Below are 72,089 nucleotides of genomic sequence, written 5' to 3'. Positions count from 1 at the left end.
GGGCCATTCAAACCTCTCAAAACTGTTGCATAGGAATAGGAAGAGACAATTCAGCCCCTCAAGCCCGTTACATAGGAAGAGGTGGAGGCCATTCAGCCCCTGGGGTCTGTTATGTAGGATCAGGAGGAGGTCACTGAGCCCCTCAATGCTTTTACACAGGAACAGGAGGAGGCCATTCAGCCCCTCGAGTCTGTTACACAGGGACAGGAGGAGGCCATTCAGCCCCTCGAGCCTGTTACACTGGAAGAGGAGGAGGCCACTCAACCCCACAAAACTTTTACATAGGAATAGGAGGAGGCCATTCAACCCCTCAAGGCTGTTAAACAGGAACAGGTGAAGAGCATTCAGCCCATAGGGTCTGTTACACATGAACAGGAGGAGGCATTTCAGCCCATCAAGGCTGTTTCACAGGAACAGGAGAAGGCCATCCAGCCCCTCAAGACTTCTTCATAGGAACAGGAGGAGGCCATTCAGCCCCTCGAGCCTGTTATACAGGAAATTAAGGCCATTCTGCCCCTCGAGCATATTGCACTTCAAAAGGACAAGACCATTCAGCCGCACGAGCCTGTCATGTAGGATCAGGAGGAGGACATTGAGCCCCTCAAGGCTTTAGCACAGGTACTGGAGGAGGCCATTCTCCCTCTCAAGGCTGTTACACAGGAACAGGAGGTCAATCAGTCCCTCAAGCCTGTTACATAGGAAAAGGGGGAGGTCATTCGACCCCTTAAGGCTGTTACAAATGAACAGGAGGAGGCCATTCATCCCCTCACGGCTGTTTCACAGGAACAGGAGGAGGCCATTCATCCCTTTCAGGCTGTTAAACAGGAACTGGAGGAGGCCATTCAGCCCATCAAGGCTTTTTCATAGGAGAAGCGGGAGACCCTTCAGCCCCTCGAGCCTGTTACACAGGAACTGGAGGAGGCCATTTAACCCATCGACCCTGTCGCATAGGAGCAGGAGGAGGCCATTCAGCCCCTCGAACCTGTCGCATAGGAACAGGAGGAGGCCATTTAGCCCCTCAAGCCTGTTACATCGGAACAGGAGAAGGCCATTCAGCCCCTCGAGCCTATTACACTGGAGAACTGCGAGGCCCATTCAACCTCTCGATCCTGTTATGTAGGATCAGGAGGAGGCGAATTAGCCCCTCGAGCCTGTCGCATAAGAACGGGGAGAGGCCATTCAGCACCTTGGGCCTGTTACACTGTAGCAGGCTGAGCCCAATCAGCCACTCAGCTTGTTCGCTCGCAACAGGAGGCCATTCAGCCCCTCGAGCCTGTTATACCGGAACCGAAGGCCATTCAGCCCCTCGAGCCAAATGCACTGGAAAGTCGAGTCCATTCAGCCCCTCGAGCCGGTTAAGCAGGAACATGAGAAGACCTTTCAGCACCTCAACACTTTTACACAGGAACAGGAGGAGGCCACAATGACTCAGTGATCTCAGTGAACTCTCAATGCTCCACAGAGAACTCGCAGCGACCCAATGATCCCACAATGTCCCAGTGATCGCACAATAACCCAGTGATCGCACAGTTTCCCAGTGATCCCACAGTATCCCACAGTGACCCAGTGATACCATTGAGCCCCAGTGATTCCATGGTGTCCCAGTGATCCCGCTGTGTCCCACAGTGATTCCTCAAAAACACAGTCATCCCACGCTGACCCAATGATCTGACTGTGAACCTACAGTGATCCCAGTGATCCCACAGTGTCCCACAATGATCCCACAATGACCCAGTGACACCACAGTGACCCAATGATCCCACAGTGACCCAGTGACACCACAGTGACCCAATGATCCCACAGTGACCCAGTGATCACAGTGACCAAGTGATCCCTCAATACCCCACAGAGATCGCACAGTGACCACATTGTGCTCCCAGTGATCCCACAGTAACCCAGACACAACTCACGTGAGCCCCATTGGGTGCAGCCTGTGGTGAAGGCCTCGGTCAGTCCCCTCTGGAGACAAAGCTTCTTCTCCAAGGATTCCTCCTCCTCCCAAAATTTATCTTTCGACATCTTCATGTTACGGCATTTGCACAAAAATAATGCACTAGAGAGAGAGAAATAAGGAATGGATTAAAAACAAAGCAAGAGATGAAAAAAGCACAGCGAGAGCCCAGAGTTCCCTCACACTCACACTCACTCACATTCATTCCGTTCCACAGGCAATCTCTCAGCAAACACCATTGATAAAATCCCCAGTTACAAATCTGAGACTCTAAAGAGAAGAGAGGAATGTTGGGAGAGAGAGAGACACACACACTCGGGACAGACTGAAGAGCGCATGTTGTTTCACTCTTTCTCCAATGCAAGTTTCCAGGTTTTCTCTCCTGCTTTCCCACTCACTCATTCCCCCTAAAAGGTGCCGGTCTGACTGTCTGTCCTGGTCAATGTTTGCTGCAGGGTCCAAACTACCCCGAGTTCGTTTTCTCTTCTGTTCCTGGAACAGGGAACAACAAGGTGAACGAACTTTCCCTTTGCTCTTTTCTCTTGTTTTAATTAGCAGTGGATAAAAAGCCTGTAGTTTGTGGTCAACTCACAGTTTGTGACTTTTTCCAATTAGCCAAAGTGTTCAAATGAATTCATATCATTTAAAACAGCTGAAGCAAAGAACTTAAAAAAAACCAAATAGACAGCAAGATCCCTCACTCAGTTACAGGGACAATCTCTCAGCAACATTCATTTACAGAGAAACAAAGCCCAGTTTATAAAGTAGATAAATGTAAAGATTGAGAGACAATCTTTATAGACATAACAACTTGTATTTATATATTACAGCAACTACAACAACAACTTGGATATATAAATATATATATTTACACATTACCACTACTACATGGCCCAGATAAGGGTTGTGGGGAGAGAGCTGAGAGGGAAATGAGATCACCCATTCAAAGAGTTAGCGCAGGCACAGTGGGCCGAATGGCCTTCTCCTGCGTTGAACCCACTATGATACCATGAACAACAACTTCAAAGTCTGGGACAGGAAACAAGATAGCCGCCTCTACGGCAGACATCATACTGAGGGGCAAGCTGGATATCATACTTGGAGCCAAGGTGGCCATCTTATTGGGGTCAAGGTAACCATGTTAAACAAAATGGCTGCCCTAAAGCTTAAACAAAATGGCTGCCCTGAACCTAAAAGTAAATGGCCTCCAGTAAGGCAGCCATCTTCATGACGGGAGGGGCGGCCATCTTAGTGAGGGACAAGGAGGGCATCGTCAGCAAAATGGCGGCCATGAAGTTCATTCAAAATGGCTGCATTGTACCGGAAGTAAAATGGGCAGCAGTCAGGGTGAGGGGCAAGGTCGAGCTTGTTGTGTTGAGAGAGACGGAGGGGGTTCATTTGCTGTTGCTGTTATATCACTGTTGCACTATAGTTAAAGATACAAACTGTGTGAAACTCGCATTGGCTGGTGTTTAACACAAAGACAGCGGTGCAGTGAGGGAATTAAACACCAAAAAGTGAATTTCAGCAAAAATTGGATTAGCATTTGGTTATTTGGACGTAATGCTTTGGAGAAGGAGAGACCAGACATTTGGAGGGAAGGTCCAATTAGCCATTTTGTGTCGAAAATGTAATTCGAGCTTCTATTGAATAAATCAGAGTAAAATTGGACTCAATCTGAATGTAGTTCTGATCTGGGATTTGGTTAATTTCTCCATTATTAATACTTTTCTTTAATCTGAAACAATAACAGTATTTGTAACAGTAACAGATCAGGAGAGTGCTGCGGGACCCTGTCCAGTTTAGTAACACAGCAGAAGGGGTAAGAGTACATTGTGATTTATTACAGAATCCAGCAGCTCACTGGGAAAGTTACACATGGTACAGATGGAGGAGCAAAAAGCTGCAAAGTGATTTTACACTTTAATTTGCGGCAATGACATTTTATCTCCACGAAATTTAATTTTACATTTAACTTAATGAGCTCTTTTTCTTAAAGAAACTTCAGGCACAAACCATGGCTTCATAAAGAAAACAATCATTTATTATTATTAACACACTGGAAAAATTGGCATTAAAATTTAAACAGCACCTTGGGTTTATATCTGATTTAGAATTGCTTTAGCACCAATAAAACAACACATTCTGAATTCCTAAAATGCATAACCGTTTGGAAATCAAATGTCTATCTTAGAATAAACCCATAATGAAAGTTATATCCTCATGGTTGGCTCAAGCCTGCCAGGAAGATTCCAGGTATTTTGATGGATACAGGTGTAATGTAGCGAGGCTTTCTCTTGTATCCAGGTCATCCGCTTCACAGGCAATCTGTAAACCTGCATCATGGCATCAAGCTGGGAGGCAGCGAGTCGTCAGGAAAATTCCAGGTGAGGTGGTGCTGCCAGGAAGCGAAAGGTGAGTTTGGAACAGTTATGGTGGATCTGTGTCTCTCTCCACTCAACTTCTGCCCAGCTTTTAAACAGATTTTTAACACAGATTCACATCTCTGGGACGGTGACTTATCAACAATAGGTTCATAAAAATACAACCCACGATTGATTGACACTTCACTTGTTTTCTCCCAGTGTCCACAACGTAACCGAGTTAGGTCGGCAGATGTTCAAACCAGCTCTCGCCCTCCTGGAATCGTTCTTATTGCTATGGTGATCTATCCTCTGCTGTGTGATCTTTTACAATACGTCATTAACAATCCTTTTTACACACCTTCCACCTTTTAAGAGTCCTTTTCCGAATGACATGCTGAAGCCGATTTATTCTCAGGCTTTCGTTTATCAGATGATTTTATACTACACAGAGCAGCTGGGAAACTCCTCCAGTAAGTAATGGTCAGGGCCAGGTACACAAGGCTGAGTGACTTTATTGTGCAGCCTCCAGGCATCACCTTTACAAATGTCAAAATTAAATCCACAAGAGTGTTACCCCAGAACAAACATGAACTGTCTGGCCTGCTTCATCTGCTGCTGTTCTGCTGGTCAGCACTCTCACACACTCCAGGCTGATTACACAGTTTGTTTGGTTATTTAATGCTTTCTGTGTTCGATTCTCACTCCTGTCTCTACCCTCCTATCTCTTTATGTGTTTGTCCGTCTTTCAATGTATCTGTTCTCTGTTTATGTCGTTTGTCTCTGTTAATTTTCTGCCTGTTTTTCTATCTTATTATTTCCACTTCCACTTCCATCACTTTGTAACTTTTTGTCAGTCTCTCTCTCTGTCGTTCCATCCATGTCTGCTTGCTCTCTCTCATTATATAGATGATTTCTTTCACTCTTTATTTTTCTCTCCTTTCTTACAAACTGTCTTTATATCTCTCCTTTTCCGAGTAGCTCTGTCTTTCTCCCTCTTTGTGTGTGTCTCTCTCCGTGTGTCTCACTCTCTCTCTTTCACACACACACACCCTCGCTTTTATGTGAATCTGTCTGAAATTTTTCTGCGCTTTTTTAATCATTATATTTCTTTTGTCCCTGTGTTCTCTCCCCATCTGTCCAAATCTCTCTCTTTTCCCCCCTTCTCTCTGTTTCTCTCTCCCGCTGTTTGTGTGTGTCTCTCTCCCTCCCCTGCCTCGCTCTCCCTCTCCCTCTCTTCCTCTCCCCCATCTCTGTCTCTTTCTCCCTCTTTCTCTAACGCCCTGTCATTTTTTTCTCTCTCTCTCCCTCTCTCTCCCTCGTTCTCTCCTTTTCCATTTATGTGGACTGCAAGCATTCTGATCAGGCCCACAGCAGCTACTTTTATTACCAACTTTTCAAAATTTGCCCGGTGGCCAATTGGTTGAAGTCCAGCTGAGCCCTTTCGAGCCGCCATTTCGAGCAACAATTCAAGTGTCGTCTGCAGAGTAAATCCTGCCTCAATAGGAAAGATTGTCAATAAAATATATCAGAATCAGATGTAAGATTATTTCGTGATTCTGTGCTGCTAATATAAAATGTACTTTCCATTCCCCGGAGTATGAAATGGGATTTAGTTCGAGTGCTTGAAACCCTTCAGCTCTTTCTATGATTTCAGTAATTTAACAATTAGATTGAGTGGGTATTTCGCAACGTTCTTCAGCTCCTCTCTGAATTTAGTCTGGGTCAGGACATAAATACACGTGTTTGTGCAGGAACTGAGAAGCTGCAGCAACTTTGCTGTGTGTTCTGTGAGCAAAACAGGGTCAGTGTAGGAGTAATAATACCGAATGTCTGCAATTCGCAAATAAATGTAAAAGACAACCCATGTCAGCCACAACAGTATAAAACTGCCCGATATACTGAAGAGTAAAATGATGGATTTCTTTCGGTTCTTCATCTCTGGATCACTCTGATTCTCTCCATTGCTGCAGCCCCGGAGTCCCCTGCGGACTCGACTGGACACTAAAATAAGCCTGACAGTCAGAACATTCAGCAGCAAAATCAGACAGAACGGGACACAAGGGGTTAAAATGAGGTGAAACATGTCAAATGCTGCCCATGCGGGGGAAGTACGGAAGATCAATTTAGTCCCACAAAAGAAGGAAACATTATCAATTATTAATTGGTTTTCAAGTGTAAAGTACCAGGGGACATTCACCAAACAGCCCAGCACACTCACTGTTCCCAGAACCACAGCCGCCGTTCTCTCGGTGCAATATTTAGTTTTCAGCTTCTCACAACAAATGGCCACAAATCGATCAAAGGTGAAAGCGACTGTGAACCAGACAGAAACATTCGCAGCTGCAAATCCCAAGAATATAATAAAACTGCACACGGGAGTAATGTTCAGGAATGAAATTGGGAGATACATCAAAGGAATCTCTCTCAGTATCGGATCCGCTATAACGACCATGAGATCGGCCACTGCCATTCCCACCAGGTAGCGACTGATACATTTGGAGAGACCGCACTTTCCTCGGGACAGGATCACAATCGCCACCAAGTTAACTGGAAGAGAGAGAAAATGAAGCAGAGAAATTATTGATCAGACCTGGAGTCAAAGCAGCAGTTTGAGAGGATCTGGGGTGAAATTTACAGCTTTGTTGCTGCATCGAAGGGTGGAAAGTGATTGATTGAACTGGGCAGCACTTTCGGTCAGAGAGATGTTTTTAAACGCAATGCCCAATAATGAATTGGGAGATGGATACAGAAAGTGAATAAAATGCGCACCGGATTCACTGGAAGGGCTGAGTGAGGGCACACTGCCGGTGGGGAAGGGAGAAGGCGTTTTACACAATGGGAATACAGCGGATTAAATCAGGAGTTAGGTTCCAGGCACACAGGGAAAGAGAGGGAAGGGTCGGAACGTGAGGGGACAGGAGGAGGTGCAGCTGGTTTGTTGCTCTGGGTTAAGAGAGCCGACAGTGACTGGCACTAAACGGGAAAGGCAGCTGGAGACCGAGCCAGTGAGTGAGATTGGGAGGGAGACAAATAAAAGGACATCTAGGAGCTGGAGGGGCGTCAGGAGCAGATGGTTTGGGAAAGTGGACAAACTGAAGGAACGGATGAGGAGACAGAGGATTCAATGCAATGGGAGGAGAGGCTGGGATTCACAGGGAGAGACTGCAGCAGAGTGTTAGAGGAAATCTAATCTATTGGTCCCACTAACACAATCCAACTAATACATTCAACTGTTCATTTCTTTGGTTATTGGTGTCAGAGAACGTGTGTTGGGTATCAAACATGTTCAATATATTTACTTTGTACATTCAATTAAAATTAAATTGATGTTTATTAACTAAATCAATCTCGTTGTTCATTGAATTCACCCTAACTTTAAAGTACAGTATCCGAATAATTAATTACGATCAAGAAATTACTGATTCTATTCTTGAAGTAATTTTTAATCATGTTTAGTTATACGTTGGAAAACAAGGAACATTCACAAAAACAGACTGAGGGCCTGACAGGCATATAAACACGAGGAGCGAGTCCCACAATAAAAACTCACCCAATCTGAACATATCATAAGTCACATTTTCTATATTTAATTGTACTGGAAGTTTCAGTAGTTCATTCTGATGAATTATTCACACCACAGCATCTCGCTTTCCCTCTCAGTCGCCCTCTCTATCGCTCACTCGACTCTCTTTCTCAAGTCCATTTTTATATCCGATTAAATCCTATCATCCTGTGCCTGCATTCTGTTCACCAGCCCCGTGTTCCACCGATCCTATTCTCAGTGTTAGTTTGTAAAATAGTGAAGCCTCTGTGGAATAGTTCAATGTTTCTACAGATTATCCGATTCTCCAGCTGTTCACCTACACTGTTCACTTCATTTACAAACCATTAAATAAACAGAATAAATTTCCTCTTCCAGATAGATCTCACAATAATTAAGATTCCTTCTGCTGTAATTATAAAATAAAGTGATAGATGGCGGGATTGTTCAATTAACAAAACGCCAAAATCACACTTATATTCTGCAGATACTGAGAAGGGCTCCTGTTTCCAACAGATATATTGTTAACTAATACAAGATAACATCGAAACATTTCATTTCACAATGAAGTCCAGTGACAGTCAGTGAATTCATCCACAGTGAAGCAGAGAAGGAGATGTGGAAGAGTCAGCAGAAAACTCCGTTCAGTAACCAGACATCTGAAGCGGCATCAGATACACACATAATGAAATAATATTTCATAACAGTGATCTCCAATAAATACATTGAAATCCCAGTTAAACTGAAGCATGTTATTGGGGAGGGAGGATACTGCTCTGCCTCCTTGTAACACTGAGACCGTGAGCTGTCTCATTATCAATCACTGAAAACACATTGATGAAAACATATTCCAGAACAGGTTAGTTCCACACGATGGAAATATTAACAGCTCCTGGTGGTCTGATACCAGCTCTTAGTCCTGACAGCGTCTGATTCCAACACATTCAGTACGGGAATAATCCAGTAATGATGCCAGGTTTGTAAGTACAAAGGTCACGACAGATATAATATAACTCCGACAAGTTCGAGCGTTTAGAAGTTAAGGAGATAGCATTAGTCAACAATATACTAATACAGGGAATAATCCAGTAACAATGCCAGTGTTGGATATACAAAGTTCATTACGGATATAATGCAGCTCCAACAAGACCGAAAGAGCAGAGACTTAACACATTCCATCATTCAACCAATAGAACAGAACAGGTCACTGTGTAATATATGTAGGGAGAAAAAGTAATTTGCCAAGTACAGCATTAGACTTAACACTGATTGAAACCAATAATAGCTGGGATAATGGCTTACCTGGAACTCCAACGGCTGCAAGAACAGGATAATACATGCGTCGTACATGAATTATTACTGGATATCCCATTTCTGTGAGAAGCACTGAATTCCGTTGGCCTGGAAACCACAGCTCCAGCAGGCACTCTGAGCTGATCCATTCCAACAAGCCCTGATTTATACAGGGGATAATTCTCCACTGACACGGTTATACTCCTGACCATTGCTATTAATTACAGTCAGTTTAACAAACACATTACATCAGCAGCTTTGACTCCGATGTAAATAATGTGGAGAATAAAACACGAAGAACTCAAAGTCCAGGATATTATCTTGATCAGACCTCTCTTCGGAATAAAGTTTAAATCTGTTCTCATACAGGACTGATCCAATAATAATAAGCGTGTCCATTTACAGTTTTTATATAATTGTATTGACCATGTTCACTCCTGGAGATTCATTTATAAATGTTACCGATTCTCCGCATTGTAGACTGAATGAGGGACACAAGCAGGGTAGGTTGAGGGTTGCAGCCTAGAAATGACTGTGGGTGATATTAGGGGACGGACACTGAACGTGTCCCATTGACATTCCTCTCTCCGCTATTTTACTGCAGATGTTTACCCGTTTATTCTACGTTGGTTAATGGCTCCAGTAAAATTGGCCCCGTGTAACACCGAGCTGAGCTCATGACCCGATTTGGCATCCATCGCAAAGGCCCCGTGATTCCCTCACCCGCCTCCATTCCTTCCTCAGCCCATTGCCATTGAAACCCTCATCAATGCCTCTGTCCCCTCCAAACTCCATTCCTCCAATGCACTCCTGGCCGGCCACCCAACCTCCACCTTACATAAACGTGAGCTCGTCCAAAACTCTGTTATTCATGTCCAACCAGCACCAGGTCCTGCTCGGCCTCGCTGACCCTCACTGCCTCCCAGTTCCTTAAATTTAAAGTTCTCATCCTTGAGTTTAAATCCTTCCATGGCCCACCCCTCCCCGTCTTCATACCTACAGCAAACCCACCAATGACCTCCTCATACATCGGACACTGGTCCCTTTTGGTGGGACTGCCCTCACTTGGTTCCACTCACCTATCTGATCAGAGCCAGGAGAAGCTTCTCTTCCCACCCTATCACCTTTATCTCTGATGTTTCGAAAGGTTCAATCCTTGGCTCCCTCCTCTTCCTCATCTACATGCTGCCATTTGGTGACACAGTCCGCAGACATGGAGCAGCTTTCAGATGGATGCTGACAAAACCACCGCCTCTCTTGACCCTTCGTGCAGGACAGAGAGATCTGAGCTTATGTATACACAAATCGTTGAAGGTGGCAGTCCAGGTTGAGAAAGCAGTTAAAAATGCATACAGAATCCTGGGCTTTATAAATAGAGGCATAAAACACAAAGGCAAGGATATCATGATGAACCTTTATAAAACACTGGTTCGGCCACAATTGGAGTATTATGTCCAGTTCTGGGCCCCGCACTTTAGGAAAAATGTGAATGCCTTAGAGGAAGTGCAGAAGAGATTTACTGGAATGATTCCAGGGATGAGGGACTTTAATTGCATGGATAGATTGGAGAAGCTGGGGTTATTCTCCTTGGAACAAAGAAGGTTGAGAGGAGATTTGAGAGAGTTGTTCAAAACTATGAGGGGTTAGACAGAGCAGATAGAGAAAAATTGCTCCCATTGGCGGTAGGGTCAAGAATCAGAGGACATCAATTTAAGGAGATTGGCAAAAGAACCAAAGATATCATGAGTAAAAACCTTTTTACACAGCGAGTGGTTATGATCTGGAATGCACTGCCAGAGGGGATGGTGGAGGCAGATACAATCATGGCCTTCAGAAGGGAACTGGATAAGTATTTGAAAGAAATAAAAATGCAGGACAACGGGGAAAGGGCGGAGGAGTGGGACTCGGTGGATTGCTCTTGCATCGACCCGGCATGGACTCGATACAAAGAATGGCCTCCTTCTGTGCAATAACCTTTCTATGTTTCTAAGACTCCAGTGTTTTTGTGTTTGTCAGACCCACATTCTGTTTTAGATGAGACACAATTTCCTCCAGTTAAAATTTGGAAAGTCCGAGCTACCGATTCCATCCCACCCCTGGCATTTTGATTGGTGAGTCTCTCACCACTCCCGTCTTCCACTTCTGGCAACTTGTGTATCCATAGTTCATTTGTCCTTCTTTTGACAGCCGTGCCTTCAGCCATATCCACGCTCCAATGTGGTCTCCGTAAGCCCCTCTATCGTCCTCTCCACGTTTCAGGTGCCGGCCGTGGCTCAGTGGTAGCACTCTCACCTCTGTGTCAGAAGGTTGTGAGTTCAAGTCCCATTCCAGAGACCTGAACACATAATCCAGGCAGACAATGTAGTGCAGTGCTGAGGGAGCACTGTTCCATCGGATGGTCAGTACTGAGAGAGCACAGTGCTGACGGATGGTTAGTACTGAGGGAGCACAGTGCTGTCGGATGGTCAGTACTGAGGGAGCACAGTGCTGTCGGATGGTCAGTACTGAGGGAGCACAGTGCTGTCGGATGGTCAGTTCTGAAATAGCACTGTGCTGTCGGTTGGTCATTACTGAGGGGACACTGTGCTATCGGATGGTCAGTACTGAGGGAGCACTGTGCTGTCGGATGTCAGTACTGAGGGAGCACAGTGCTGTCGGATGGTCATTACTGGGGGAGCACTGTGCTGTCGGATCGTCAGTACTGAGGGGACACTGTGCTGTCGGATGGTCAGTACTGAGGGAGCACTGTGCTGTCGGATGGTCAGTACTGAGGGAGCACTGTGCTGTCGGATGACCAGTACTGAGGGAGCACAGTGCTGTCGGATGTCAGTACTGAAGGAGCACAGTGCTGTTGGATGGTCAGTACTGAGGGAGCTACTGTGCTGTCGGCTGGTCATTAGTGAGGGAGCACTATGCTCTCGGATGGTCAGTACTGAGGGAGCACTGTGCTGTCGGATGACCAGTCCTGAGAGAGCACAGTGCTGTCGGATTTCAGTACTGAAGGAGCACAGTGCTGTCGGATGGTCAGTCCTGAAGGAGCACAGTGCTGTCGGCTGGTCAGTAGTGAGGCAGCACTAAGCTCTCGGATGGTCAGTACTGAGGGAGCACTGTGCTGTCGGATGGTCAGTACTGAGGGAGCACTATGCTCTCGGATGGTTATAAGAACGTGACGAATAAGGAGCAGGAGTAGGCTGTACGGCACCTCGAGCCTGCTCCGCCATTCTATCAGATCATGCCTGATCTTCAACTTCACCTCCACTTTCCGGGCCTATCCACATATCCCTTCATTCCTTTATTGTGCAAATGTTCATCGATCTCAGCCTTGAATGTCCTCAACGACTCAGTATCCACATTCGTCTTGGTTTGAGAATTCCAACGAATCACAACCCGCAGTGAAGAAATTCCTCCTCATCTCAGTCCTAAATCGCCCACCCCTTATCCTGAGACTATGATCCCAAGTTCTCGACTCTCCAGCCAGGGGAAACAGCCTATCAGCATCTACCCTGTCAAGACTTCTAAGAATTTTATAATTTTCAATGGGATCACCTCTCATTCTTCTAAACTAGAGAATATGGGCCTATTGTTCTCAATCTACCCAACAATGAGGAAAATTGACCAGGTGTGTCCTGTCCACAAAAAGCAGGACAAATCCAATCCTGCCAATTACCGCCCCATCAGACGACTCTCAATCATCAAAAAAGTGATGGAAGGTGTCGTCGACAGTGCTATCAAGCGGTACTTACTCTCCAGTAACCTGCTCACCGATGCTCGGTTTCGGTTGCGCCAGGATCACTCGGCTCCAGACCTCATTACAGCCTTGGTCCAAACATGGATAAAAGAGCTGAATTCCAGAGGTGAGGCGAGAGTAACTGCCCTTGATATCAAGGCAACATTTGACTGAGTGTGGCACCAAGGAGTCCGAGTAAAATTGATGTCAATGGGAATCAGGGGGAAAACTCTCCAGTGGCTGGAGTCATACCTGCAACAAAGGAAGATGGTAGTGGTTGTTGGAGGTCAATCATCTGAGCACCAGGACATTGCTGCAGAAGTTCCTCAGGGCAGTGTCCTAGGCCCAATCATCTTCAGCTGCTTCATCAATGACATTCCCTCCATCATAAGGTCAGAAATGGGGAAGTTAGCTGATGATTGCGCAGTCTTCAGTTCCATTCGTAAATCCTCGGATAATGAAGCAGTCCGTGTCCGCATGCAGCAAGACCTGGGTAACATCAGGCTTGGGCTGATAAGTAGCAAGTAATATTCGCGCCAGACAAGTGCCAGGCAATGGCCATCTCCAAGAAGATAGAGTCTAACCACCTCCCCTTGATATTCAACGGCATTACCATCGCCGAATCCCCTCCATCAACATCCTGGGGGTCACCATTGACCGGAAACTTAACTGGACCAGCCACATAAATACTGTATCTACAATAGCAGGTCAGCAGCTGGTTATTCTGCGGCGAGTCACTCATCTCCTGACTCCCCAAAGCCTTTCCACCATCGACAAGGCACAAGTCAGGAGTGTGATGGAATACTCTCCACTTGCCTGGATGAGTGCAGCTCCAACAACACTTGAGAAGCTCGGCATCATCCAGGACAAAGCAGCGCGCTTCATTGGCACCCCATCCACCACCCTAAACATTCACAGGATGCACTGCAACAACTCGCCAAGGCTTCTTCGACAGCACCTCCCAAACCCGCGACCTCTACCACCAGAAGGAAAAGAGCAGCAGGTACATGGGAACAACACCACCTGCAAGTTTCCCTCAACACCATCCCGACTTGGAAATATATCGCCGTTCCTTCATTGTCGCTGGGTCAAAATCCTGGAGCTCCCTTCTTCACAGCACTGTGGGAGAACCTTCACCACACGGACTGCAGCGGGTCAAGAAGGCGGCTCACCATTACCTTCTCAAGGGCAATTACGGATGGGCAATAAATGCTGGCCTCGCCAGCGAGGCCCACATCCCATTAACGAAGAAAAAAATCTGTCCCCTTATGACAACCCTCTCATCCCAGGAATCAATCTGGATGACACTCGTTGCACCGCCACTAAGGCAAGTATATCCCTCCTTAGATATGGAGACCAAAACTGTACACAGTATTCCAGGTGTGGTCTCACCAAATCCCTGTACAATTGTAACAAAACTTCCTTACTCTGGTACTCCAACCCTCTTGCAATAAATTCCGACATACCATTGCTTGCTGTACCTGCATGTTAACTCTCTTTTTTGTGGACAAGTTCCCCCCAATTTCTCTGAATAACAACATTTAATAGTTTCTCACCATTTAAAATATATTCCGTTTCTCTATTATTTCTACCAAAGTGAATAACCTCACATTTCCCCACATTATACTCCATCTACCACCTTCTTGCCCACATTTAATCTGTCTATATCCCTTTGCAGAATATTTGTGTCCTCCTCCCAGCTTACTTACCCACCTAGCTTTGCATCGTCAAGAAACTTGGTACATTGGTCAGCACTGAGGGAGTGCAGTACTGTCGGAGGGTCAGTATTGAGGGATCGCAGTACTGTCGGAGTGGCAGTACTGAGGGAGTGCTGAACGTTCGGAGGGGCAGTAATGATGGAACGCGACAATTTCGAAGGTGCCAACTTTTGTAGGACACGTTAAACCGAGGGCGCATCTGCCCTCTCAGGCAGATGTAAAAGATCCACCGGCAATATTCAAAATAGTGCAGAGGAGCTCTTCCCGGTGTCTTGGCCAATATTTATCCACCAACCAACATCACTGAAACTGATTTTCTTCTCATTTATCTCAATGAAATGTTGGGATCTTGCTGTGTGCAAATTGGCTGCTGCGTTTCCTACTGTTTTGGGACGTCCTGAGGTCTTGAAAGGCGCGATACAAAGGCAAGTTCTTTCCTTCTTTCAGACCTCCCGTGAAACCCATCTCTTGCTTCAAGCTTTTGTCAACCCTCCTAATTTCTCCATCTTTTGGGCCTTCTTTCGGGCACTATCGGGTCCTTCTCTCCTCTGCCAAAACTGCTGACTATTCCAGGATCATCCTGGAATGTAAAGATAACCCCCGGCTTCTCTTCTCCACCAGAAACCATCTTCTTAACCCCCTCTCTCCTGTCCCCTTCCACCATCACCTCCAACGAAAAGTGCGAGAAGCTCATGGAATTCTTTGTCACGAAGATGGAGACCATCCGTTCAGCTGCCTCGCTTCCCCTAGCCCACCGAGGCAAACTTCCCCTACGGCTCCCCCCTGCCCAAGCCCTGAACTCACATCTTTCTCTTGTTTCTCTCCTGTTTCCACTCATACCCTCTCCGAGCTCATCTTGACCATGAGACCCACCTCCTGCTCCCTCAACCCTATTCCCAATAAACTGCTGACCACCCAACTTCCCTTCTCGGGCCCCATGTTAGCTGATATTGTTAACGGTTCCCTCTTCCCAGGTACTGTCCTCCTCCACTTCAAATCTGCAGTCATTACCCTATCCTCAAAAAAACACTCTTGACCCCTTTGTCCTTGCAAACTATCGCCTCCATCTCCAATGTCCCTTTCCTCTCCAAATTTATTTAACGTGTTGTCATCTCTCAAATCCGTGCCCATCTTTCCCACAACTCCATGTTTGAATCCCTCCAATCAGGTATCCGCTCCTGTCACAGTGCTGAAATGGCCCTTATAAAAGTCACAATTGACATCCTATGTGACTGAGACTGTGGTAAACTATCCCTCCTCATCCTTGTCGACCTGTCCGCAGCCTTTCACACGGTTGACCGCACCATCCTCCTCCAAGCCCTGACCTCCATTGTCCAGCTGGGAGGGACTGCGCTCGCCTGGTTCCATTCTTATCTATCCAGTGGTAACCAGTGAATAACCTGCAATGGCTTCTCATCCTTCTACCTCATCGTTACCTCTGGAGTCCCCCAAGGATCGATCCTTGTCCTCCTCCTATTTCTCATCCACATGCTGTCCCTCGGCGTCATCATCCGAAAACACAAAATCAGATTCCACATGTACAATGTCGACACTCAGCTCAACCTCACAACCACCTCTCTCGACCCCTCCACTGTCTCTCATTTGTCACATTGCTTGTCTGACATTCAGTACTGGATCAGCAACAATTTCCTGCGACTCAATATTGGGAAGAGCAAAGTCATTGTGTTTGGTCCCTGCCACAAACTCCTTTCCCAAACCAGCGACTCCATCCGTCTCCCTGGCCGTTCGCAACCTTGGCGTCCTATTTGACCATGAGATGAGCTTCTGAACATAAACCAGTTCCATCATTAAGACCGCCTACTTCACCTCCCTAACATCACCCCCGTCTCTGCCCCTGCCTCAGTTCATCTGCTGCTGAAACCCTCATCCATGCCTTCATTACCTCCAGACTGGACGATTACAGTGGTCTCCTGGCTGGCCTCTTATCTTCGACTCTCCATAAACTTGAGCGCATCCACAACTCTGCTGCTCGTATCCAAACTCGCACCAAGTCCCTTTCTCCCATCATCCCTGTGCTCGCTGATCTACATTGGCTCGAGATCCGGGAGCGCCTCGATTTTAAAATTATCATCCTTGTTTTCATTCCCTCCATGGCCTCGCCCCTCCGAACATCTGTCACCTCCTCCAACCCCACAACCCTCCGCGACCTCTGCGATCTTCCAATTCTGGCCTCTTGCGCATTCCCGATTTTAATCGCTGCACCATTGGCGGCCATGCCTTCTTCTGTCTCGGCCCGAAGCTCTGGAATTCCCTCCCTAAACCTCTCCACCTCTCCACCTCTCTCTCCTCCTTGAAGGCACTCTTAAAATCTACCTCTTTGACCCCTGTCCTAATGTCTCCTTATGTGGCTCAGTGTCAAATTGTGTTTGCTCATCGCTCCCGTAAAGTGCATTGAGACGTTTTACTGCGTTAAAGGTGCTGTATAAAGGCAAGTTGTTGATGTTCTTGTTTCAGTTTGCAGAGGCATCTGGGAGAGTGAATCAACATGAAAAAGGGGGACCAAGGACTGCAGATATAGAGACAGCCCCCAGATTGTGTCATCAAAAAGATGGATGTCTGTGAGTGAGCCAATATGTAAAATGGTTCCAAGGACTGTAGATATTCAGCAAGTCCCCAGATTCTGTCATTATTTACAGGGGTCTGTGGGAGTGTGTCAATATTTACAGGGGTACCAATGGTGGGGCTCATTCTGGGCTGCAGTGTGACACTGGGTCAATGTACAGACAGGAAGGGCCCAGGGTGGGGCTCAGTCTGGGCTGCAGTGGGACACTTTGTCAATGTACAGACAGGAAGTGCCCAGGGTGGGGCTCAGTCTGGGCTGCTGTGGGACAATGGGTCAATGTACAGACAGGAAGGGCCCAGTGTGGGGCTCAGTCTGGGCTGCAGTGAGACACTGGGTCAATGTACAGACAGGAAGGGCCCAGGGTGGGGCTCAGTCTGGGCTGCAGTGAGACACTGGGTCAATGTACAGACAGGAAGGGAACAGGGTGGGGCTCAGTCTGGGCTGCAGTGGGACACTGTGTCAATGTACAGACAGGAAGGGCCCAGGGTGGGGCTCAGTCTGGGCTGCAGTGAGACACTGGGTCAATGTACAGACAGGAAGGGAACAGGGTGGGGCTCAGTCTGGGCTGCAGTGGGACACTGTGTCAATGTACAGACAGGAAGGGCCCAGGGTGGGGCTCAGTCTGGGCTGCAGTGAGACACTGGGTCAATGTACAGACAGGAAGGGAACAGGGTGGGGCTCAGTCTGTGCTGCAGTGGGACACTGTGTCAATGTACAGACAGGAAGGGCCCAGGGTGGGGCTCAGTCTGGGCTGCAGTGAGACACTGGGTCAATGTACAGACAGGACGGGAACAGGGTGGGGCTCAGTCTGGGCTGCAGTGGCACACTGGGTCAATGTACAGACAGGAAGGGCACAGGGTGGGGCTCAGTCTGGGCTGCAGTGGGAAAATGGGTCAATGTACAGACAGGAAGGGCACAGGGTGGGGCTCAGTCTGGGCTGCAGTGGGACACTGGGTCAATGTACAGACAGGAAGGTCCCAGTGTGGGGCTCAGTCTGGGCTGCAGTGGGACACTGGGTCAATGTACAGACAGGAAGGGACCAGGGTGGGGCTCAGTCTGGGCTGCAGTGGGACACTTTGTCAATGTACAGACAGGAAGTGCCCAGGGTGGGGCTCAGTCTGGGCTGCTGTGGGACAATGGGTCAATGTACAGACAGGAAGGGACCAGGGTGGGGCTCAGTCTGGGCTGCAGTGGGACACTTTGTCAATGTACAGACAGGAAGTGCCCAGGGTGGGGCTCAGTCTGGGCTGCTGTGGGACAATGGGTCAATGTACAGACAGGAAGGGCCCAGTGTGGGGCTCAGTCTGGGCTGCAGTGAGACACTGGGTCAATGTACAGACAGGAAGGGCCCAGGGTGGGGCTCAGTCTGGGCTGCAGTGAGACACTGGGTCAATGTACAGACAGGAAGGGAACAGGGTGGGGCTCAGTCTGGGCTGCAGTGGGACACTGTGTCAATGTACAGACAGGAAGGGCCCAGGGTGGGGCTCAGTCTGGGCTGCAGTGAGACACTGGGTCAATGTACAGACAGGAAGGGAACAGGGTGGGTCTCAGTCTGGGCTGCAGTGGGACACTGTGTCAATGTACAGACAGGAAGGGCCCAGGGTGGGGCTCAGTCTGGGCTGCAGTGAGACACTGGGTCAATGTACAGACAGGAAGGGAACAGGGTGGGGCTCAGTCTGTGCTGCAGTGGGACACTGTGTCAATGTACAGACAGGAAGGGCCCAGGGTGGGGCTCAGTCTGGGCTGCAGTGAGACACTGGGTCAATGTACAGACAGGACGGGAACAGGGTGGGGCTCAGTCTGGGCTGCAGTGGCACACTGGGTCAATGTACAGACAGGAAGGGCACAGGGTGGGGCTCAGTCTGGGCTGCAGTGGGAAAATGGGTCAATGTACAGACAGGAAGGGCACAGGGTGGGGCTCAGTCTGGGCTGCAGTGGGACACTGGGTCAATGTACAGACAGGAAGGTCCCAGTGTGGGGCTCAGTCTGGGCTGCAGTGGGACACTGGGTCAATGTACAGACAGGAAGGGACCAGGGTGGGGCTCAGTCTGGGCTGCAGTGGGACACTGGGTCAATGTACAGACAGGAATGGCCCAGGGTGCTGCTCAATTTGAGCTGCAGTGGGACACTGGGTCAATGCAGAGTCTGGAAGGGTCCATAGTGGGGCTGCATTCTTACATGCACTGAAACAAAGGCAGCCCTGGTTTTAGATCTCATCGGGGAATGCAGCATTAAATGGAAAATAGAATCAGGCAGAGTAGAAAACGAGCTGCCGATTCGCTGTCGCCCGTTTTGACCAGACGCCCGATGTGAATTTGTTCTCTAATCTATTCCTTCGCCTGGCGATCTCATGGGGTTAAATTGTCAGATATCCACATAGTGAATCCTAAATTAATCTCACCAATCTGCAATATTGTCAGACACGGATCTAAACTATAATGTGAGAATCAGTGATCCAGCTAATGCTGAATTACGGTGATACTCTCAGCTGCTTTTGCAATCGGTTATTCATTGTGTTAATTGTATGCCTATTAATTATTTGTTATTAAAATTGCTACTTGACCCTGTATGCAACTGTCTGTATGTACTTATTATTGTTGTACTCAATGTTTAAACAACGGTAATTATGATTTCCAAGTCAATAAACCACTATTGTGCATGATTTGCTCTCTGACTTCTTTGAAGATTTGGAAAGAAAGTGTTAATCCATTCACTCAGTAACTTGTGGGGATCCTCATTAATGGTCGGTGAGGTGAACTCATTCAATCTGAACTGGGTGATGTAAGACAGTTCAGCGAGCAATATTAGGCATCATTCACTTCTAGACATAGGCTGGGAGGTTGAACCCAGACGGTTCCTTGGTGAGGAGGTAAGTTGAAGGGGTCAAAGGTTGATCTGGTCCCTTGCCATGTGTTTGTTGGGGCACTGAATACCAGCGTGAAAACGGGCTTCTAACACACAACCCTATGGTTCAGAAGCGATTGTGCTCCCACTGAACCACAGCTAACACGAGTTTGGAATGAAATCAAAATCCACCTGCATGAATGAGCCAAGCTACAGATGTCAAGATATGAATAGGATTGAAGGTACAATGTACATGAAGATCTCAGAGTGACAGCATCTGGTCTCGGGGAAGACCCCAGTTTCAGTACTGAGAACTAAACCAGTGCATCGTGGCAGCAAGGGACAGGATAGGAAAAGCGGAATCTGTCGAGGTACAAAACCAGCAACAGTCTGCCCTGTGAGGAGAGGACCCATCTCCTCTCGTTCTCCAATCCTCCTTTGCCATCATCAAATAAACGACAATATTTCTGGATCAATTTCAAAAAATGATTCCTTGTTGGTTGTCTGCTAAAAACGGAGAGCAAATGTCATACCTGTTTATCAAACAGCGTGTGTCTGACTCTAAGGTGATTGAAGATGCAGCACCTCCCCCCATTAGAGAAATAGTCTCTGCTTGATCGAACCGAGCACTTCAGCTGCATTTATCCCGTGATCGAAAAAGTCTGCACTTTCCAGAAAGCCATGCGAAGGGAGAGGGAAAAGCAAGTCTGTTTCACTTTCCCTCTCTCTATCGGTTTCCCTCTCACCCCTCTCCCTCTTTCTGTTCCTCCCGAATTCTCTTTATATTTATTATTTTTCGTTCTCTATCTCCATAGAATCATAGAAGCAATAACATTACAGTTGATTGTTATAATGAAAATGATAACTGATTGAGGGGAATAAAGGTTCAATTGGACATGATAACAAATATATTGGGGAATGAATTTTCAGTTTATTGTTAGTATAGTCATCAGAACTAATACACTGGGGAATGAATTTACAGTTGTTTGTCAATAGAGTCATGATAACCAAAACACTGGGGAATGAATTTACGGATGTTTGTTAATAAAGCCATGATAACCAATACACTGGGGAATGAATTTACAGTTGTTTGTTAATATCGTCATGATAACTAATGCAATGGGAAATAATTTAAATTGTTTGTTAATATAGTCATGATAACCAAGATGCTGGGGAAGGAATTTACAGTTGTATGTTAATATAGTCATGATAACTAATACATCGGGGAATGAATTTACAGTTGTTTGTTCATGTAGTCATGATAAATAACACACTGGGGGAATGAACTTCGAGTTGATTGTTAATATAGTCATGATAAGCACGACACAGGGGAATGAAGTTCGTTGCTTGTTAATATAGTCATGGTAACCAATTCACTGGGGGAACGAATTTACAATTGTTTGTTGATACAATCATGATAACCAATACAATAGAGAATTAATTTACAGTTGTTTGTTAAAATTTCCATGATAACCAATACACTGGGGGAATCGATTTACAGTTGTTTGTTAATAAAGTCGTGATAACCAATACACTGGGGAATGAATTTACAGTTGTTTGTTAATAAAGTCGTGATAACCAATGCACCGGGGAATGAATTAACAGTTGTTTGTTAATATAGTTATGATAACCAATACACTGGGGAATGAATTTACAGTTGTTTGTTAATAAAGTCGTGATAACCAATGCACTGGGGAATGAATTAACAGTTGTTTGTTAATATAGTTATGATAACCAATACACTGGGGAATGAATTTACAGTTGTTTGTTAATAAAGTCGTGATAACCAATGCACTGGGGAATGAATTAACAGTTGTTTGTTAATATACTTATGATAACCAATACACTGGGGAATGAAATTACAGTTGTTTGTTAATAAAGTCGTGATAACCAATACACTGGGGAATGAATTCAAAGTTCTTTGTTAAGGTAGTCATGATAATCAATACACTGGGGCATGAATTTACAGTGGTTTGTTAATATAGTCATGATAACTAATGCTTCGGGAATTAATTTACAGTTGTATGTTGATATAGTCATGATAACGAATACATTAGGGAATGAACTTACAGTTGTTTGTTGTTATAGTCATGATAACCAACACATTGGGTAATGAATTTACAGTTGTTTGTTGAAATAGTCATGAGAACCAATACACTGGGGAATTAATTCGCAGTTGTTTGTTAATATAGTCATGATAAGCACGACACAGGGGAATGAATTTAGTTGCTTGTTAATATAGTCATGGTAACCAATTCACTGGGGGAATGAATTTACAATTGTTTGTTGATACAATCATGATAACCAATACAATAGAGAATTAATTTAGAGTTGTTTGTTAAAATTGCCATGATAACCAATACACTGGGGGAATCGATTTACAGTTGTTTGTTAATAAAGTCGTGATAACCAATGCACTGGGGCATGAATTTACAGTTGTATGTTGATATAGTCATGATAACGAATACATTAGGGAATGAACTTACAGTTGTTTGTTAATATAGTCATGATAACCAACATATTGGGGAATGAATTTCCTGTTGTTTGTTAATATAGTCTTGATAACTAATGCATTAGGGAATGAATTTACAGTTGTTTGTTAACATAGTCATGACAACCAATACACTGGGGTAATGAATTTTCAGTTGTGTGTTATTATAGTCATGATAACCAACACATTGGGGAATGAATTTACAGTTGTTTGTTAATATAGTCATGATAACCAATACACTGGGGAATTAATTTACAATTGTTTGTTAATATAGTCATGAGAACCAATACACTGGGGAATGTATTTACAGTTGTTTGTTTGTATATTCATGATAACAAATACACTGTGGAATGAATTTAAAGTTCTTTGTTAAGGTAGTCATGATAACCAATCCAATCGGGAATGAATTTACTGTCGTTTGTCAATAGAGTCATGATAACCAATACAGTGGGGAATGAATTTACAGCTCTTTGTTCACATCGACATTTTTTTTTTTCATTCGTTCACGGGATGTGGGCGTCGCTGGCAAGGCTGTCATTTATTGCCCATCCCGAGCGAGATTTTTACAACTGAGTGGTTTGCTCGGCCATTTCAGAATCAACCACATTGCTGTGGGTCTGGATTTACATATTGGCCAGACCGGGTTAGGGCGGCAGGTTTCCTTTCCTAAAGGACATTCGTGAACCAGATGGGTTTTTACGAAAATCCGGTAGTTTCATGGCTATCATTACTGATACTAGTATTTTAATTCCAGATTTTTATTTAATTAATTGAATTTAAATTCGCCAGCCGCCGTGGTGGGATTTGAACTCGTAACTCTGGATTTTCGTTCAGGCCTTTGGATTACTAGCCCAGTAACATAACCACTACGCTACCGTACCCGTACCGACATAATAACTAATACACTGGGGAACGAATTTGCAGTTCTGTGTTGATTTAAGTCATGATAACGAATAAACTGGGGAACGAATTAACACTTGTTTATTCATATAGTCAAGATAATAAATACAATGGAGATTGAATTTACAGTTGTTTGTTATTGTAGTCATGATAATCAATACATTGGTGAAATGAATTTAATTGGTTTGTTCTTTTAGTCATGATAACCAATACACTGGGGAATGGATTTACAGTTGTTTGTTCAGATGGTCATAATAACTAATACACTGGGAAAACAATTTACAGTTGTTTGTTAATATCGTCATGATAACCAATACACTGAGGAATGGATTTACATGTGTTACTTTAGTCCTGCAAACCAATACATTGTGCGAATGAATTTACAATTGTTTGTTAATATCGTCATGATAGCCAATACACTGGGGAAATGAATTGACAGTTGATTGTTCACATTGTCATGATAACCAATGCACTGTGGAATGGATTGACAGTTGAATGTTCATATAGTCATAATAACGAATACATGGGGAAGTCAATTGACAGTTGTTTGTTAGTATAGTCATGATAACCAATACACTGGCGAATGAATTTACAGTGTTGTGTTAATATACTCATGATAACTCAGACACTGGGGAATGAAATTACAGTTGTTAATTTAGTCAATATAACAAAAAAATTGGGGAAGGAATTTATATTTGTTTGTGCATGTCGTCATGAAAACCAATACACTGGGGAATGAATTTTCATTTGTTTGTTAATACAGTCATTATAACATATACACTGCGGAATGAATTTACATATGTTTGTAAATATAGTCATGAGAAGTAATACACTGGGGAATGAATTCACAGTTGTTTGTTAACAGAGTCATGATAACCACAACACTGGGAAATCAATTTACATTTGTTTGTTAATATAGTCATGATAAACAATTCACTGGGGAATGAATTTACAGTTTTTTAATATACTCAGGATAACTCACACACTGGGGAATGACTTTACAGTTGATTTTTAATATAGTCAAAAAAACGAATACACTGGGGATGAAATTACAGTTGATTGTTCATATAGTCATAATAAAGAATACATTGGGGAATCAATTTACAGTTTTGTGTTAATAGAGTCATGATAACAATGACACTGGGCAATGAATTTACAGTTGTTTGTCAATAGAGCCATGATAACCAATACACTGGAGAATGAATTTACAGTTGTTTGTGACTATAGTCATGATAATCAAAACATTGGGGAATGAATTTGCAGTTGTTTGTTGATATAGTCATGATATCCAATACACTGGTGAAGGAATTTACAGTTGGATGTTCATATAGTCATGATAACTAATACATCGGGGAATGAATTTACAGTTTTTTGTTAATATATTCCTTACAACCAAATCATCGGGGAATGAATTTACAGTTCTTTGTTAATGTAGTCATGACAAATAACACACTGGGGGAATGAATTTAGAATTGTTTGCTGATATAGTCACGATAACCAAGACACCGGAGAATGAATTTAGTTGCTTGTTAATAAAATCATGGTAACCAATACACTGAGGGAACGAATTTACAATTGTTTGTTGATACCATCATGATAACCAATACAATGGGGAAGTAATTTAGAGTTGTTTGTTAATATAGTCATGATAACCAATGCATCGGTGAATTAAATTACAGTTGATTGTTAAAATAGTCATGATAACCAATACACTGGGGAATGAATTTACATTGTTTGTTAAAATAGTCATGATAACCAAGACACGGGGGAATGAATTTGCAGTTGTTTGTTAATATAGTCATGATAACTAATGCAATGGGAAATAATTTAAATTGTTTGTTAATATAGTCATGATAACCAAGATGCTGGGGAAGGAATCTACAGTGGTTTCTTAATATAGTCATGATAATTAACACACTGGGGGAATGAATTTCGAATTGTTTGTTAACATAGTCATGATAACCAAGACACTGGGGAATGAATTTAGTTGCTTGTTAATTTCGCCATGGTGTGCAATACACTGAGGGAACGAATTTACAATTGTTTGTTCATACAATCATGCTAGCCAATACAATGGGGAAGTAATTTAGAGTTGTTTGTTAAAATAGTCATGATAACCAATACACTGGGGGAATGGATTTACAGTTGTTTGTTAATGTAATCATGATATCGAATACATCGGCCAAACAATTTGCAGTTATTTGTAACTATAGTCATGATAACTAATACGTTGGTGAATGAATTTACAGTTGTTTGTTAATATAGACTTTATAATCGATACACTGGGGGGCATGAATTTACAGTGGTTTGTTAATATAGTCATGATAACTAATGCAGCGGGGAATTAATTTACAGTTGTATGTTAATATAGTCATGATAACTAATACAATGGGGAATGAATTTAGAGTTGTTTGTTAATGTAGTCATAATAACTAATACATTGGGGAATGAATTTACAGTTGTTTGTTAACATATTCATGATGACCAACACACTGGGGGAATGAATTTTCAGTTGTTTGTTAATATAGGCATGATAACCAACACATTGGGGAATGAATTTACAGTTGTTTGTTGATAAAGTCATGACAACTAATACATTGGGAAATGAATTTACAGTTGTTTATGAATATTGTCTTGACAACCAATACACTGGTGGAATGAATTTACAGTTGATTGTTAATATGGTCATGATAACAAATACACTGGTGAATGAATTTATAGTTGATTGTTAATATAGTCATGATAACAAATACACTGGTGAATGAATTTATAGTTGATTGTTAATATAGTGATGATAACCGATACACTGGGGAGTGGATTGACGGTAGTATGTTAACAGAGTCATGACAACAAATCCACTGGGGAGTGAATTTACAGTTGATTGTGGATATATTCATCATAACTAATACACTGGGGAATGAATGGACAATTGTTTGTTAACAGTCTCATGATAACCAATACACTGGGGAATGATTTTACATTTGGGTGTCAATATCGTCATGATAACCAACACACTGGAGAATGAATTTACAGTTGATTATTAACCTCGTTATGAAAACCAATACACCGGGGAATGAATCTACAGTTGTTGGCGCAGATAGTAATTATAACCAATACACTGGCGAATGAATTTACAGTTGTTTGTTAAAATTGTCATGACAACCAATACACTGGGGAATGAATTTAAAGTTATTTGTTAATATAGTCATGATAACTAATACACTGGGGATGGATTTACAGTTGAACCTTAACAAATTCATGACAACAAATCCACTGGGGAATGAATTCACATTTGATTGTGAATATAATCATTCTAATCAATTCACTGGGGAATGAAGTTACAGTTGTTTGTTGACATAGTCATGATAACCAACACACTGGAGAATTAATTTACAGTTGATTGTTTATATAGTCATGATAACAAATACACTGGTGAATGAATTTATAGTTGATTATTAATATAGTTATGATAACCAGATGCACCGGGGAATGGATTCACAGCAGTTTGTTGATGTCGTCATGAAAACTAATGCACTGGGGAATGAATTTACAGTTGATTGTGAATATAGTCATGTTAACAAATACACTGGGGAGTGGATTTACAGTTGTTTGTGAAAATAGTCATGCCAACCAATACACTGGGGAATGAATTTACAGTAGATTGTTAATATTGTCATGAGAACCAATAAATTGCGAAAATAATTTACATTTGTTTGTTCATATAGTCATGATAACAAATACATTGGGGAATGAATTTACAATTGTTTGTCAATATAGTCATTATAACAATCACATTGTGAAATGAATTTACAGTTTTATGTTGAAAGTGTCATGATAAGCAATGCACTGGGGAATGGATTTACAGTTGTTTGTGAACAGATTCATGAGAACCAATACACTGGGGAATTAATTTACAGTTGTTTCTTAATATATTCATGATAATCAATACACTGTGGAATTAACTTACAGTTAACTGTTAAAAGAGGCATGATTGCCAATACAATGGGGAATGGATTTACGGTTCTTTATTAATTGAGTCATCAGAACTAATAAACTGTGGAATGAATTTGCAGTGGTTTGTTGATACAGTCATTGTAACCAATAGACGGGGGAATCAATTTACCGTTGTCTGTTAAAAGAGTCATGATTACCAATACACAGGGGAATGAATTTACAGTTGTTTGTTCACATCGACATGGTAACCAAAACACTGAGGAATAAATTTACAGTTGTTAGTTATTATAGTCATGATAACCAATATACTGTGTAATGAATTTAAAGTTGTCTTTTTACAGAGTCCTCGTAACCAATTCACCGCGGAATGAATTTACACTTGTTTGTTGATGTAGTCATGATAACAAATCCACGGGGGAATGAATTGACAGTTGTTGGCGAATATAGTAATTCCAACCAATACACTGGGGAATGAATTTACAGTTGTAAGTTAATATAGTGATGCGAACCAAAACACAGAAGAATGAATTTCCAGTTGTTTGTTAACATAGTCATAATAACAAATACACTGAGGAATGAATTTACAGTTGTTTGTTGATATAGTCATGATAACCAATACATTGGGGAATGGATTTACAGCTGTTTGTTAATATAGCCATTATTGCCAATACACTGGGGAATGAATTTACAGTTGTTTGTTGATGGAGTCATTATAACCAATACACTGGGGAATGAATTTAAACTTGTTTGTTGATAGAGCCATGATAACCAATACACTGGGGAATGAATTTCCAGTTGTTTGTTAATATAGTCATTATAACAAATACACTGGGGAATGAATTTACAGTTATATGTTAATAGATTCAGGATAACCAAAACACAGAACAATGAATTTACAGTTGTTTGTTCATAGAGTCATGATAAACAATGCACTGGGGAATGGAGTTGCAATTGTTTGTTAATATCGTCATGACAGCAAACGCACTGGTGAATGAAATTGCAGTTGTTTGTTAATGTAGTCATGATAACCAATACACTGAGGAATGAAATTAAAGTTGTTTGTTGACAGAGCCATGATAACCAATACACTGGGGAATGAATTTCCAGTTGTTTGTTAATATAGTCAATATAACAAATACACTGAGGAATGAATTTACAGTTGTTTGTTAATATAGTCATGACAACCACAACACTGGGGAATGGATTTACAGTTATTTGTTAACAGATTCAGGATAACCAAAACACAGAAGAATGAATTTACAGTTGTTTGTTCATAGAGTCATGATAAACAATGCACTGGGGAATGAAGTTGCAATTGTTTGTTAATATCGTCATGACAGCAAACGCACTGGTGAATGAAATTGCAGTTGTTTGTTAATGTAGTCATGATAACCAATACACTGGGGAATTAAATAAAAGTTGTTTGTTAATATAGTCAATATAACAAATACACTGAGGAATGAATTTACAGTTGTTTGTTAACAGAGTCATGATAACCAATACACTGTGGAATGAAATTACAGTGGTTTGTTGATATAGTCATGATAACCAACAGACTGGCGATTAAATTTACAGTTGTTTGTTAATATAGTCATGATAACCAATATACTGGGGAATGAATTTACAATTGTTTCTGAACAGAGTCATGCGAAACAATACACCGGGGAATGAATTTACAGTTGTTTGATGATATAGTCATGAAAGCAAATCCACTGGGGAATGAATTGTCAGTTATTTGTTAATATCGTCATTATAACAATTACACTGGGGAATGAATTTACAGTTGTTTGTTGAAATAGACATGGTAAACAATGCACTGGGGAATGAATTTACAGTTGATTGTGATTATAGTCATGATAACAAATACACTGGGGAGTGGATTTACAGTTGTTTGTAAAAATAGTCATGACAACCAATACACTGGGGAATGAATTTACAGTTGTTTGTTAATATAGTCATTGTAACAAATACACTGAGGAATGAATTTACAGTTGTTTGTTTATATAGTCATGATAACCAATACATTGGGGAAGGAATTTACAGTTGTTCGTTAAGAGAGTCATGACAACCACAACACTGGGGAATGGATTTACTGCTGTTTGTTAATATAGCCATTATTGCCAATACACAGGGGAATGAATTTACAGTTGTTTGTTAACAGAGTCATGATAACCAATACACTGTGGAATGAATTTACAGTGGTTTGTTGATATAGTCATGATAACCAATACACTGGGGAATGAATTTACAGTAGATTGTTAATATTGTCATGAGAACCAATAAATTACGAAAATAATTTACATTTGTTTGTTCGTACAGTCATGATAACAAATACATCGGGGAATGAATTTATAGTTGATTGTCAATATAGTCATTAGAACAATCACATTGTGAAATGAATTTACAGTTTTTTGTTGAAAGTGTCATGATAAGCAATGCACTGGGGAATGGATTTACAGTTGATTGTTAATATAGTCATGACAACCAATACACTGGGGAATGAATTTACAGTTGTTTGTTAATATTGTCATGACAACCAATACACTGGGGAATGAATTTACAGTTGTTTGTTAATATTGTCATGATAACAAATACACTGGAGAAAGAAATTACAGTTGTTTGTGAATGGAATCATGGTAACCAATACACTGTGGTGTAAATTTACAGTGGTTTGTTGACATAGTCATTACAACCAAGAGACTGGGGAATAAATTTACAGTTGTTTGTTAAAAGTGTCATGATTACCAATACACTGGGGAATGAATTTACAGTTGTTTGTTGAAAGAGTCATGATTACCAATACACTGGGGAATGAATTTACAGTTGTTTCTTCACAGATTCATAATAACCAATACACTGGGGAATGACATTGCAATTCTTTGTTAATATAGTCATGATAACCAATACACTGGGGAATGAATTTACAGTTGTTTGTTATTATTGTCATGGTAACCAATACACTGAGGAATTAATTTACAGTAGTTTGTTGATGTAGTCATGATAACCAACACACTGGAGAAAGAATTTACATTTGATTGTTAACATAGTCATGATAACAAATACACTGGTGAATGAATTTATAGTTGATTGTTAATATAGTTATGATTACCAAGACACTGGGGGATGGATTTACAGCTGTTTGTTGATTCTGTCATGAAAACTAATACACTGGGGAATGAATTTACAGTTGTTTGATAAATTGTCATGTTAACCAATAAATTAGGAAATGAATTTACATTTGTTTGTTCAGATCGTCATGACAACAAATACATTGGGGAATGAATTTACAGTGCTTTGTTAATATAGTCATAATAACCAATACACTGCAGAATGAAATTACAGCTGTTTCTTAATATTGTCATGATAAAAAATACACTGGTGAATGAAATTGCAGTTGTTTGTTAAAGTAGTCATGAAAACCAATACACTGGGGAATGAAGTTATAGTTGTTTGTTGATATAATCATGATAACGAATACACTGGTAATGAATTTGAAGTTGTTTGTTAATATAGTCATTACAACAATCGCAATGTGAACTGAATTTACAGTTGTTTGTTGAAAGAGTCATGATAACCACTGCACTGGGAAATGGATTTACAATTGCTTGTTAATATCATCATGATGCCAAATAAACTGGGGAATGAATTTCCAGTTGTTTCTTAATATAGTCATGATAACCAATACACTGGGGAATGGATTTACAGTTGTTCGTTAATATAGTCATTATAACAAATACACAGAGGAATGAATTTACAGTTGTTTCTTAATATAGTCATGATAACCAACACATTGAGGAATGAATTTACAGTTGATTCTTAAGATAGTCATGATTGCCAATACACTGGGGAATGAATTTACAGTTTTTTTTAACAGCGTCATGATAACCAAAACAATGTGGAATGGATTTACAGTGGTTTGTTGATATAGGCATTATAACCAATAGACTGGGGAATGAAATTACAGTTATTTGTTCAAAGAGTCATGATCACCAATACACTGGGGATTTAATTTACAGTTGTTTGTTCATATAGCCATGATAACCAATATACTGGGGAATTAATTTACAGTTGTTTCTTAATCGAGTCATACTAACTAATACATCGGGGAATGAATTTACAGTTGTTTGTTGATATAGTCATGATAACAAATACACTTGGCAGTGATTTTACAGTTGTTTGTGAAAGTAGTCATGACAACCAAGACACGGGGGACTGAATTTACAGTTGTTTGTTTATATTGTCATGAGAACCAATGAATTAGGAAAATAATTTACATTTATTTGTTCATACAGTCATGATAACAAATACATTGAGGAATGAATTTACAGTTGTTTGTCAATATAGTCATTATAACAATCACATTGTGAAATGAATTTACAGTTTTATGTTGAAAGTGTCATGATGAACATTACACTGCGGAATGAATTTACAGTTGTTTGTGAACTGATTCATGAGAACCAATACACTGAGGAATTAATTTACAGTTGTTTCTTAATATATTCATGATAACCAATACACTGTGGAATTAACTTAGAGTTAATTGTTAATCGAGTCATGATTACCAATACAATGGGGAATGGATTTACAGCTGTTTGCTCATATTGTCATGATTGCCAATACACTGGGGAATGAATTTACAGTTGTTTATTAATTGAGTCATGAGAACTAATAAACTGTGGAATGAATTTGCAGTGGTTTGTTGATACAGTCAATGTAACCAATAGAATGGGGAATTAATTCACCGTTGTTTGTTCACATCGTCATGATAACCAAAACACTGAGGAATAAATTTACAATTGTTCGTTATTATAGTCATGATAACCAATATACTGGGGAATGAATTTCAAGTCGTCTTTTTACAGTGTCCTCGTAACCAATTCACCGGGGAATGAATTTACACTTGTTTGTTGATATAGTCATGATAACAAATCCACGGGGGAATGAATTCACAGTGGTTGGCGAATATAGCAATTCCAGCCAATACACTGGGGAATGAATTTACAGTTGTTTCTCATAGAGTCATGATTACCAATACACTGGGGAATGAATTTACAGTTGTTTGTTAATATAGTGATGCTAACCAAAACACAGAAGAATGAATTTAGAGTTGTTTGTTCATAGAGTCATGATAACCATTGCACTGGGGAATGAAGTTGCACTTGTTTGTTCATATCGTCATGACAACAAACACACTGGTGAATGAAATTGCAGTTGTTTGTTAATGTCGTCATGACAACCAATACACTGGGGAATGAATTTCCAGTTGTTTGTGAATATAGTCATGACAACCAATACACTGGGGAATGAATTTCCAGTTGTTTGTTAATATAGTCATTATAACAAATACACTGAGGAATGAATTTACAGTTGTTTGTTAATTTCGTCATGATAACCAATACATTGGGGAAGGAATTTACAGTTGTTTGTTAAGAGAGTCATGACAACCACAACACTGGGGAATGGATTTACAGCTGTTTGTTAATATAGCCATTATTGCCAATACACAGGGGAATGAATTTACAGTTGTCTGTTCACAGAGTCATGATAACCAATACCCTGTGGAATGAATTTACAGTGGTTTGTTGATAGAGTCATGATAACCAATATACTGGGGAATGAATTTACAGTTGTTTCTGAACAGAATCATGCGAAACAATACACCGGGGAATGAATTTACAGTTGTTTGTTGATATTGTCATGAACGCAAATCCACTGGGGAATGAATTGTCAGTTATTTGTTAAAATAGACATGATAAACAATGCACTAGAGAATAAATTGACAGTTGATTGTGAAGAAAGTCATGATAACAAATGCACTGGGGAGTGGATTTACAGTTGTTTGTGAAAATAGTCGTGCCAACCAATACACTGGGGAATGAATTTACAGTAGATTGTTAATATTGTCATGAGAACCAATAAATTACGAAAATAATTTACATTTGTTTGTTCATATAGTCATGATAACAAATACATTGAGGAATGAATTTATAGTTGATTGTCAATATAGTCATTACAACAATCACATTGTGAAATGAATTTACAGTTTTTTGTTGAAAGTGTCATGATAAGCAATGCACTGGGGAATGGATTTACAGTTGATTGTTAATATAGTCATGACAACCAATACACTGGAGAATGAATTTACAGTTGTTTGTTAATATTGTTATGAGAACCAATAAATTACGAAAAGCATTTACAGTTGTTCGTTCATATCGTCATGATAACAAATACATTGGGGAATGAATTTATAGTTGTTTGTTAATATTGTTATGAGAACCAATAAATTACGAAAAGCATTTTAAGTTGTTCGTTCATATAGTCATGATAACAAATACATTGGGGAATGAATTTACAGTGCTTTGTTAAGATAGTCACAATGAGGAATGAATTACCAGTTGTTTGTTAATATTGTCATGACAATCAATACACTGGGGAATGAACTTACAGTTGTTTGTTAATATTGTCATGATAACAAATACACTGGAGAAAGAAATTACAGTTGTTTGTTAATGGAATCATGGTAACCAATACACTGTGGTGTAAATTTACAGTGGTTTGTTGACATAGTCATTGCAACCAAGAGACTGGGGAATAAATTTACAGTTGTTTGTTAAAAGAGTCATGATTACCAATACACTGGGGAATGAATTTACAGTTGTTTGTAAATATAGTCATAATAACCAATACACTGGGGAATGAAATTGCAATTCTTTGTTAATATAGTCATGATAACCAATACACTGGGGAATGAATTTACAGTTGTTTGTTATTATTGTCATGATAACCAATACATTGAGGAATTAATTTACAGTAGTTTCTTGATGTCGTCATGATAACCAACACACTGGAGAAAGAATTTACATTTAATTGTTAACATAGTCATGATAACAAATACACTGGTGAATGAATTTATCGTTGATTGTTAATATAGTTATGATTACCAAGACACTGGGGGATGGATTTACAGCTGTTTGTTGATTTTGTCATGAAAACTAATACACTGGGGAATGAATTTACAGTTGTTTGTTAAAATTGTCATGTTAACCAATAAATTAGGAAATGAATTTACATTTGTTTGTTCAGATCGTCATGACAACAAATACATTGGGGAATGAATTTACAGTGCTTTGTTAATATTGTCATAATAACCAATACACTGCAGAATGATATTACAGCTGTTTCTTAATATTGTCATGATAAAAAATACACTGGTGAATGAAGTTGCAGTTGTTTGTTAATGTAGTCATGAAAACCAATACACTGGGTAATGAAGTTATAGTTGTTTGTTGATATAATCATGATAACCAATACACTGGGTAATGAATTTGAAGTTGTTTGTTAATATAGTCATTAAAACAATCGCAATGTGAAATGAATTTACAGTTGTTTGTTGAAAGAATCATGATAACCAATGCACTGGGATATGGATTTACAATTGCTTGTTAATATCATCATGATACCAAATAAACTGGGGAATGAATGTACAGTTGTTTCTTAATATAGTCATGATAACCAATACACTGGTGAATGGATTTACAGTTGTTTGTTAATAGAGTCATGATAACCTATACACTGGTGAATGAATTTTCAGTTGTTCGTTAATATAGTCATTATAACAAATACACAGGGGAATGAATTTACAGTTGTTTCTTAATAGAGTCATACTAACTAATACATCGGGGAATTAATTTACAGTTGTTTGTTCATATAGCCATGATAACCAATCTACTGGGGAATGAATTTACAGTTGTTTCTTAATAGAGTCATACTAACTAATACATCGGGGAATGAATTTACAGTTGTTTGTTGATATAATCATGATAAAATTACACTGGGGATTGGATTTACAGTTGTTTGTGAAAGTAGTCATGACAACCAAGACACGGGGGACTGAATTTACAGTTGTTTGTTTATATTGTCACGAGAACCAATAAATTAGGAAAAGAATTTCCATTTATTTGTTCATATAGTCATGATAACAAATACATTGAGGAATGAATTTACAGTTGTTTGTCAATATAGTCATTATAACAATCACATTGTGAAATGAATTTACAGTTTTATGTTGAAAGTGTCATGATAAGCAATGCACTGGGGAATGAATTCACAGTTGTTTGTTAACAGATTCATGAGAACCAATACACTGGGGAATTAATTTACATTTGTTTCTTAATATATTCATGATAACCAATACACTGTGCAATTAACTTACATTTAATTGTTAATATAGTCATGATAACCCATACAATGGGGAATGGATTTACAGCTCTTTGCTCATATAGTCATGATTGCCAATACACTGTAGAATTAATTTACAGTTGTTTATTAATTGAGTCATGAGAACTAATAAACTGTGGAATGAATTTGCAGTGGTTTGTTGATACAGTCTTTGTAACCAATAGACTGGGGAATTAATTCACCGTTGTTTGTTCACATCGTCATGATAACCAAAACACTGAGGAATAAATTCACAATTGTTCGTTAATATAGTCATGACAACCAATACACTGGGGAATGAATTGACAGTTGTTTGTTAATATTGTTATGAGAACCAATAAATTACGAAAAGCATTTACAGTTGTTCGTTCATATCGTCATGATAACAAATACATTGGGGAATGAATTTATAGTTGATTGTCAATATAGTCATTAGAACAATCACATTGTGAAATGAATTTACAGTTTTTTGTTGAAAGTGTCATGATAAGCAATGCACTGGGGAATGGATTTACAGTTGATTGTTAATATAGTCATGACAACCAATACACTGGGGAATGAATTTACAGTTGTTTGTTAATATTGTTATAAGAACCAATAAATTACGAAAAGCATTTACAGTTGTTCGTTCATATAGTCATGATAACAAATGCATTGGGGAATGAATTTACAGAGCTTTGTTAAGATAGTCACAATGAGGAATGAATTACCAGTTGTTTGTTAATATTGTCATGACAATCAATACACTGGGGAATGAAATTGCAGTTGTGTGTTAATGGAATCATGGTAACCAATACACTGTGGTGTAAGTTTACAGTGGTTTGTTGACATAGTCATTGCAACCAAGAGACTGGGGAATAAATTTACAGTTGTTTGTTAATAGAGTCATGATTACCAATACACTGGGGAATGAATTTACAGTTGTTTGTAAATATAGTCATGATAACCAATATACTGGGGAATGAATTTAAAGTTGTTTGTTCACAGATTCATTATAACCAATACACTGGGGAATGAAATTGCAATTCTTTGTTAATATAGTCATGATAACCAATACACTGGGGAATGAATTTACAGTTGTTTGTTATTATTGTCATGATAACCAATACATTGAGGAATTAATTTACAGTAGTTTGTTGATGTAGTCATGATAACCAACACACTGGAGAAAGAATTTACATTCGATTGTTAACATAGTCATGATAACAAATACACTGGTGAATGAATTTATAGTTGATTGTTAATATAGTTATGATTACCAAGACACTGGGGGATGGATTTACAGCTGTTTGTTGATTTTGTCATGAAAACTAATACACTGGGGAATGAATTTACAGTTGTTTGTTAAAATTGTCATGTTAACCAATAAATTAGGAAATGAATTTACATTTGTTTGTTCAGATCGTCATGACAACAAATACATTGGGGAATGAATTTACAGTGCTTTGTTAATATAGTCATAATAACCAATACACTGCAGAATGAAATTACAGCTGTTTCTTAATATTGTCATGATAAAAAATACACTGGTGAATGAAGTTGCAGTTGTTTGTTAATGTAGTCATGAAAACCAATACACTGGGTAATGAAGTTATAGTTGTTTGTTGATATAATCATGATAACAAATACACTGGGTAATGAATTTGAAGTTGGTTGTTAATATAGTCATTACAACAATCGCAATGTGTAATGAATTTACAGTTGTTTGTTGAAAGAGTCATGATAACCAATGCACTGGGAAATGGATTTACAATTGCTTGTTAATATCATCATGATACCAAATAAACTGGGGAATGAATTTACAGTTGTTTCTTAATATAGTCATGATAACCAATACACTGGTGAATGGATTTACAGTTGTTTGTTAATAGAGTCATGATAACCTATACACTGGTGAATGAATTTTCAGTTGTTCGTTAATATAGTCATTATAACAAATACACAGGGGAATGAATTTACAGTTGTTTCTTATTATAGTCATGATAACCAACACATTGTGGAATGAATTTACAGTTGTTTCTTAAGATAGTCATGATTGCCAATTCACTGGGGAATGAATTTACAGTTTTTTTAACAGCGTCATGATAACCAAAACAATGTGGAATGGATTTACAGTGCTTTGTTGATATAGACATTATAACCAATAGACTGGGGAATGAAATTACATTAATTTGTTCAAAGAGTCATGATTACCAATACACTGGGGAATTAATTTACAGTTGTTTGTTCATATAGCCATGATAACCAATATACTGGGGAATGAATTTACAGTTGTTTCTTAATAGAGTCATACTAACTAATACATCGGGGAATGAATTTACAGTTGTTTGTTGACATAGTCATGATAACAAATACACTGGGGATTGGATTTACAGTTGTTTGTGAAAGTAGTCATGATAACAAATACATTGAGGAATGAATTTACAGTTGTTTGTCAATATAGTCATTATAACAATCACATTGTGAAATGAATTTACAGTTTTATGTTGAAAGTGTCATGATAAGCAATGCACTGGGGAATGGATTTACAGTTGATTGTTAATATAGTCATGATGAACAATACACTGGGGAATGAATTCACAGTTGTTTGTTGACAGATTCATGAGAACCAATACACTGTGGAATTAACTTACATTTAATTGTTAATAGAGTCATGATAACCCATACAATGGGGAATGGATTTACAGCTCTTTGCTCATATAGTCATGATTGCCAATACACTGTAGAATTAATTTACAGTTGTTTATTAATTGAGTCATGAGAACTAATAAACTGTGGAATGAATTTGCAGTGGTTTGTTGATACAGTCTTTGTAACCAATAGACTGGGGAATTAATTCACCGTTGTTTGTTCACATCGTCATAATAACCAAAACACTGAGGAATAAATTTACAATTGTTAGTTATTATAGTCATGGTAACCAATATACTGGCGAATGAATTTCAAGTTGTCTTTTTACAGAGTCATACTAACTAATACATCAGGGAATGAATTTACAGTTGTTTGTCATGAATGAATTTACAGTTGTTTCTCATCGAGTCATGATTACCAATACACTGGGGAATGAATTTACAGTTGTTTGTTAATATAGTCATGATCACCAAAACACTGAGGAATGAATTTACATTTGTTTGTTCATAGAGTCATGATAACCAATACACTGGGGAATGAAGTTATAATTGTTTGTTGATATACTCATGATAACCCACACACTAGGGAATTAATTTTCAGTTGTTTCTTTTTATTGTCATTATATCCAATACACTGGGGAATGAATTTACGATTGTTTGTGTATATAGCCATGATAACTAACACATTGGGGAATGGATTTACGTTTGCATGTTAAGAGAGTCATGACAACAATTCAACCGGGGAATGAATTTACAGTTGATTATGAAATTTACAGTTGTTTGTTAACAGCTTCATGATAACCAATACACTGGGGAATGAATTTACAGTTGTTTGTCAATATCGTCATGAAAACTAATATACTGGGGAATGAATTTATAGTTGATTGTTAATATCGCCATGATAATCAATACACTAGGAAATCAATTTACAGTTGTTTGTCAATAGAGTAATAATTAACAATACACTGGAGAGTGGATTTACAGTTATTTGTTAAAATCGTCATGAAAACCAATACTCTTGGGAATGAATTTACAGTTGTTTGTTAAAATAGTCATGATAACCAAAACACTGAAGAATGAATTTACAGTTGTCTGTTCATAGAGTCATGATAACCAATGCACTGGGGAATGAAGTTACAATTGTTTGTTAATATAATCATGATAACCAATACACTGGGGAATGAATTTACAGTTGTTTGTTCATATCGTGATAATAACCAATACACTGGGGAATGAATTTAAAGTTGTTTGTTGACAGAGCCTTGATAACCAATACAGTGGGGAATGAATTTCCAGTTGTTTGTTCATATTGTCATTGTAACAAATACACTGGGGAATGAATTTACAGTTGTTTGTTGATAAGGTCATCATAACTAGTATACTGGGGAATGGATTTACAGTTGTATGTTAACAGAGTCATGACAACAATTCCACTGGGGAATGAATTTACAGTTGATTGTGAATATAATCATTACAGCCAATACACAGGGGAATGAATTTCCAGTTGTTTGTTCACAGAGTCATGATAACCAATACACTGGGGAATGAATTTACAGTTGTTTGTTGAAATAGTCATGATAACCAATACACTGAGAAATGAATTTACAGTTGTTTGTTAATATAGTCATGATAATCAATACACTGTGGAATGGATTTACAGCTGCTTGTTGATAACATCATGAAAACGAGTACACTGGGAAATGAATTTACAGTTATTTGTTAATACAGTCATATTTAACAAAACATTGGGGAGTAGATTTACAGTTGTTTGTTGAAATAGTCATGACAACCAATACACTGGGGAATGAATTTACAGTTGTTTGTTAATATTGTCATGATTACAAATGAATTAGGAAATGAATTTACATTTGTTTGTTCAGATAATCATGATAACAAATACATTGGGGAATGAATTTACAGTGCTTTGTAAATATTGTCATAATAACCAATACACTGAGGAATTAATTTGCAGCTGTTTGTTATTATTGTCATGATAACCAATAGACTGGGGAATGAACTTACAGTTGTTTGTTAATATTGTCATGACAATCAATACACTGGGGAATGAATTTATTGACGTCTGTTAATATTGTCATGATAACAAATACACTGGTGAAAGAAATTTCAGTTGTTTGTTAATGTAGTCATGATAACCAATTCACTGTGGTATGAATTTGCAGTGGTTTGTTGGCATAGTCATTATAACCATGAGACTGGGGAATAAATTTATAGTTGTTTGTTAAAAGAGTCATGATTACCAATACACTGGGGAATCAATTTACAGTTGATTGTTAACATAGTCAATGATAACCAAAACACTGAGGAATACATTTACAGTTGTTTGTAAATATATTCATGATAACCAATATACTGGGGAATGAATTGACAGTTGTTTCTCAATAGACTCACGCAAACCAATACACCGGGGAAAGAATTTATAGTTGTTTGTTGACATAGTCATGATAACAAAATCCACTGGGGAATGAATTGACATTTGTTGGCGAATATAGTCATGATAACCAATACACTGGGGAATGAATTTACAGTTGTTTCTCATAGAGTCATGATTACCAATACACTGGGGAATGAATTTACAGTTGTTTGTTAAATATTGTCATGATAACCAAAACACTGAGGAATGAATTTACATTAGTTTGTTCATAGAGTCATGGTAACCAATACACTGGGGAATGAAGTTATAATTGTTTGTTAATATACTCATGATAACCCATACACTCGGGAATGAATTTACAGTTGTTTGTTTTTATTGTCATTATATCCAATACACTGGGGAATGAATTTACGATTGTTTGTGTATATAGTCGTGATAACTAACACATTGGGGAATGGATTTATGGTTGCATGTTAAGAGAGTCATGACAACAAATCCACCGGGGAATGAATTTACAGTTGATTATGAATTTACAGTTGTTTGTTAACAGCTTCATGATAACCAATACACTGGGGAATGAATTTAAAGTTGTTTGTCAATATCGTCATGAAAACTAATACACTGGGGAATGAATTTATAGTTGATTGTTAATATAGCCATGATAATCAATACACTGGGAAATCAATTTACAGTTGTTTGTCAATAGAGTAATAATTAACAATACACTGGAGAGTGGATTTACAGTTATTTGTTAAAATAGTCATGATAACCAAAACACTGAAGAATGAATTTACAATTGTTTGTTAATATAATCATGATAACCAATACACTGGGGAATGAATTTACAGTTGTTTGTTCATATCGTGATAATAACCAATACACTGGGGAATGAATTTAAAGTTGTTTGTTGACAGAGCCTTGATAACCAATACAGTGGGGAATGAATTTCCAGTTGTTTGTTCATATTGTCATTGTAACAAATACACTGGGGAATGAATTTACATTTGATTGTTGATATGGTCATCATAACTAGTATACTGGGGAATGGATTTACAGTTGTATGTTAACAGAGTCATGACAACAATTCCACTGGGGAATGAATTTACAGTTGATTGTGAATATAATCATTACAGCCAATACACAGGGGAATGAATTTCCAGTTGTTTGTTCACAGAATCATGATAACCAATACACTGGGGAATGAATTTGCAGTTGTTTGTTGAAATAGTCATGATAACCAATACACTGAGAAATGAATTTACAGTTGTTTGTTAATATAGTCATGATAATCAATACACTGTGGAATGGATTTACAGCTGCTTGTTGATAACATCATGAAAACGAGTACACTGGGAAATGAATTTACATTTGTTTGTTCAGATAATCATGATAACAAATACATTGGGGAATGAATTTACAGTGCTTTGTAAATATTGTCATAATAACCAATACACTGAGGAATTAATTTGCAGCTGTTTGTTATTATTGTCATGATAACCACTAGACTGGGGAATGAACATACAGTTGTTTGTTAATATTGTAATGATAACAAATACACTGTTGAATGAAATTGCAGTTGTTTGTTAATGTCGTCATGTTAACCAATGCACTGGAAAATGGATTTACAGTTGTTAGTTAATATAATCATGATAACAAATGCACTGTTGAATGAATTTACAGTTGTTCGTTAATATAGTTATTATAACAAATACACTGGTGAATGAAATTGCAGTTATTTGTTAATATTGTCATGATAACCAATATGCTGGGGAAAGAATTTACAGTTGTTTCCTAATAGAGTCATTCTAACCAGTACACCGGTGAATGAATTTTCAGTTGTTTCTCATAGAGTCATGATTACCAATACACTGGGGAATGAATTTAAAGTTGTTTGTTCATTGAGCCATGATAACCAATACTCTGGGGAATGAATTTCCAGTTGTTTGTTAACAGAGTCATGATAACCAAAACACTGGGGAATTAATTTACAGTTGTTTGTTAATAGAGTCATGATAACCAATACACTGGGGAATGAATTTATAGTTGATTGTTAATATAGCCATGATAATCAATACACTGGGAAATCAATTTACAGTTGTTTGTCAATAGAGTAATAATTAACAATACACTGGAGAGTGGATTTAAAGTTATTTGTTAAAATAGTCATGATAACCAAAACACTGAAGAATGAATTTACAGTTGTCTGTTCATAGAGTCATGATAACCAATGCACTGGGGAATGAAGTTACAATTGTTTGTTAATATAATCATGATAACCAATACACTGGGGAATGAATTTACAGTTGTTTGTTCATATCGTGATAATAACCAATACACTGGGGAATGAATTTAAAGTTGTTTGTTGACAGAGCCTTGATAACCAATACAGTGGGGAATGAATTTCCAGTTGTTTGTTCATATTGTCATTGTAACAAATACACTGGGGAATGAATTTACAGTTGTTTCTCATAGAGTCATGATTACCAATACACTGGGGAATGAATTTACAGTTGTTTGTTAAATATTGTCATGATAACCAAAACACTGAGGAATGAATTTACATTAGTTTGTTCATAGAGTCATGGTAACCAATACACTGGGGAATGAAGTTATAATTGTTTGTTAATATACTCATGATAACCCATACACTAGGGAATGAATTTACAGTTGTTTGTTTTTATTGTCATTATATCCAATACACTGGGGAATGAATTTACGATTGTTTGTGTATATCGTCGTGATAACTAACACATTGGGGAATGGATTTATGGTTGCATGTTAAGAGAGTCATGACAACAAATCCACCGGGGAATGAATTTACAGTTGATTATGAATTTACAGTTGTTTGTTAACAGCTTCATGATAACCAATACACTGGGGAATGAATTTAAAGTTGTTTGTCAATATTGTCATGAAAACTAATACACTGGGGAATGAATTTATAGTTGATTGTTAATATAGCCATGATAATCAATACACTGGGAAATCAATTTACAGTTGTTTGTCAATAGAGTAATAATTAACAATACACTGGAGAGTGGATTTACAGTTATTTGTTAAAATAGTCATGATAACCAAAACACTGAAGAATGAATTTACAGTTGTCTGTTCATAGAGTCATGATAACCAATGCACTGGGGAATGAAGTTACAATTGTTTGTTAATATAATCATGATAACCAATACACTGGGGAATGAATTTACAGTTGTTTGTTGACAGAGCCTTGATAACCAATACAGTGGGGAATGAATTTCCAGTTGTTTGTTCATATTGTCATTGTAACAAATACACTGGGGAATGAATTTACATTTGATTGTTGATATGGTCATCATAACTAGTATACTGGGGAATGGATTTACAGTTGTATGTTAACAGAGTCATGACAACAATTCCACTGGGGAATGAATTTACAGTTGATTGTGAATATAATCATTACAGCCAATACACAGGGGAATGAATTTCCAGTTGTTTGTTCACAGAATCATGATAACCAATACACTGGGGAATGAACTTACAGTTGTTTGTTGAAATAGTCATGATAACCAATACACTGAGAAATGAATTTACAGTTGTTTGTTAATATAGTCATGATAATCAATACACTGTGGAATGGATTTACAACTGCTTGTTATTATTGTCATGATAACCACTAGACTGGGGAATGAACATACAGTTGTTTGTTAATATTGTCATGATAACAAATACACTGTTGAATGAAATTGCAGTTGTTTGTTAATGTCGTCATGTTAACCAATGCACTGGAAAATGGATTTACAGTTGTTAGTTAATATAATCATGATAACAAATGCACTGTTGAATGAATTTACAGTTGTTCGTTAATATAGTTATTATAACAAATACACTGGTGAATGAAATTGCAGTTATTTGTTAATATTGTCATGATAACCAATATGCTGGGGAAAGAATTTACAGTTGTTTCCTAATAGAGTCATTCTAACCAATAAACCGGTGAATGAATTTTCAGTTGTTTCTCATAGAGTCATGATTACCAATACACTGGGGAATGAATTTAAAGTTGTTTGTTCATTGAGCCATGATAACCAATACTCTGGGGAATGAATTTCCAGTTGTTTGTTAACAGAGTCATGATAACCAAAACACTGGGGAATGAATTTACAGTTGTTTGTTAATAGAGTCATGATAACCAATACACTGGGGAATGAATTTACAGTTGTTTCTTAACAGAGTCATGCCAACCAATACACCGGTGATTTAATTTACAGTTGTTTGCTGATATAGTGATGATAGCAAATACTTTGGGAATTAATTTACAGATGTTTGTTAATATAGTCATGATAACCAATAAATGGGGAATAAATTTGCAGTTGTTGCTTAATATAGTCATGATAACAAATCCACTTGGGAATGAATTGACATTTGTTGGTGAAAAGAGTCATTATAACCAATACACTGGGGAATGAATTTGTAGTTGTTTGTTAAAATGGTCATGATAACCAATACACTGGGGAAAGAATTTACTGTTGATTATTGATATTGTCATGATTTCCAATAAATTAGGAATTGAATTTACATTTGTTTGTTAATATAGTCATAATAACCAATACAGTGAGGAATGAATTTACATCTGTTTGTTAATATTGTTATGATAATCAATGCACTGGGGAATGAACTTACAGTTGTTTGTTAAGATAGTAATGATAACAAATACACTGGTGAATGAAATTGCAGTTGTTTGTTTATGTCGTCATGATAACCAATACGCTGGCGAATTAAGTTATAGTTGTCGTTAACATAATCATGATAACCAATACACTGGGGAATGAATTTATAGTTGTTTGTTAAGAAAGTCATGATAACTAATGCACTGGGAAATGGATTTACAATTTTTTGTTAAGATAATCATGATAACAAATACATTGGCGAATGAATGTTCAGTTGTTTGTTAATATAGTCCTGATAACCAATACACTGGGGTATGAAATTACAGTTTTTTGTCAATAGAGTCATTATGACCTTTTCACTGGTTAATGAATTTACAGTTGTTCGTTAAATTAGTCATTATAACAAATACACTGGGGAATGAATATACAGTTATTTCTTAATATAGTCATGATAACCAATACATTGGGGAATGAATTTACAGTTGTTTCTTAGTATAGCCATGATAACCACGACACAGGGGAATGAATTTACCGTTGTTTGTTCACTGTGGAATGTATTGACAGTGGTTTGTTGATATAGTCATTCTCACCAATAGAGTGCGGAATAAATTTACAGTTGTTGGTTAAAAGAGTCATGATTACCAATACACTGAGGAATAAACTTACACTTGTTTGTTAATATAGTCATGATAACCAATATACTGGGGAATGAATTTACAGTTGTTTCTTAATCGAGTCATGCCAGCCAATACACCGGTGAATTAATTTACAGTTGTTTGCTGATATAGTGATGATAGCAAATACATTGGGAATGAATTTACAGTTGTTTGTTAATATAGTCATGATAACCAATACATGGGGAATGAATTTACAGTTGTTCGTTGATATAGTCATTATAACAAATACACTGGGGAATGTTTTTACAGTTGTTTCTTAATATAGTCATAATAACAAATGCACTTGGGAATGAATTGACAGTTGTTGGTGAAAAGATTCATTATAACCAATACACTGGGGAATGAATTTACAGTTGTTTCTCACAGAGTCATGATTGCCAATACACTGGGGAATGAATTTTCCGTTTGATTGTTAATATAGTGATGAAAGCAAATACATTGGGAATGAATTTACAGTTGTTTGTTAATATAGTCATGATAACCAATACACTGGGGAAATGATTTACTGTCGTATGTTAACTGAATCATGGCAACAAATCCACTGGGGAATGAATTTACAGTTGTTTGTGAATATAGTCATGTTAACCAATGCACTGGGGAATGAAGTTACAGTTGTTTGTTAATAGAGTCATGACTACCAATACAGTGGGGAATCAATTTACAATTGATTGTTAATATATTCATGATAACCAATACACTGTGGAATGAATTTACTGTGGTTTGTTAATAGCGTCATGATAACCAATACAATGGGGAATGAATTCACGTTTGTTTGTTCATATGTCATGATAACCAAAACACTGGGGAATAAATTTACAATTGATTGACAACAGAATCATAATAACCAATAAACTGGGGAATGGATTTACAGTTGTCCGTAAATATAGTCATGATTACCAAAACACTGGGGAATGAATTTACAGTTGTTTGTTCACATATTCATGATAACCAATACACCGGGGAATCAATTTACAGTTGTTTGTTCATATCGTCATGATAACCACTGCACTGGTGAATGAATTTCAAGTTGTTTGTTAACAGAGTCATGATAACCAACACACTGGGGAATGAATTTACGTTTGATTGCTTTCACAGTCGTGATAACTAATACACTGGGAAATGAATTTACAGTTGTTTGTTAATACAGTCATTGGAACAAATACACTGGAGAATGAATTTACAGTTATTTGTTAACATAGTCATCATAACTAATACACTGGGGAATGGATTTACAGTTGTCTGTTAACAGAGTCATGACAACAAATCCGCTGGGGAATGAATTTACAGTTGTTTGTTCATAAGGTCATGATAACCAATACACCGGGGCATGAATTTACAGTTGTTCGTCAATATCGTCATGATAACCAACACACTGGGGAATGAATTTACAGTTGATTGTTTTTACAGTCGTGATAACCAATACACTGTAAAATGAATTTACAGTTGTTTGTTAATATAGTCATGATAACCAATACACTGGGGAATGAATTTACAGTTGATTGATTATATCGTCATGATAACCAATGCAGTGGGGAATTAAATTACAGTTTTTTTTTAATATAGTCATTGTAACAAATACACTGGGGAATGAATTTACAGTTGATTGATTATATCGTCATGATAACCAATACAGTGGGGAATAAAATTACAGTTGTTTGTTAAAATATTCACGATAACCAATACACTGGTGAATGTATGGACAGTGGTTTGTTAATAGATTCATGATAACCAATACGAGCGGGAATGAAATTACAGTTGCTTGCTAATATAGTCATGATATCTAATACACTGGGCAATGGATTTACAGTTGTTTGTTAATATCGTCATAATAACTAATACACTGGGGAATGAATTTAAATTTGTTTGTTGATAGTGTCATGATAAATAATACACTGGGGAATGAATTTACAGTTGTTTGTGAATAGAGTCACCATAACTCATACACTGGGGAATTAATTTCCAGTTGATTGTTAACAGACGTTTGATAAATAATACACTGGGGAATGTATTTACAGTTGTTTGTTAATATCGTCATCATAACTCATACACTGGGGAATTAATTTCCAGTTATTTGTTAACAGACTTATGATAAATAATACACTGGGGAATTAATTTACAGTTGATTGTTCGTGGAGTCCTGATAACCAATGCATTGGGGAATAAATTTACAGTTGATTGTTAATGTAGTCATGATAACCAATAGACTGTGGAATCAATTCTCAGTTGATTGTTGATATCGTCCTGATAACCAATACACTGGGAAATGAATTTACAGTTGATTGTTAAAACATTCATGATAACCAATACACTGGGGAATGATTTTACCGTTGTTTGTTGGTAGAGCCATGATAACCAATACAATGGGGAATGAAATTACGGTTGGTTGTTGATATAGTCATGATAACTAATACACTTGGGAATGAATTTACAGTGGTTTGTTCAAAGAGTCATGATAACCAATACAATGGGGAATGAATTTACAGTTGTTCGTAGATATGTTCATGATAACTAATATACTGAGGAATGCATTTACAGTTGATTGTTAATATTGTCATGATAACCAATACACTGGGGAATGAATTTACAGCTGTTTGTTCATAGAGTCTTGATAACCAATACACTGGTGAATGGATTTACTGTTGTTTGTTTATATAGTTATGATAACCAACACACTGGGGAATGAATTCACAGTTTTTTGTTTATCGAGTCATCATAACCAAAACTCTGGGGAATGAATCGACATTTGTTTGTTAACATAGTCATGATAACCAAAATACTGGGGAAGGAATTGACAGTTGGTTGTTAATTGAGTCATGTTCACCAAAACACTGTGGAATGGAATTACAGTTGTTTGTTAATATCGTCATGATAACCAATACACTGGGGAATGAACTTACAGTTGATTGTTAAAAGAGTCTTGATCAACAATACACTGTGGAATGGAATTACATTTGTTTGTTAATATTGTGATGATAACTCATACACTGGGGAATGAATTTACAGTTGGTTCTTGATGTAGTCACGATAATCATTACACTGGGGAATGAATTTACAGTTGTTTGTTAATATAATCATGATATCTAATGCAATGGGCAATGGATTTACAGTTGTTTTTTTTTAATATCGTCATCATAACTAATAGACTGGGGATTGTATTTAAATTTGTTTGTTAATAGAGTCATGATAACCAATGCAGTGGGAAATGAATATAAAATTGATTGTTAATATAGTCATGAAAACTAATACACTGGGGAATGAATTCACAGTTGTTTGTTAATATCGTCATGATAACCAATACACTGGGGAATGAACTTACAGTTGATTGTGAAAAGAGTCATGATCAACAATACACTGTGGAATGGAATTACAGTTGTTTGTTAATATTGTTATGATAACTCATACACTGGGGAATGAATTTAGAGTTGTTTCTTGATGTAGTCACGATAATCATTACACTGGGGAATGAATTTACAGTTGTTTTTAATGTCGTAATAATAACTAATACACTGGGGAATGAATTTAAATGTGTTTGTTAATAGAGTCATGATAACCAATGCACTGCGAAATGAATGTAAAATTGATTGATAATATTGTCATGAAATCTAATACACTGGGGAATTAATTTACATTTGTTTCTTGATGTAGTCATGAAAACTAATACACTGGGGAATGAATTCACACTTCTCTGTTAATAGAGTCATGACAACCAATACACTGGGGAATTAATTTACAGTTGATTGTTAATTTCGTCATGATAACCAATACACTGGGGAATGAACTTACAGTTGATTGTTAAAAGTGTCATGATCAACAATACACTGTGGAATGGAATTACAGTTGTTTGTTAATATTGTCATGCTAACTCATACACTGGGGAATGAATTTACAATTGTTTCTTGATGTAGTCACGATAATCATTACACTGGGGAAAGAATTTACAGTTGTTTGTTAATATAATGACGATATCTAATACACTGGGGAATGAATTTACAGTTGTTTGTTGATAAATTCATGATAACCAATGCACTGGGAAATGAATTTACAGTTGATTGTTAGTGGAGTCCTGATAACCAATAGACTATGGAATCAATTCACAGTTGTTTGTTGATATCGTCCTGATAACCAATACACTGGGAAATGAATTTACAGTTGATTGTTAAAACAATCATGATAACCAATACACTGGGGAATGATTTTACCGTTGTTTGTTGGTAGAGCCATGATAACCAATACAATGGGGAATGAAATTACGGTTGTTTGTTGATATAGTCATCATAACCAATACACTGGGGAATGAATTTACAGCTGTTTGTTCATAGAGTCTTCATAACCAATACACTGGTGAATGGATTTACTGTTGTTTGTTTATATAGTTATGATAACCGACACACTGGGGAATGAATTCACAGTTTTTTGTTTATCGAGTCATCATAACCAAAACTCTGGAGAATGAATCGACATTTGTTTGTTAACATAGTCATGATAACCAAAATACTGGGGAAGGAATTGACAGTTGGTTGTTAATAGAGTCATGTTCACCAATACACGGTGGAATGGAATTACAGTTGTTTGTTAATATTATCAGGATAACTCATACACTGGGAAATGAATTTACAGTTGTTTGTTAATATAATCATGATATCTAATACACTGGGCAATGGTTTTACAGTTGTTTGTTAATGTCGTCATAATAACTAATACACTGGGGAATTAATTTAAATTTCTTTGTTAATAGCGTCATGATAAGTAATACACTGGGGAATGAATTTACAGTTATTTGTTAATAGAGTCATGATAACCAATGCAGTGGGAAATGAATATAAAATTGATTGTTAATATAGTCATGAAAACTAATACACTGTGGAATTAATTTACAGTTATTTGTTAATATCGTCATGATAACCAATACACTGGGGAATGAACTTACAGTTGATTGTTAAAAGAGTCTTGATCAACAATACACTGTGGAATTAATTCACAGTTGATTGTTAATATTGTCATGATAACTAATACACTGGGGAATGAATTCACAGTTCTCTGTTAATAGAGTCATGAAAAGCAATACAATGGGGAATGAATTTACGTTTGTTTGTTGATAGAGTCATGATTACCAATACACTGGGGAATAAATTTACAATTGATTGTTAATATAGTCATGACATCCAACACACTGGGGATTGAATTTACAGTTGTTTGTAAATAGAGTCATAATGCCCAATGCACTGGGGAATGAATTTACAGTTTATTGTTATTAGAGTCATGATAACCAATACAATGGGGAATGAATTTACAGTTGTTTGATAATCGAGCCATGATAACCAATACAATGGGGAATAGATTTACATTTGTTTGTTGATATAGTCATGAAGACCAATAAACTGGGTAATGGATTTACAGTTGTTTGTTATATGGTCATGATAATCAATACACAGTGTAATTGGTTTGCAGTTGTTTGTTAATATCGTCATGATAACCAATACAGTGGGGAATGAATTTACAATTGTTTGTTAATTTAGTCATGATAACCAGTACACCGGGGAATGAATTTACAGGTGATTGTTAAAATCCTCATCATAACCAATAGACTGCGGAATGAATTTACAGTTGTTTGTTAACATAGTCATGATAACCAATACATTGTGTAATTGGTTTACAGTTGTTTGTTAATTTTGTCATGATATCCAGTACACTGGGGGAACGAATTTACAGTTGATTGTTCATATAGGCATCACAACCAATTCTCTGGGGAATGAATGCACATTTGTTTTTTAATACAATCATGATAACCAGTACACTGGGGAATGAATTTGCAGGTGATTGTTAAAACCGTCTTAATAACCATAAGACTGAGGAATGAATTTACAGTTGATTGTTAATAGATTCATGATAACAATTACAATGGGGAATGAATATACATTTATTTGTTAATTGAGTCATGATTACCAATACACTGGGGAATGAATTTACAGTTGATTGTTAATAGAGGCATGATAACCAATACAATGGGGAATGAATTTACGGTTGTTTGTCAATATAGTCATGGAAAATAATGCACTGGGGAATTAATTTTGATTTGATTGTTAATATTGTCATGATAACTAGTACACTGGGGAATGAATTTCCAGTTGTTTGTTAATATAGTCATGATACCCAATACACTGTGGAATGAAATTACAGTTGGTTGTTCATGTAGTCATTAAAACAAATACATTGAGGAATGAATTTACAGTTGTTTGTTAACAGATTCATGATAATCATTATAATGGGGAATGAATATACATTTATTTGTTAATATAGTCATGATAACTAATACACCGGGGAATGAATTTACAGTAATTTCTTGATGTTGTCACGATAATCATTACAATGGGGAATGAATTTACAGTTGTTTGTTAATATAGTCATGATATCTAATACACTGGGCAATGGATTTACAGTTGTTTGTTAATATCGTCATAACAACTCATACACTGGGGAATTAATTTACAGTTGATTGTTAACAGAGTTATGATAAACAATACACCGGGGAATGAATTTACATTTGTTTGTTAACAGAGGCATGATAACCAATGCACTGGGAAATGAATTGACAGTTGATTGTTGAGATCGTCATGATAACCAATACACTGGGGAATGAATTTACAGTTGATTCTTAATATATTCATCATAACTAATACATTTGGGAATGAATTTACAGTTATTTGTTTACATAGTCATGATAACCAATACACTGGGGAATTAATTTACAGTTGATTGTGAATATATTCATGATACCTAATACACTGGGGACTGAATTTACAGTTTTTTGTTAATGGATTCATGATAACCTATACACTGGAGAATTAATTTACAGTTGTTTGTTAATAAAGTCATGGTAAGCAATACACTGGGGAATGAATTCACAGTTGTTTTTTGATCGAGTCATCATAACCAGTACACTGGGGAATGAATTTACAGTTGATTGCTAATATTGTCATTGGAACCAATACACTGGGGAATGGATTTACAGTTGTTTGTTAATAAAGTCTTGAGAGCTAGTGCACTGGGAAATGAATTTATATTTGTTTGTTAATATAGTCATGATAACCAATACTCTGGGAATGGATTTACAGTTGTTTGTTAATATAGTCATGATAACTAATACACTGGGGAATGAATTTCCATTGATTTGTTAATAGAGTCATGAAAACCAATACACTGGGAATGGATTGATATTTCTTTGTTAATCTTGTCATGATAAACAATACATTGGGTAATGGATTTTCAGTTGTTTGTTGATATAGTCATGATAACCAATACACTGGGGATGGAATTTACAGTTGATTGTTAATATAGTCATGATTACCAATACGCTGGGGAATGGTTTTACAATTGTTTGTTAATATAGTCATGATAACTAGTACACTGGGAAATGAATTTGCAGTTGTTTGTTAATATCGTCATGATAATCAATACTCTGGGGAATGGATTTACAGTTGTTTGTTGATATAGTCATGATAACTAAAACACTGGGGATTAGAATTTACAGTTGATTGTTAATATAGTCATGATTACCAATATGCTGGGGAATGGATTTCCAGTTGTTTGTTAATATAGTCATTATAACTAGTACTCTGGGAAATGAATTTACAGTTGTTTGTTAATATCGTCATGATAACCAATACTCTGGGGAATGGATTGACAGTTGTTTGTTAATATCGTCATTATAACCAATACACTAGCGAATGAATTTGCACATGTTTGTTCATATAGTCATGATAACTAATACACTGGGGATTGAATTTACACTTGTTTGTTGATATAGTCATGATCAATACACTGGTGAATGAATTTACATTTGTTTGTTGATACAGTCATGAAATGAAATACACGGTGGAATAATTTACTGTTAATTGTTAAATTATACATGGTAACTGTTACATAAGAACATGGGTCGGAGCAGGGGTGGGGGTAGGATGCGTTCCTTGATCCTGCTCTTCCATTCAAAAAGATCAGGGCTGATCTTCGACCTCAAATCCACTTTCCCGCCCGATCCCCATGTTAGAGTCATAGAGTCATAGAGTTATACAGCACGGATAGAGGCCCTTCGGCCCATCGTGTCCGCGCCGGCCATCAAGCCCAGTCTAATCTCATCCCATATTCCAGCATTTGGTCCGTAGCCTTGTATGCTATGGCATTTCAAGTGCTCATCCAAATGCTTCTTTAATGTTGTGAGGGTTCCTGCCTCCACAACCCTCTCAGGCAGGGAGTTCCAGACTCCAACCACCCTCTGGGTGAAAAAGTTCTTTCTCAAATCCCCTCTAAACCTCCCACCTTTTACCTTGAATCTATGCCCCCTTGTTATAGAACCCTCAACGAAGGGAAAAAGCTCCTTAGTATCCATCCTATCGATGCCCCTCATAATGTTGTCCACCTCAAACATGTCCCCCCTCAGCCTCCTCTGCTCCAAGGAAAACAAACCCAATCTTCCCAGTCTCTCTTCATAGCTGAAGCGCTCCAGCCCTGGTAACATCCTGGTGAATCTCCTCTGCACCCTCTCCAAAGCGATCACATCCTTCCTGTCGTGCGGCGACCAGAACTGCACACAGTACTCCAGCTGTGGCCTAACCAGTGTTTTATACAGCTCCATCATAACCTCCTTGCTCTTATATTCTATGCCTCGGCTAATAAAGGCAAGTATCCCATATGCCTTCTTTACCACCTTATCTACCTGTTCCACCGCCTTCAGGGATCTGTGAACTTGCACACCAAGATCCCTCTGACCCTCTGTCTTGCCGAGGGTCTTCCTATTCATTGTGTATTCCCTTGCCTTGTTAGTCCCTCCAAAGTGCATCACCTCGCACTTTTCCGGGTTAAATTCCATTTGCCACTGTTCCGCCCATCTGACCAACCCATCTATATCGTCCTGCAGACTGAGGCTATCCTCCTCGCTATTTACCACTCTACCAATTTTTGTATCATCAGCGAACTTACTGATCATACCTTTTACATTCATATCCAAGTCGTCAATGTAGACCACAAACAGCAAGGGCCCCAGCACAGGTCCCTGTGGTACCCCACTGGCCACAGGCTTCCAGTCACAAAAACAACCTTCGACCATCACCCTCTGCCTTCTGCCACTAAGCCAGTTTTGTATCCAAAGTGCCAAGTCATCCTGGACTCCATGGGCTCGTACCTTCTTGACCAGTCTCCTGTGCAGGAATTTATCGAAGGCCTTACTGAAATCCATGTATACCACATCCTCTGCGTTACCCTCATCCACACGCCTGGTCACCCCCTCAAAAAATTCAATCAAATTATTTAGACATGATCTTCCCTTGACAAAGCCATGTTGACTAGCCCTGATTAATCCTTGCTTCTCCAAGTGGAGACTAATTTTGTCCTTCAGAATTTTTTCCAATAATTTTCGTACCACTGATGTTAGGCTCACTGGCCTGTAGTTCCCCGGTTTTTCCCTACTCCCCTTCTTGAATAATGCGGTTCTCCAGTCCTCTGGCACATCCCCTGTGGCCAGAGAGGTTCTGAATATATGTGTTAGAGCCCCCGCAATCTCCTCCTTTGCCTCACCCAGTAGCCTGGGATACATTTCGTCCGGGCCTGGGGATTTATCCATTTTTAGGCCTGCTAAAACCGCCAATACCTCCTCCCGCTCGATGTTAATATGTTCGAGTATATCGCAGTCCCCCTGTCGTATTTCTATGTCTATTCCTTGATTCCCCTTGAGTCCAAAAATATTTCGAACTCAACCTTGAATATAATAAACGGTTCAATATCCAGAGCCCTCTGGGGTAGAGAATTCAAAACATTCATTACTCTCTGAGTGAAGAAATTCCTCCTCATCTCAGTATTAAATTGCCAGCCCCTTATCCTGAGCTCATGGCCCCTAGATCTGTACTCTCCAGCCAGGGGAAACAGCCTCTCCGCATCTGCCCTGTCAAGCCCCATCAGATCCTTGTACGTTTCAATGAGATCACCTCTCTTTCGTCTTAACTCCAGAGAGTATAGACACATTCTACTCAATTTTTCCTCACAGGACAATCCTCGCATCCCAGAAATCAATCCAGTGAACCTTCGTTGCACTGCCTCTGAGGCAAGTATATCCTTCCTTATAAAAGGAGACCAAAACTGTACACAGTACTCTCGATGAGGTCTCATGAAAGCCCTATACAATTGTAGATAGACTTCCTAACTCTTCTACTCCAACCCCCTTGCAATACAGGGTAGAATGCCAGTCTTCTTCCTACTTGCTTGCTGTCCCGGCATGATAACTTCTTGTGTTTCTTGCATGAAGACACCCATATCTCTCTGAACACCAACATTTCGTAACTTCTTATCATTTAAAAAATATTTTGTTTTTCTATTCTTCCCACCATCGTGAATAACCTCATTTTTCCCCACATTATTCTCCATCTGCCACCCTCTTGCCCACTCAACTAACCTGTCGATATCCCTTTGCAGATAATTTGTGTCCTCCTCAGAGCTTGCTTTCCCAAATAACTTTGTACCATCAGCAAACGTGGATACATTATACTCGGTCCCTTCATCTAAGTCATTAATTTCGATTGTAAAAAGCTGAGGCCCAAGCACTGATCCTTGCAGCACTCCACTAGTTACAGCCGAACAACCTGAAAATTACCGGCTCATTCCTAATCTCTGTTTTCTGTCCGTTAAACAATCCTCTATCCATGCTAATATATTACTCCCAACCCCCAAACGCATGAGCCACATTTCTTGAACAAGAAAACACAAATCCCTTTGAGCACCAACATTTAATAATTTATCACCATTTAAAAAATATTCAATTTATCTATTCTTCCAACCAAAGCGAATAATCTCACATTCACCGCATTTTACTCCAACTGCACCCTTCCTGCACATTTCTTGAAATGATCGCCATTGCTTATCCACCATCATATCTTTTAATCGAGTTTCCCAATCAACCGAAGCCAACTTGCATAACTATGTGATTGTATTTGATGAAGTTTAAGACTCTAGTATTGGACTCAAGTGCATCACTCTAGAACTCAATGTGAAATTCTATCATATTATGATCACTCTTCCCTCGAGGATCACTTACTGTGCGATTATTAATTGATCCTGTGTCGTTACACAAGACAAGATCTGAAACATCCTGTTCCATGGTTGGTTCCATACAGCATCGTTCTTGGAAACGATCTCGAATGCATTCCACGAACACGTCCTCCAAACGACTTTTGACAATTTGATTTGCCCACTCTTTATGAAGATTAAAGTCCTCCGCGATTATTGCAATACCTTTGTTGGAAGCTCCTCTTATTTCTTCATTAATACCGGGTACGGTAGCATAGTGGTTATGTTACTGGACTAGTAATCCAGAGGCCTGGATTAAAATCCAGATTCATGCGTTCAAATCCCGCCGCGGCAGCTGGCGAATTTAAATTCAATTAATTAATTAAATTCAATTAATTAAATAAAAACAATCTGGTATTAAAATACCAGTATCAGTAATGATGACCACGAAACGACCGGATTGTCGTAAAAACCCATCTGGTTCACGAATGTCCTTCAGGGAAGGAAACCTGCCATCCTTACCCGGTATGGCCAATATGTGACTCCAGACCCACAGCAATGTGGTTGATTCTTAATTGCCCTCTGAAATGGTCTGGCAAGCCACTGAGTTGTAATATCTCGCTACGAAAAGTCATAATAAGAATAAAACCGGACGGGCACCGGACACGACAACGGCAAAACACCAAGCCCAGTCGAACCCTTCAAGGTCCTCGTTGCTAACATTTGGGGACTTGTGCCAAAATTGGGAGAGCTGTCCCACAGACTCGTCAAGCAACAGCCTGACATTGCCATCCTCACAGAATCAGATCTTTCAGCCAACGTCCCAGACTCTTCCCATCACCATCCCTGGGTATGTCCTGTCCCACCAGAGGTGGCGGTACAGTGATATACAGTCAGAAGGGAGAAGCCCTGGGAGTCCTCAACTTTGACTCTGAATCTCAATCTCATGGCATCAGGTCAAACATGGGCAAGGAAACCTCCCTCAGCTGATGAATCAGTCCTCCTCCATGTTGAACACCACTTGGATGGAAGCACTGAGGATAGCAAGGGCACAAAATGTACTCTGGGTGGGGGACTTCAATGTCCATCACCAAGAGTGGCTCGGTCGCACAACGACTGACCGAGCTGGCCGAGTCCTGAAGGACATAGCTGCTTGACTGGGCCTGCGGCAGGTTGTGAGCGAACCAACACGAGGGAAAAACTTACTTGACCTCGTCCTCACCAATCTACCTGTCGCAAATGCATCTGTCCATGACAGTATTGGGAGAAGTGACCACCGCACAGTCCTCGTTGGAGATGAAGTCCCGTCTTCGCACTGAGGACACCATCCAACGTGTTGTGTGGCACTACCACCGTGCTAAATGGGACAGATTCAGAACAGATCCAGCAGCTCAAAACTGGGCATCCATGGGACGCTGTGGGCCATCAGCAGCAGCAGAATTGTATTCCACCACAATCTGTAACCTCATGGCCCGGCATATTCCTCACTCTACCTTTACCAACAAGCCAGGGGATCAACCCTGGTTCAATGAGGAGTGTAGAAGAGCATGCCAGGAGCAGCAGCAGGCGAACCTAAAAATGAGGTGCCAACCTGGTGAAGCTACAACTCAGGACTACATGGATGCTAAACAGCGGAAGCAACATGCTATAGACAGAGCTAAGCGATTCCACAACCGACGGATCAGATCAAAGCTCTGCAGTCCTGCCACATCCAGTCGTGAATGGTGGTGGACAATTAAACAACTAACGGGAGGAGGATGCTCTGCAAACATCCCCATCCTCAATGATGGCGGAGTCCAGCACGTGAGTGCAAAAGACAATGCTGAAGCGTTTGCAACCATCTTCAGCCAGAAGTGCCGAGTGGATGATCCATCTCAGCCTCCTCCCGATATCCCCACCATCACGGAAGCCAGCTTCGGCCAATTCGATTCACTCCACGAGATATCAAGAAACGGCTGAGTGCACTGGATACAGCAAAGGCTATGGGCCCGGACAACATCCCAGCTGTGGTGCTGAAGACTTGTGCTCCAGAACGAGCTGCGCCTCTAGCCAAGCTGTTCCAGTACAGCTGCAACACTGGCATCTTCCCAGCAATGTGGAAAATTGCCCAGGTATGTCCTGTCCACAAAAAGCAGGACAAATCCAATCCGGCCAATTACCGCCAAATCAGTCTACTCTCAATCATCAGCAAAGTGATGGAAGGTGTCATCGACAGTGCTATCAAGCGGCACTTACTCACCAATAACCTGCTCACCGATGCTCAGTTTGGCTTCCGCCAGGACCACTCGGCTCCAGACCTCATTACAGCGTTGGTCCAAACATGGACAAAAGAGCTGAATTCCAGAGGTGAGGTGAGAGTGACTGCCCTTGACATCAAGGCAGCATTTGACCGAGTGTGGCACCAAGGAGCCCTAGTAAAATTGAAGTCAATGCGAATCAGGGGGAAAACTCTGCAGTGGCTGGAGTAATACCTGGAACAAAGGAAGATGATAGTGGTTGTTGGAGGCCAATCATCTCAGCCCCAGGGCATTACTGTCGGAGTTCCTCGGGGCAGTGTCCCAAGCCCAACCATCTTCAGGTGCTTCATCAATGACCTTCCCTCCATCATATGGTCAGAAATGGGGATGTTCGCTGATGCTTGCACTGTGTTCAGTTCCATTCGCAACCCCTCAAATAATGAAGAAATCCGAGCCCGCATGCAGCAAGACCTGGACAACATCCAGTCTTCGGCTCATAAGTGGCAGGTAAAGTTGGTGCCAGATAAGTGCCAGGCAATGACCATCTCCAACAAGAGAGAGTCTAACCACCTCCCTTTGACATTCAACGGCATTACCATCGCCGAATCCCCCACCATTAACATCCTGGGGGTCACTATTGACCAGCAACTTAACTGAACCAGCCATAAAAATAGTGTGGCTTCAAGTGCAGGTCAGTGGCTGGGTATTCTGCGGAGAGTGACAGAACTCCTCACTCCCCAAAGCCTTTCCACCATCAACAAGACACAAGTCAGGAGTGTGATGGAATACTCTCCACTTGCTTGCATGAGTGCAGCTCCAACAACAGTCAAGAAGCTCGACACCATCCAGGACAAAGTAGCCCGCTTGACTGGCACCCGATCCACCACCCTAAACATTCACTACCTTCACCACCGTCGCACAGTGGCTGCAGTGTGTACAATCTACAGGATGCACTGCAGCAACTCGCCAAGGCTTCTTCGACAGCATCTCCCAAACCCGCGACCTCTATCACCTAGAAGAACAAGAGCAGCAGGTACATGGGATCAACACCACCTGCACGTTCCCCTCCAAGTCACACACCATCCCGACTTGGAAATATATCGCCGTTCCTTCATCTACCCTGGGTCAAAATCCTGGAACTCGCTTCCGAACAGCACTGTGGGAGAACCTTCACCACACGGACTGCAGCGGTTCAAGACGGCGGCTCACCACCACCTTTTCAAATGCATTGAGGGAAGGACAATAAATGCTGGCCTCGCCAGCGACGCCCACAACCCATGAACGAATAAAAATAAGTGTCATCAGCATTAATGTTAGAGTAGAGTCATCACATTTAAAGTTAAGGTCGGTACACCACAAGCAATTTTCGGGTAGGCTCACCGCCGGTAATGTTAGGATAAGGTCACCATCGGGAATGATAGCGTAGGGTCACCACCAGTAATGTTAGAGTCGAGTCACCATCAGTAATGTTAGAGTAGAGTCACCACCAGTAATGTTAGAGTAGGGTCACCACCAGTAATGTTAGAGTAGAGTCACCACCAGTAATGTTAGAGTAGAGTCAGCACCAGTAATGTTAGAGTAGAGTCACCACCAGTAATGTTAGAGTAGTGTTAGCACCAGTAATGTTAGAGTAGAGTCACCACCAGTAATGTTGGAGTAGAGTCACCACCAGTAATGTTAGAGTAGGGTCACCACCAGTAATGTTAGAGTAGAGTCACCACCAGTAATGTTAGAGTAGAATCACCACCAGTAATGTTAGAGTAGGGTCACCACCAGTAATGTTAGAGTAGAGTCACCACCAGTAATGTTAGAGTAGAGTCACCACCAGTAATGTTAGAGTAGAGTCACCACCAGTAATGTTAGAGCAGGGTCACCACCAGTAATGTTAGAGTAGAGTCACCACCAGTAATGTTAGAGTGGAGTCACCAACAGTAATGATAGAGTAGGGTCACCACCAGTAATGTTAGAGTAGAGTCACCACCAGTAATGTTAGAGTAGAGTCACCACCAGTAATGTTAGAGTAGGGTCACCACCAGTAATATTAGAGGAGAGTCACCACCAGTAATGTTAGAGTAGAGTCACCACCAGTAATGTTAGAGTAGGGTCACCACCAGTAATGTTAGAGTAGAGTCACCACCAGTAATGTTAGAGTAGGGTCACCACCAGTAATGTTAGAGTAGGGTCACCACCAGTAATGTTAGAGTAGGGTCACCACCAGTAATGTTAGAGTAGGGTCACCACCAGTAATGTTAGAGTAGAGTCACCACCAGTAATGTTAGAGTAGAGTCACCACCAGTAATGTTAGAGTAGGGTCACCACCAGTAATGTTAGAGTAGGGTCACCACCAGTAATGTTAGAGTAGGGTCACCATCAGTAATGTTAGAGTAGAGTCACCACCAGTAATGTTAGAGTAGAGTCACCACCAGTAATGTTAGAGTAGGGTCACCACCAGTAATGTTAGAGTAGGGTCACCACCAGTAATGTTAGAGTAGAGTCAACACCAGTAATGTTAGAGTAGGGTAAACACCAGTAATGTTAGAGTAGAGAAACCACCAGTAATGTTAGAGTAGAGTCACCACCAGTAATGTTAGAGTACAGTCACCACCAGTAATGTTAGAGTAGGGTCACCACCAGTAATGTTAGAGTGGAGTCACCACCAGTAATGTTAGAGTAGAGTCACCACCAGTAATGTTAGAGTGTTGTCACCACCAGTAATGTTAGAGTAGAGAAACCACCAGTAATGTTAGAGTAGAGTCACCACCAGTAATGTTAGAGTAGAGAAACCACCAGTAATGTTAGAGTAGAGAAACCACCAGTAATGTTAGAGTAGGGTCACCACCAGTAATGTTAGAGTAGGGTCAACACCAGTAATGTTAGAGTAGGGTAACCACCAGTAATGTAAGAGTAGAGTCACCACCAGTAATGTTAGAGTAGAGTCACCGCCAGTAATGTTAGAGTAGGGTCACCACCAGTAATGTTAGAGTAGAGTCACCACCAATAATGATAGAGTAGAGTCACCGCCAGTAATGTTAGAGTTGGGTCACCACCAGTAATGTTAGAGTAGGGTCACCACCAGTAATGTTAGAGTAGGGTCACCACCAGTAATGTTAGAGTACAGTCACCACCAGTAATGTTAGAGTAGAGAAACCACCAGTAATGTTAGAGTAGAGTCACCACCAGTAATGTTAGAGTAAAGCCACCACCAGTAATGTTAGAGTAGGGTCACCACCAGTAATGTTAGAGTAGAGTCACCATCAGTAATGTTAGAGTGGAGTCACCATCAGTAATGTTAGAGTAGAGAAACCACCAGTAATGTTAGAGTAGAGTCACCACCAGTAATGTTAGAGTACAGTCACCACCAGTAATGTTAGAGTAGGGTCACCACCAGTAATGTTAGAGTAGGGTCACCACCAGTAATGTTAGAGTGGAATCACCACCAGTAATGTTAGAGTAGAATCACCACCAGTAATGTTAGAGTAGAGAAACCACCAGTAATGTTAGAGTAGAGTCACCACCAGTAATGTTAGAGTAGAGAAACCACCGGTAATGTTAGAGTAGAGAAACCACCAGTAATGTTAGAGTAGGGTCACCACCAGTAATGTTAGAGTAGGGTCACCACCATTAATGTTAGAGTAGGGTAACCACCAGTAATGTTAGAGTAGAGTCACCACCAGTAATGTTAGAGTAGAATCTCCATCAGTAATGTTAGAGTAGAGTCACCGCCAGTAATGTTAGAGTAGGGTCACCACCAGTAATGTTAGAGTAGAGTCACCACCAGTAATGATAGAGTAGAGTCACCGCCAGTAATGTTAGAGTTGGGTCACCACCAGTAATGTTAGAGTAGGGTCACCACCAGTAATGTTAGAGTAGGGTCACCACCAGTAATGTTAGAGTAGAGTCACCACCAGTAATGTTAGAGTAGATAAACCACCAGTAATGTTAGAGTAGAGTCACCACCAGTAATGTTAGAGTAGGGTCACCACCAGTAATGTTAGAGTAGAGTCACCAGCAGTAATGTTAGAGCAGAGTCACCACCAGTAATGTTAGAGTAGGGTCACCACCAGTAATGTTAGAGTAGAGTCACCACCAGTAATGTTAGAGTAGGGTCACCACCAGTAATGTTAGAGTAGAGTCACCACCAGTAATGTTAGAGTAGGGTTAGCACCAGTAATGTTAGAGTAGAGTCACCACCAGTAATGTTAGAGTAGAGTCACCACCAGTAATATTAGAGTAGGGTCACCACCAGTAATGTTAGAGTAGGGTCACCACCAGTAATGTTAGAGTAGAGTCACCACCAGTAATGTTAGAGTAGGGTCACCACCAGTAATGTTAGAGTAGGGTCACCACCAGTAATGTTAGAGTAGAGTCACCACCAGTAATGTTAGAGTAGAGTCACCACCAGTAATGTTTGAGTTGAGTCACCACCAGTAATGTTAGAGTAGAGTCACCACCAGTAATGTTAGAATAGGGTCACCACCAGTAATGTTACAGTAGAGTCAGCACCAGTAATGTTAGAATAGGGTCACCACCAGTAATGTTAGAGCAGAGTCACCACCAGTAATGTTAGAATAGGGTCACCACCAGTAATGTTAGAGTAGAGTCACCACCAGTAATGTTAGAGTAGAGTCACCACCAGTAATGTTAGAGTAGAGTCACCACCAGTAATGTTAGAGTAGAGTCACCACCAGTAATGTTAGAATAGGGTCACCACCAGTAATGTTAGAGTAGAGTCACCACCAGTAATGTTAGAATAGGGTCACCACCAGCAATGTTAGAGTAGAGTCACCACCAGTAATGTTAGAAAAGGGTCACCACCAGTAATGTTAGAGTAGAGTCACCACCAGTAATGTTAGAGTAGAGTCACCACCAGTAATGTTAGAGTAGAGTCACCACCAATAATTTTAGAATAGGGTCACCACCAGTAATGTTAGAGCAGAGTCACCACCAGTAATGTTAGAGTAGAGTCACGACCAGTAATGTTAGAGTAGAGTCACCACCAGTAATGTTAGAGTAGAGTCACCACCAGTAATGTTGGAGTAGGGTCACCACCAGTAATGTTAGAGTACAGTCACCACCAGTAATGTTAGAGCAGAGTCACCACCAGTAATGTTAGAGTAGATTCACCACCAGTAATGTTGGAGTAGGGTCACCACCAGTAATGTTAGAGTACAGTCACCACCAGTAATGTTAGAGTAGAGTCACCACCAGTAATGTTAGAGTAGAGTCACCACCAGTAATGTTAGAGTAGGGTCACCACCAGAAAAGTAGAGTAGGGTCACCACCAGTAAAGTTAGAGCAGGGTCACCACCAGTAATGTTAGAGTAGGGTCACCACCAGTAATGTTAGAGTAGGGTCACCACCAGTAATGTTAGAGTAGGGTCACCACCAGTAGTGTTAGAGCAGAGTCACCACCAGTAATGTTAGAGTAGAGTCACCACCAGTAATGTTGGAGTGGAGTCACCACCAGTAATGTTAGAGTAGGGTTACCACCAATAATGTTAGAGTAGAGTCACCACCAGTAATGTTAGAGTAGAGTCACCACCAGTAATGTTAGAGTAGGGTCACCACCAGTAATGTTAGAGTACAGTCACCAGCAGTAATATTAGAGCAGAGTCACCACCAGTAATGTTAGAGTAGATTCACCACCAGTAATGTTAGAGTAGGGTCACCACCAGTAATGTTAGAGTACAGTCACCACCAGTAATGTTAGAGCAGAGTCACCACCAGTAATGTTAGAGTAGGGTCACCACCAGAAACGTAGAGTAGGGTCACCACCAGTAATGTTAGAGTAGGGTCACCACCAGTAATGTTAGAGTAGAGTCACCACCAGTAATGTTAGAGTAGGGTCACCAACAGTAATGTTAGAGTAGGGTCACCACCAGTAATGTTAGAATAGGGTCACCAGCAGTAATGTTAGAGTAGGGTCACCACCAGTAATGTTAGAGGAGAGTCACCACCAGCAATGTTAGAGTAGAGTCACCACCAGTAATGTTAGAGTAGAGTCACCACCAGTAATGTTAGAGTAGACTCACCACCAGTAATGTTAGAGTAGAGTCACCACCAGTAATGTTAGAGTAGAGTCACCACCAGTAATGTTAGAGTGGAGTCACCACCAGTAATGTTAGAGTAGGGTCACCACCAGTAATGTTATAGTAGGGTCACCACCAGTAATGTAAGAGTAGGGTCACCACCAGTAATGTTAGAGCAGAGTCACCACCAGTAATGTTAGAGTAGATTCACCACCAGTAATGTTAGAGTAGGGTCACCACCAGCAATGTTAGAGTACAGTCACCACCAGTAATGTTATAGCAGACTCACCACCAGTAATGTTAGAGTAGGGTCACCACCAGAAACGTAGAGTAGGGTCACCACCAGTAATGTTAGAGCAGGGTCACCACCAGTAATGTTAGATTAGGGTCACCACCAGTAATGTTAGAGTAGAGTCACCACCAGTAATGTTAGAGTAGGGTCACCACCAGTAATGTTAGAGTGGAGTCACCACCAGTAATGTTGTAGCAGAGTCACCACCAGTAATGTTAGAGTAGGGTCACCACCAGAAACATAGAGTAGGGTCAACACCAGTAAAGTTAGAGCAGGGTCACCACCAGTAAAGTTAGAGTAGGGTCACCACCAGTAATGTTAGAGTGGAGTCACCACCAGTAATGTTAGAGTAGGGTCACCACCAGTAATGTTAGAATACAGTCACCACCAGTAATGTTAGAGCAGAGTCACCACCAGTAATGTTAGAGTAGGGTCACCACCAGTAATGTTAGAGTAGAGTCACCACCAGTAATGTTAGAGTAGATTCACCACCAGTAATGTTGGAGTAGGGTCACCACCAGTAATGTTAGAGTACAGTCACCACCAGTAATGTTAGAGCAGAGTCACCACCAGTAATGTTAGAGTAGGGTCACCACCAGAAAAGTAGAGTAGGGTCACCACCAGTAAAGTTAGAGCAGGGTCACCACCAGTAATGTTAGAGTAGGGTCACCACCAGTAATGTTAGAGTAGGGTCACCACCAGTAATGTTAGAGTAGGGTCACCACCAGTAATGTTAGAATAGGGTCACCACCAGTAATGTTACAGTAGAGTCAGCACCAGTAATGTTAGAATAGGGTCACCACCAGTAATGTTAGAGCAGAGTCACCACCAGTAATGTTAGAATAGGGTCACCACCAGTAATGTTAGAGTAGAGTCACCACCAGTAATGTTAGAGTAGAGTCACCACCAGTAATGTTAGAGTAGAGTCACCACCAGTAATGTTAGAGTAGAGTCACCACCAGTAATGTTAGAATAGGGTCACCACCAGTAATGTTAGAGTAGAGTCACCACCAGTAATGTTAGAATAGGGTCACCACCAGCAATGTTAGAGTAGAGTCACCACCAGTAATGTTAGAAAAGGGTCACCACCAGTAATGTTAGAGTAGAGTCACCACCAGTAATGTTAGAGTAGAGTCACCACCAGTAATGTTAGAGTAGAGTCACCACCAATAATTTTAGAATAGGGTCACCACCAGTAATGTTAGAGCAGAGTCACCACCAGTAATGTTAGAGTAGAGTCACGACCAGTAATGTTAGAGTAGAGTCACCACCAGTAATGTTAGAGTAGAGTCACCACCAGTAATGTTGGAGTAGGGTCACCACCAGTAATGTTAGAGTACAGTCACCACCAGTAATGTTAGAGCAGAGTCACCACCAGTAATGTTAGAGTAGATTCACCACCAGTAATGTTGGAGTAGGGTCACCACCAGTAATGTTAGAGTACAGTCACCACCAGTAATGTTAGAGTAGAGTCACCACCAGTAATGTTAGAGTAGAGTCACCACCAGTAATGTTAGAGTAGGGTCACCACCAGAAAAGTAGAGTAGGGTCACCACCAGTAAAGTTAGAGCAGGGTCACCACCAGTAATGTTAGAGTAGGGTCACCACCAGTAATGTTAGAGTAGGGTCACCACCAGTAATGTTAGAGTAGGGTCACCACCAGTAGTGTTAGAGCAGAGTCACCACCAGTAATGTTAGAGTAGAGTCACCACCAGTAATGTTGGAGTGGAGTCACCACCAGTAATGTTAGAGTAGGGTTACCACCAATAATGTTAGAGTAGAGTCACCACCAGTAATGTTAGAGTAGAGTCACCACCAGTAATGTTAGAGTAGGGTCACCACCAGTAATGTTAGAGTACAGTCACCAGCAGTAATATTAGAGCAGAGTCACCACCAGTAATGTTAGAGTAGATTCACCACCAGTAATGTTAGAGTAGGGTCACCACCAGTAATGTTAGAGTACAGTCACCACCAGTAATGTTAGAGCAGAGTCACCACCAGTAATGTTAGAGTAGGGTCACCACCAGAAACGTAGAGTAGGGTCACCACCAGTAATGTTAGAGTAGGGTCACCACCAGTAATGTTAGAGTAGAGTCACCACCAGTAATGTTAGAGTAGGGTCACCAACAGTAATGTTAGAGTAGGGTCACCACCAGTAATGTTAGAATAGGGTCACCAGCAGTAATGTTAGAGTAGGGTCACCACCAGTAATGTTAGAGGAGAGTCACCACCAGCAATGTTAGAGTAGAGTCACCACCAGTAATGTTAGAGTAGAGTCACCACCAGTAATGTTAGAGTAGACTCACCACCAGTAATGTTAGAGTAGAGTCACCACCAGTAATGTTAGAGTAGAGTCACCACCAGTAATGTTAGAGTGGAGTCACCACCAGTAATGTTAGAGTAGGGTCACCACCAGTAATGTTATAGTAGGGTCACCACCAGTAATGTAAGAGTAGGGTCACCACCAGTAATGTTAGAGCAGAGTCACCACCAGTAATGTTAGAGTAGATTCACCACCAGTAATGTTAGAGTAGGGTCACCACCAGCAATGTTAGAGTACAGTCACCACCAGTAATGTTATAGCAGACTCACCACCAGTAATGTTAGAGTAGGGTCACCACCAGAAACGTAGAGTAGGGTCACCACCAGTAATGTTAGAGCAGGGTCACCACCAGTAATGTTAGATTAGGGTCACCACCAGTAATGTTAGAGTAGAGTCACCACCAGTAATGTTAGAGTAGGGTCACCACCAGTAATGTTAGAGTGGAGTCACCACCAGTAATGTTGTAGCAGAGTCACCACCAGTAATGTTAGAGTAGGGTCACCACCAGAAACATAGAGTAGGGTCAACACCAGTAAAGTTAGAGCAGGGTCACCACCAGTAAAGTTAGAGTAGGGTCACCACCAGTAATGTTAGAGTGGAGTCACCACCAGTAATGTTAGAGTAGGGTCACCACCAGTAATGTTAGAATACAGTCACCACCAGTAATGTTAGAGCAGAGTCACCACCAGTAATGTTAGAGTAGGGTCACCACCAGTAATGTTAGAGTAGAGTCACCACCAGTAATGTTAGAGTAGATTCACCACCAGTAATGTTGGAGTAGGGTCACCACCAGTAATGTTAGAGTACAGTCACCACCAGTAATGTTAGAGCAGAGTCACCACCAGTAATGTTAGAGTAGGGTCACCACCAGAAAAGTAGAGTAGGGTCACCACCAGTAAAGTTAGAGCAGGGTCACCACCAGTAATGTTAGAGTAGGGTCACCACCAGTAATGTTAGAGTAGGGTCACCACCAGTAATGTTAGAGTAGGGTCACCACCAGTAATGTTAGAGCAGAGTCACCACCAGTAATGTTAGAGTAGAGTCACCACCAGTAATGTTAGAGTGGAGTCACCACCAGTAATGTTAGAGTCGGGTCACCACCAGTAATGTTAGAGCAGGGTCACCACCAGTAATGTTAGAGTACAGTCACCAGCAGTAATATTAGAGCAGAGTCACCACCAGTAATGTTAGAGTAGATTCACCACCAGTAATGTTAGAGTAGGGTCACCACCAGTAATGTTAGAGTACAGTCACCACCAGTAATGTTAGAGCATAGTCACCACCAGTAATGTTAGAGTAGGGTCACCACCAGAAACGTAGAGTAGGGTCACCACCAGTAATGTTAGAATAGGGTCACCAGCAGTAATGTTAGAGTAGGGTCACCACCAGTAATGTTAGAGTAGGGTCACCACCAGTAATGTTAGAGTAGAGTCACCACCAGTAATGTTAGAGTAGAGTCACCACCAGTAATGTTAGAGTAGATTCACCACCAGTAATGTTAGAGTAGGGTCACCACCAGCAATGTTAGAGTACAGTCACCACCAGTAATGTTACAGCAGACTCACCACCAGTAATGTTAGAGTAGGGTCACCACCAGAAACGTAGAGTAGGGTCACCACCAGTAATGTTAGAGCAGGGTCACCACCAGTAATGTTAGATTAGGGTCACCACCAGTAATGTTAGAGTAGAGTCACCACCAGTAATGTTAGAGTAGGGTCACCACCAGTAATGTTAGAGTGGAGTCACCACCAGTAATGTTGTAGCAGAGTCACCACCAGTAATGTTAGAGTAGGGTCACCACCAGAAACATAGAGTAGGGTCAACACCAGTAAAGTTAGAGCAGGGTCACCACCAGTAAAGTTAGAGTAGGGTCACCACCAGTAATGTTAGAGTGGAGTCACCACCAGTAATGTTAGAGTAGGGTCACCACCAGTAATGTTAGAATACAGTCACCACCAGTAATGTTAGAGCAGAGTCACCACCAGTAATGTTAGAGTAGGGTCACCACCAGTAATGTTAGAGTAGAGTCACCACCAGTAATGTTAGAGTAGATTCACCACCAGTAATGTTGGAGTAGGGTCACCACCAGTAATGTTAGAGTACAGTCACCACCAGTAATGTTAGAGCAGAGTCACCACCAGTAATGTTAGAGTAGGGTCACCACCAGAAAAGTAGAGTAGGGTCACCACCAGTAAAGTTAGAGCAGGGTCACCACCAGTAATGTTAGAGTAGGGTCACCACCAGTAATGTTAGAGTAGGGTCACCACCAGTAATGTTAGAGTAGGGTCACCACCAGTAATGTTAGAGCAGAGTCACCACCAGTAATGTTAGAGTACAGTCACCAGCAGTAATATTAGAGCAGAGTCACCACCAGTAATGTTAGAGTAGATTCACCACCAGTAATGTTAGAGTAGGGTCACCACCAGTAATGTTAGAGTACAGTCACCACCAGTAATGTTAGAGCATAGTCACCACCAGTAATGTTAGAGTAGGGTCACCACCAGAAACGTAGAGTAGGGTCACCACCAGTAATGTTAGAATAGGGTCACCAGCAGTAATGTTAGAGTAGGGTCACCACCAGTAATGTTAGAGTAGGGTCACCACCAGTAATGTTAGAGTAGAGTCACCACCAGTAATGTTAGAGTAGAGTCACCACCAGTAATGTTAGAGTAGAGTCACCACCAGTAATGTTAGAGTAGAGTCACCACCAGCAATGTTAGAGTAGAGTCACCACCAGTAATGTTAGAGTAGAGTCACCACCAGTAATGTTAGAGTAGACTCACCACCAGTAATGTTAGAGTAGGGTCACCACCAGTAATGTTAGAATACAGTCACCACCAGTAATGTTAGAGCAGAGTCACCACCAGTAATGTTAGAGTAGGGTCACCACCAGTAATGTTAGAGTACAGTCACCACCAGTAATGTTAGAGCAGAGTCACCACCAGTAATGTTAGAGTAGGGTCACCACCAGAAAAGTAGAGTAGGGTCACCACCAGTAAAGTTAGAGCAGGGTCACCACCAGTAATGTTAGAGTAGGGTCACCACCAGTAATGTTAGAGTAGGGTCACCACCAGTAATGTTAGAGTAGGGTCACCACCAGTAATGTTAGAGCAGAGTCACCACCAGTAATGTTAGAGTAGAGTCACCACCAGTAATGTTAGAGTGGAGTCACCACCAGTAATGTTAGAGTCGGGTCACCACCAGTAATGTTAGAGCAGGGTCACCACCAGTAATGTTAGAGTACAGTCACCAGCAGTAATATTAGAGCAGAGTCACCACCAGTAATGTTAGAGTAGATTCACCACCAGTAATGTTAGAGTAGGGTCACCACCAGTAATGTTAGAGTACAGTCACCACCAGTAATGTTAGAGCATAGTCACCACCAGTAATGTTAGAGTAGGGTCACCACCAGAAACGTAGAGTAGGGTCACCACCAGTAATGTTAGAATAGGGTCACCAGCAGTAATGTTAGAGTAGGGTCACCACCAGTAATGTTAGAGTAGGGTCACCACCAGTAATGTTAGAGTAGAGTCACCACCAGTAATGTTAGAGTAGAGTCACCACCAGTAATGTTAGAGTAGAGTCACCACCAGTAATGTTAGAGTAGAGTCACCACCAGCAATGTTAGAGTAGAGTCACCACCAGTAATGTTAGAGTAGAGTCACCACCAGTAATGTTAGAGTAGACTCACCACCAGTAATGTTAGAGTAGAGTCACCACCAGTAATGTTAGAGTAGGGTCACCACCAGTAATGTTAGAGTAGGGTCACCACCAGTAATGTTATAGTAGGGTCACCACCAGTAATGTAAGAGTAGGGTCACCACCAGTAATGTTAGAGCAGAGTCACCACCAGTAATGTTAGAGTAGATTCACCACCAGTAATGTTAGAGTAGGGTAACCACCAGCAATGTTAGAGTACAGTCACCACCAGTAATGTTATAGCAGACTCACCACCAGTGATGTTAGAGTAGGGTCACCACCAGAAATGTAGAGTAGGGTCACCACCAGTAAAGTTAGAGAAGGGTCACCACCAGTAATGTTAGAGTAGGGTCACCACCAGTAATGTTAGAGTAGAGTCACCACCAGTAATGTTAGAGTAGGGTCACCACCAGTAATGTTAGAGTGGAGTCACCACCAGTAATGTTATAGCAGAGTCACCACCAGTAATGTTAGAGTAGGGTCACCACCAGAAACGTAGAGTAGGGTCAACACCAGTAACGTTAGAGCAGGG

Source organism: Heptranchias perlo, unplaced genomic scaffold (assembly GCF_035084215.1).
Source record: "Heptranchias perlo isolate sHepPer1 unplaced genomic scaffold, sHepPer1.hap1 HAP1_SCAFFOLD_47, whole genome shotgun sequence".
In the NCBI taxonomy this organism is placed as follows: Eukaryota; Metazoa; Chordata; class Chondrichthyes; order Hexanchiformes; family Hexanchidae; genus Heptranchias; species Heptranchias perlo.
Note: the sequence above shows the minus strand (reverse complement) of the source record.